The sequence below is a fragment of the Amblyraja radiata genome, chromosome 11 (assembly GCF_010909765.2).
Source record: "Amblyraja radiata isolate CabotCenter1 chromosome 11, sAmbRad1.1.pri, whole genome shotgun sequence".
Lineage (NCBI taxonomy): Eukaryota > Metazoa > Chordata > Chondrichthyes > Rajiformes > Rajidae > Amblyraja > Amblyraja radiata.
Window position 1 is genome coordinate 11,907,478 of NC_045966.1, and position 72,089 is coordinate 11,979,566.

Consider the following 72,089-nt stretch of genomic DNA (forward strand, 5'->3'; position numbering starts at 1 on the left):
AGATCTTGGGGAAGACCCACGCAAGATCTCGGAGAAAACCCATTCCATAGACAAAATCCAATGTTCACAATGGAGTTGAGGTGAATCAGACAGCACTCGGTTTATGGAAGGACCGTTCTGAAGCCAGATAACAGAGGGGAAAAAGATGTTCCCAAGTCTGGTGGTGGGCGCTTTCAAGCTTCTGTCCCTTTCATCTGATGGGGGTAAGAAGAGCCGGTGGAGGGTGACGGACGGACTTACCTGGATCGTGAGATACTCCCGTACATCCAGCGCGTGGACCGGACTTTGGACTTTTGTAAATGGCCGCAAAATATGGCAACTTGTGCATGTACGATCTATGCAAAAATAATTTCACTGTGCTGTGCACACATGAAAATAAAGAACCATTGAACTTCATAGGCTGGTCGGGTGCAGTGGAAGCACCTCAACTTCCCTTCACTAACACGTGATCTTAGATAACACCAAAGGTTGAAGGTTTTAAAAGACAGGTACGTAGATGGCAAAGTTTTAGAGGCAAATGGGCAAAACACGGGCAAATGGGACTAGCTTAGATGAGGCATCTTGAACGGCATGGACGAGTTGGGCCAAGGGCTGTGCTGTCTGGCTCTATCCCTCTGTGACTGCAAGTCATTGCAGAGAGTTGTGGACTTAGCCCAGACCATCACACAAACAAACCTCCCTTCTATTGACTCCATCTACACTTCATGCAGCCTCGGCATTGCCACCAGCATAATCAAGGACCTCTCCCATCAGCCAAGAGGTATAGAAGTGCGGAAATGCACACCTCCAGAATCAGGGGCGTTTTCTTCCCAGCTGTTATCAAACAACCAAACCATCTTATCACCGACTAGAGAGCGGTCCTGACCTCCAATCTACCCCATTGAAGACCTTCGAGCTATCTTTAATCGGACTTTACCTTGCACTATCCGTTATGTTGCATTGTGAATGGCTTGAGTGTAGCCATGTACAGTGTTTTCACGACTGGATAGCATGCAGCAACAAGCTTTTCACTGTACCTTGGTACACCTGGCAATAATAAACTCAACTAAGGTGTATCTTTTCAGGAATTCTCATTTATGGGAAATGATATGTTTACTTCTGTTTAATCATAGTCATTGAGTGTCAGAATCATTCTGTCAGAACACATACAGATTGCATTGCGAGCTGACGGGCTGGTGGAACATAGGAACAAGAGCACATCAACCCTAAAGAAGATCAACGTTTGCAATTTACAAGAAAGATGACCAGGATCCCTCAACCAAATAACTTTATTTAGGTTGACATACCTTCTACAAATTCAATGGATGCTTTCACCATTATTACAAATCACTATTCTACTTTCAAATCATAGGTACCAACAGCAGACGGTTGTGGAGTACAAAATGTTCTTCAGAAAGGCAATCTGGGTCAAGTGTCCTGCTTGGGTTAGATTGGCACAGTCTGTCTCTCTCCCATCAGACAATAGGTACGGAAGTATGAAAACGCACCTCCAGATTCAGGGAGTTTCTTCCCAGCTGTTATCAGGCAACTGAACCATCCTACCAACAAGCAGAGAGCAGAGCTGGACTACTACATTGGTGACCCTCAGACTGTCTTTGATCAGACTTTTCTGGCTTAACCTTGCACTAAACCGTATTCCCTTATCATACACTAGAATGGCACGATTGTAATCATGTATTGTCTTTCTGCGGAATGGTTGGCACGCAACAAAAGCTTTTCCCTGTACCTCGGTGCACGTGACAATAAACTAAACTGAACCATCTGCGACTTGTCCTTGTTTTGATGCTCCATCAGTTCCCAATTGACCCCCAACTCCTTGCCTTAGTTCCTGGTTGTAACACAAGCTTTTTGTTCCTACCCTGGCACTTAGCCCCAGTGTGCTACCTTCCGAAATAAACAGTTTCACCTAGCTGGCAAGGTTCAGCAGTTAACTAAGCTCCCTCGTAACTTGGAATCCTCCTCCGCTCCTCTGTCATATGGGGTTCCACAGGGCTCAATTTTAGGGCCCCTGCTTTTCTCACTGTACTTACTTCCTCTGGGTTCCATTCTTAGAAAGCATGGCATCTCTTTTCATTGTTATGCTGATGATAGCCAACTATATATGCCGCTGAGGAAGGAAGATGCTTTCTCTGTCAAATCACTTGTTATGTCTTGATGACATTAAATCCTGGATGGCCCTAAACTTTCTAGGATTTAATGAAAAGACAGAGGTGATATTGTTTGGTCCCAATGGCTGCCGTGAACCTCCCCCTGTTGACTTGGGTCCCCTGGCACGGTATGTGAAGCCAACAGTTTTGAACCTGGGTTTTAAGATGGACAGTGATTTTAAATTAGATCATCAAATAGGCGCGGAAGTAAAGTCCAGCTTCTTTCATTTAAGGCAGCTGGCAAAGGTGAAGCCTATTCTTGAGCGCCAGCATTTTGAAACAGTAATCCATGCCTTTATCACGTCTAGGCTGGATTACTGTAACGCACTCTATTTTGGAGTTGTTCGATCTTCCCTGGCTCGTCTCCAGTTGGTTCAAAATGCTGCTGCTCGCCTTTTAACTGGAACTCGAAAGAGGGAGCACATAATGCCAATTCTGGCCTCCCTCCACTGGCTCCAGGTGTACTTTTGAGTTCATTTTAAGACTCTTTTATTTGTTTTTAAATCTTTAAATGGCCTCGCCCCGCCTTACCTCTCTGAGCTGCTTCATCCCTACGCTCCTGCCCGGTGCCTCAGGTCAGCTGATCAGCTGCTCCTGGAGGTACCGAGGTCTAAGCGGAAGCTCAGAGGGGATAGAGCCTTCTCTGTTGCTGCTCCGGCGTTATGGAACACTCTGCCGTTGCACATCAGACAGGCCCCCTCACTGTCCATCTTCAAAACCAATCTTAAAACCCATTTCTATTCCTTGGCTTTTGACCCTGCATGAGACTTTGCTCCTGTTTTAGTGTTTTTTATTGTTTTTACTCTCTCTCTTAATGTTTTTATTGTCGTGTAATAATTCTTTGTCCATGATTAGTCATGTACAGCACTTTGTTGCAACAGTGGTTGTTTTTAAAGTGCTCTATAAATAAAGTTATTATTATATTATTATTGTTAACTGCCCTTTAAGTAGAATCCAGTCTTGGTGAGCTGCATTATCTACCTCAATAATGTTTTTTCCTTTAATTTCTGTGTAATAATTTGTATTCGGGAGGATAATTCTGGAACTCCCTGCCACAGAGGGTAGTCGAGGCCAGTTCATTGGCTATATTTAAGAGGGAGTTAGATGTGGCCCTTGTGGCTAAGGGGATCAGAGGGTATGGAGAGAAGGCAGGTACGGGATACTGAGTTGGATGATCAGCCATGATCATATTGAATGGCGGTGCAGGCTCGAAGGGCCGAATGACCTACTCCTGCACCTAATTTCTATGTTTCTATGTAATAGTGACCCCCTCACCTGAAGAGTGGAACGGGAGGTTGGGAGGGTGGTTACCGCCTTATGGGATGTGACAAGCAATAGTTTCCATAGTACAGAGGCATGAAAGACAGGGATCCCTTGGGTTTGTGGAAGTCACTAGGAGTGCCAGAGTGTGTTCATTATAGTCCATGTTGGGTCTCCCTGGTAATGTCAGTGTCTGTTCTCTATGGTTCGGTGCTGGGGTTGTTGACATGCCTGTGGGATCATTGCTGGGTCTGGGGGAGCCACTGTCAGCTCCTGGCGTGGCCAGTGCTAGGTGTGAGCGAGTTACTGCTGTACCAGTGTCTGTTCTAGGTGGGTCAGCACTGTGTCAGTGGGAGTCTGTTCCCAGCAGGGCGGTGCTGGGTTTGTGGGTGTTACCGCCGTACCAGAATCTGTTCTCAATGGGTTGGTGCTCGGGTCACTGTTGTACCACTGTGCAGTCACGGTGGCGCAGCGGTAGAGTCGCTGCCTTGCAGCGAATTCAGCGCCGGAGACCCGGGTTCGATCCCGACTACGGGTGCTGTCTGTGCGGAGTTTGTACGTTCTCCCCGTAACCTGCGTGGGTTTTCTCCGAGATCTTCGGTTTCCTCCCACACTCCAAAGACGCACAGGTTTGCAGGTTAATAGGTAAATGTGGGTGTAGGATAGTGTTAATGTGCGGGGATCGCTAGTTGGCGCGGACCCAGTGGGCCGAAGAGCCTGTTTCCGCGCAGTATCTCTAATGTGGCAGTGCCAGTGTCTGTTCCCAGTGGGTCAGTGCTGTGTCTGAGAGAGTCTCTGTTGTGCCTGTGCCTGTTCCCAGTAGATGGGTGTTGGGTTTGAAGGCGTCACTGTTGTACCAGTGTCCCCTCTGGGAGATAGGTTTAGGTTTGCACGAGCCACTGCCGATGACCATGACCACTCTCAATGCGGTGGGTCGGTGTGAGGGAGTCACCACTGCCGACGATGTCTACACTCAGCGAGGTCAGCCCTGAGCTGGAGGCCATCATCACCCTCAGTGGGAACAGTCAGTGTAGCACTCAATTGTAAACGGGCAGGAAGCACAATGGGCAGAGGTCAGGCTCAAGTGTGAGCCATCTAGTTACTACATTGATGATACAAGGCCATTTGGATTACGTTGGACCAGGTAACATGCATGTAGGTTGGCCTTTTAATGAGTGGCTTAACACTCTGCCTCAATGTTGACGCCCTCACACCAAATAACCTGCCAGTAGCTGCTACCATCATTCACTGGTTTAGTTTAGAGATACAGCGCGGAAACAGGCCCTTCGGCTCACCAAGTCCACACCGACCAGCGATCCCCGCACACTGATACCATCCGACACACTAGAGTCAATTTACCATTTTACTGAAGCCAATTAGCCTACAAACCTGTACGTCTTTGGAGTGTGGGAGGAAACCGGAGCACCCGGAGAAACCCACGAGGTCACAGGGAGAGCGGACAAGCTCCGTGCAGACAGCACCCATGGTGGGGATCACACCCAGGTCTCTACCGCTGCGCCACCATGCCGCCCTGTTGTCTCACTCAGTTCTCAGTGGGATTGAAGTTGGGGTTGAAGGAGTCATTCTCAGTGCTAGTGTCTATTCTGAATGGGATCAATGCTGGGTCTGAGGGAACCATTGGCAGTGCCAGTGTCCACTCCCAACTGATGGGGACTGCTGGCTGCGTGAAGATTTCACACCGCTGGGTGATTTGTGTTCCTCACACCTGCATGAAGGGATAGCGTAGGGTTTTAAAATCAGAGATGGTGACTGTGCTTTTTTCTATTTGTTGTGGTTGTGTGATGGTCCATGGACATTGCTGACATCTAATGGCGCTTGACAAACAAAACGAGGTGATGAAAACCAGAGACTGTGTTGCAAATTGTCAGTGGGGGGGGGGGGGGGGGGGGGTGTGGCTGGCTTGATGAAGGAGAGAAAGCAGGGTGTGCTCAATTAAAGTCATTCAAGTAACATTAAGACTTTTAATTAACTTATCTCCGCAAACATAAGCATAACTTTCTACCACAAGTATTAGTTAACCACTGTGTAACTACCATTTAGAAAATTCAATATCCCAAGTAGTACTAATTTCCATAGACAGACACAAAAGTGCTGGAGTAACTAAGTGGGTCAGGCAGCATCCCTGAAGAAAATGGATGAATGACTCAGTCTGAAGGAGGGTCCCAACCCGAAACGTCACACATTCTCTTTCTCCAGCGATGCTGCCTGACCCGCTGATTTACTCCAGCACTTTGTGTCCATCTTTGGTATAAACCAGTATCTGCAGTTCCTTTCTATACAGTACTAACTTCCAGTATTGCGAGTTAATAAGAAAGTCGTTCCAATAACATTTACAAAGGTGTGAAAATAGCTATGCAAAAATGACTATTCTCCTCATAATCACAGTTTTTCTTGCTTGCATAGTAACCGTGAACTGATTTTAAACAGAATGAAAGAACACAACCACAATATATATATATATATATATATACATTAAAAAAACAGATGTCCACCACAGTCCAACCATTTAATAAACAAATGACAAACTCCATTTTATCATAACCCTCGACAACTATTTGTGGCGATCAGATGTAATGTAGACAAAACACAGTTTTATAGCACCAAGCAATTTTAAAGAATTAATCTTGGTGTACATCAATGTACCACAACAGAGTTACAAAATGTATCTCCCATCCTCTCCCAGTTAAGAATTAAAAATATTCAGACTGGCAACATAGGACCACAAGCAATCGTTTTTGTCCGTCTCCAATGCAAATTAAAAACGACAAAATATATACTAAAATACAATGAATTCTAGTGACTTTCGGACGACAGTGCATAATCCAATTTCAAGCCAAATGTCAGTGCCATAGTAAAATTAAGTACCAGATTCTGATCAAAGATTCCTTTCAATTGCCTGCCCTATTTTGCTTTAGTAACTTACAAAAAAAGTGGTCAGCATCACAATGTCGAAGAACTCTCCCTGAGTGAGCGTACATCGTTAGTTAGCATCCAGTTTGGCCATTTCTTGGACGTAAATCCCTATACTTTCACTATCAAAAAGCACAAAGTAGACAGTTTTGATTGAGGATGACATGGTAGATACGAAGTAGCTAGAAATGGCTTTCAGGATCAGCTGGGCAGCATTCTGTTTGGGAAACCCATTTCTGTTGGCGAATTAACAACAGGTTAGTTAGCGGTGCATGGTTGCGGACTGGTACACAGGGAAACATAAATTAAACCCTTGCCATTCAAACCACAGACAATTGGTCACATCGCAATCTCCACATGGCATACAATAGCAAACACCTTTATATTTACTGGTTCGTTGGTTGCAGATATAGAACCATGGAGTCATACAGCGTTTAAACAGGCCCCTCGGCCCAACTTGCCCACACCGACCAACATGTCCAATCCAAACTAGTTCCACCTGCCCATATCCCTCTAAACCTACCCCATCCAGGTACCTGTCGAAATGTTTCTTAAACGTCGAGATAGCACCTGCCTCACCAGCCTCCTCTGGCAGCTTGTTCCATACACCCACCGCACTTTGTATAAAAAAGTTATCCCTCAGGTTCACATTAAATCAACCCCCGCTCACCATAAACCTATGTCCTCTGGTTCTCGATTCCCCTACTCTGGGCAAAAGACTATTTCTCTCATGATTTTGTACACCTCTATAAGATCACTATTTTCTGAATTACAGATACGAGTCATATTAAGAAGCAACTCCAAATAGTAAAACATTTAAACACCATTAAAATGTTGCTTGTACATAAATTATAGAAGTTTGGGTATTTCTGATACTGGGCCCTTCATGACTACAGAATTAAGATATTTTACAAAGCAAGTTTTGTTCCCGCACGTTTTATTTAATGTGAGGAAATACATTGCACTGGTTGCTGTTACAGCATGGAAACAGGCCCTTCGGCCCATTGAATCCGTGCCAACCACCGATCCCTGTACACTAACACGATCCTACACTCGAGGGACAATTTACAATTCTTACAGATAACAATTAACCTACAAACCTGTGCATCTTTAAAGTGTAGGAGGAAAGCGGATTACCCTACACTGCACTACACAGTACGCTTGTGTGTAGGATAGAAGAAATGTACAGGAGATTGCTGGTCGGCATGGACTCGGTGGGCCAAAGGGCCTGTTTCTTTCTGCACTGTATCTCTAAACTAAGGTTAATTCCCGGGACACCAGGTTAATTCCCGGGACGGCGTGACTGACATATGATGAAAGAATGGGTAAACTGGGCTTGTATTCACTGGAATTTAGAAGGATGAGAGGCAATCTTATAGAAACACATAAAATTCTGAAGAGATTGGACAGGCTAGATGCAGGAAAATGTTCCCCATGTTGGGGGAGTCCAGAACCAGGGGTCACAGTTTAAGAATAAGGGGCAGGTCATTTAGGACTGAGATGAGGAAAAACTATTTCACCCAGAGAGTTGTGAATCTGTGGAATTCTCTGCCACAGAAGGCGCTAGTGGCCAATTTGGATGTTTTCAAGAGAGAGATAGATTTAGCTCTTTGGGCTAATGGAATCAAGAGCTATGGGGGAAAAAACAAGACCAGGGTACTGATTTTGGATGATCAGCCATGATCATATTGGTGCCTACTCCTGCACCAAATTTCTATGTCCGTGTTTCTAAACCGAAGTAAAGAATTAAAGGGTGTGCTTGCCTTCACACATTCAACCACACATTGCTTAAATTAAATGAATGTGCAGGGTAACTGCAAATAAACAACGTGTTACTGTAAGTGCTGGCTCTCAAATAATATTTTTTCACCCAGATTTTTAGCAATGCTTTGCCTCTATAGAAGAAACAACACGTTTATATCTTATCTTAGGTGCAGGGATATCAATTACATTTACCACAGACTTCAATCAAATTGAATTGTTTTGCTTTTGAAACAGTACAGTTCTGCATGTCACAGTGTGAGGAATGTTTCCTTACCTCCCGCTGCCAATTGATGGGAAGGCAATGGACTTCAGCTTCTTTTCGTCTGCTAATGCCAGACAGTTCTTCACCGTTTTCTCCAGGAGTTCTTCACATTTGTCTGATCCCCAGCCAGGGCTGTTGCAATGGATGACAAATTTGGCTGGCAGCCCGTGGCCTGAACTGAGCGCAGCTGCCAAAAGCAAAATGCGGTATTTTCACAACAGTTTAGTTTAGAGATACAATGCGTAAACAGGCCCTTCAGCCCACAGAGTCCGCGCCGACCAGTGATCCCCCTACACTGTCACTATCCCACACACACTGGGGACAATTTACAGTTTCTACCAAAGCCAATTAACCTGCAAATCTGTACGTCTTGGGGGTGTGGGAGGAAACCGGAGCACCCGGAGAAAACCCACGCGGTCACAGGAAGAACGTACAAACTCTGTACAGACAGCACCCACGGTCAGGATCAAACCTGGGTCTCTGGCCGTGCTGTATCTCTCAACTAAACTAAAGCTAAACTAAACAAATACAATCAAGTCAAACTCAAGTACAATAGGTAGAGCAAAGGGAAAGATACAGAGTGCAGAATGTAGTTCTCTGCATTGTAGCACATCTGTCCAATACCCTGTGGGCTTCATTGCAACCTGGTGTAGAAGAAATTAAATCAATCTAACTTAATCTAAAACAAAACAAGTGATTGTACCTCCTGCTGTGTCTAAGGGTCCATTCTTCTTGCGTAGTTCGATAACAGCCTCTGTAAACTCCTTGCCGCCCTTCTTCTCCAAAGCAGCTCCTAAAAGTTGAGATAAGAATTTACAACTGAGGTACTGAAGCAAAAACAGCAGAAGAGACATACTGACTTGCACTGGTAAGGTTGTAATGATTTGAGAAAAATAAAACACAGTAGAATTTGTAAGTTAGTCAGAACATTGAACAAAATCTGGTGTGGATTTGTCAGTATACAAATTAGACAAGTAGTAAGTCATACATGAAGTTTTAATAGGAGTTATGCTGCAACAGATATCATGTGCTAAGGGTGCAGGAAGGAACTGCAGATGCTGGTTTACACCGAAGACAGACACAAAAAGCTGGAGTAACTCAGCGGGTCAGGCAGCATCTCTGAAGAGAAGGAACAGGTGAAGTTTTGGTGACTCGAACTGTTACCTATTCCCTTTCTCCAGAGATGCTGCCTGATATGCTGAGTTACTCCAGCTTTTTGTGTCTATCTTCATATGCTGAGGGACTTATGGAAGTTGTAAATATGCCACAGCGTGTCTTTTAAAGGTTGTTTTCAGATCAACTGAGATCCTTCAACTGCTGAGCTAGTGACAAACACCCCTATGCATCTTTTCATATTATTGAGCAAGCAAAAAAAAAAAAAACAGGCCCTACATCCCACTGTCCAGACTGACCATCGATTACCTATTCACACTAGATCCATGTTATCTCATTTTCTCATCCACTCCCTACACACTTTCATCAGTTAATTTTAGTTTATTGTCACGTGTACTGAGGTACAGTGAAAAGCTTTTGTGTGCTATCCAGTCGGCGGAAAGGCAATACATGATTACCATCGAGCCATTTACAGTGTATAGATACAAAAGGGAATAATGCTTAGTGCAAGGTAGAGCCAGCAAAGTCCAATCAAGGATAGTCTAAGGTCACCAATGAGATAGATAGTAGTTCAGCACTGCTCTCTGGTTGCGGCAGGATGGTTCAATTGCCTGAGGGGGGAAGAAACTGTCCCTGAATCTGAAGGTGTGCGTTTTCACCCTCCTATACCTTCTGCCCGATGGGAGAATAAGGATCCCATCTAATGAGGTGAAGATGATGCGTAATCAGTAAATGATCTCAAATTTATCCACAGGTTTTATTAAGACATATATTTGCTACTGTAATTCAAACCTTTTTCATTCATTGTGACACACGTTATCTGTAGTGTTACAGGTTACAAAGCACAGCCAGAAGCCCAACTTCACCAGCTGCTGATAGCAACCTTCTGAGAACGCCATAGTACGTAACCCATCAGCAAAGAAGCAAGATTATATTTTGCTATTAAACCAAAATTAAAGTTTGCAATTGGAGTAACCAGAAATTTTAAAAAGTTGCAACATTGATTTTAAAAAAAAGACTGCAAATGTTTATTGCAGGGAAGTTAATGTTTAAGAAGATGTGTTACGATGAGCTCCAAGCTGATAGGAATGTGTCTGGTGTGCTCAGAAGTTTGACGTTACCTGCGAAAATCTGCAAAAGCAAATTACAAACACAGTTTTGCACTGTGACCACACTTAAGGAATCGGGTTTGTCAAATGAACCGCAAATTTCTTTTTTTCTGCTTTCATGGGTGCAAATTACATGAACATTTGTGGTTCTGCCACATTGGAAGACCAGAAGAACAAGAAAGTAATTCCATGGGTACACTGGTCAACCTGAGGAGCACCTTCAGCAACTGACTGGTTCCACCAAGATGCAGCACAGAATGCCACAGGAGATCATTCTTCCATGTGGTTATCAAACTGTACAACTCCTCCCCCTTCTGTCGTGGGGTAGACGGACCCCCCTCCCTCACCCTCCCCAATCTTTGCACATCCCCAATCCTTTCCACTCGTCACTTTAATTTCATGTTTCATGTATCTTGTGTTTTATGGACTGTTACATAGAAAATAGGTGCAGGAGGAGGCCATTCGGCCCTTCGAGCCAGCCTGTTGCCTGTTGGCAGATCAATTTCCCTCCTGGGATAAATAAAGTTCTATCGTATCATATATCATGATTTGCAAGCCTGGACCTTCCAGAAACTTTGGTCTTTAGATTTAGTATAGAGATACAGCACGGAAACAGGCCATTCGGCCCACCGGGTCCGTGCCGACCAGCGATCCCCGCACATTAACACTATCCTACACCCACTAGTAACAATTTTTACATTTACCAAGCCAATTAACCTACAAACCTGTACATCTTTGGAATGTGGGAGGAAACGGAAGATCACGGAGAAAACCCACGCAGGTCACGGGGAGAACGTACAAACTCCGTACAGACAGCACCCATAATCGGGATCGAACTCGGGTCTCTGGCGCTGCATTCTACCGCTAACTCTACCGCTGTACCACCGTGACTGCCTAGACTTCTTCATTCCCTCTGGCTCAATGGTCTGTAAATTTCCCACCCTGACATTATGGGAATTCCATGATCATCAGGACAGCAACAATTCTGACAATGCTCAATGTAAAAAGTTCCAAAGACTAGGAACAACACAAAACCATAATTAAACAAGCTGGCAATCAACCAGCAAGCTCACAATGAGAAGCAGCAGACAAGGAAGATGGAATTGCCAAGATGGCTTAGAAAGGATTCCCTTCTAAGATGTGGGGAATACTAAGTATTGGTCCATGCTTAAACATTCTAAACATGACTGGGACTGTGAATTGTGTAGGAAGGAAGTGCAGATGCTGGTTTAAACCGAAGATGGACAGGAAAAAGCTGGAGTAACTCAGCGGGTCAGGCAGCATCTCTGGTGAAAAGGAATAGGTGATGTTTCGGGTAGAGATTTTCGGGTCTGAAGATGAGTTTCGTCCCGAAAAGCCACCTATTCCTTTTCTCCAGAGATGCTGCCTGACCCGCTGAGCTACTCCAGGTTTTTGTGTCGATCTTTGGGACTGTTTAATGTTAGCAAAGGCGTCCAAAAAGTGGAACACTTTGTTTCCCAGTTTTAATATTTAAATTTAATGATGAAAGTATAAAGTAGGTTCTTTGCAGCATTACATTTTAAACATAATTTGTATTTTATCTTTGTAATTTTTAGCAAGGTCACGATGCATCACCACCATTATCTATAATGCCTGCTACAAATCACGCGTTTGGAGTAGAGATGCTATCAGGACTTCCTCTGAAGCGTGGAGCCTCAGTGGAAACAAGAACAAATAGTATCTTTACCAGTGAAAATTGAAAACAACGTTCATTTTTAAATTTGGTCAGTAAATCTTTTCATCCTTCCAGCAATAGTCATGAAAAAAAGAAACGCAAGTCCGTACTTCATATTATCAATAAGTTGAATCTAATCGAGACATTCGAAAATGATACCCAATTTGGCAGGTAGGGAGATAAGTTAAAGTTGCCCAAAGTTATTCCTCATTGAGGTTTTTTAGTCTGCCCAAGTTACATAGAAACATAGACAATAGGTGCAGGAGCAGGCCATTCGGCCCTTCGAGCCAGCGCTACCATTCAATATGATCAGTTGCATTGAAACCCTGACTCCTTGGAGATTAGCAGGCATCAATGAAAGGAGAATGGGAGTTAACTTTGATACCGTGAAAACTTAAAGCAGTGGACCAGGCACTTTAATTTGCTATTGCTGGAAGCAGGAAATGCCAATCGAGTTAGCCAGGCAGCACAGGATTTCCCACTGATCCACATGCACTCACTGCACAGAAGTTGTCATTACCTACATCCCCACCAGTGTAGAAGTCAGAGTTCGTAGGGTGAACGACAACATCACTGTCAATTGTCGCAATGTCAGCCTGCACAACTTGTAACTATAAACAGGCAAATAAACATACAGAACATCAACCATGCTGGAAAGAAAACTGACAAGACTGGGTGATCGGCAGTCTTTCAGAGGTGACTCCTGCAAACAACAGACTTCTCTTTAAATCTGCATCAGGCAAGCAAATCAGACACATTTCAGGTTGAAAACTTAACTTGACCATCAACTGAAAAGACCTTCAAACCGATCCACCCCTCTCGGCTCCAACCAACTAACAACACATTATCACAAAGCATTATGTATACATCTTATAAACCATCTTTCAAAGATCCTAGTTCCCATGACAAGCAAAGTTTATTTTTAACCACCGTCTTATTCTCCTCAGAGAGGCAAACAGCTGACCCGCTGAGTTACTCCAGCATTTTGTATCTATCTCTGATACATAATGCAGACCAAATCCAAAGTTTGCATTGGAACATTGTTCTTTTGTATTACTGTCATTATTACTATATTTTCGAAAATTGTTTAAAAAGTGGAATTGTCCATTTACAAAGTGTTCCGCAAATCTTGTTACTCATATAATATCAACAAGACTAATGTCAGAGCTCTTTGTTACAGCACTGTTATATATAACCGCCCTATATATCTTTATGCCCCAAAGTAAAAAGATAAGCAAAACACTTTTTGGAGAAGCCAAGGTCTTTTTGCGGGTTGTGTAAAAAAGAACTGCAGTTACTGGTATATACCAAAGATCGGCCCCTGGTGAGACCGCACCTGGAGTATTGTGTGCAATTTTGGTCTCCTAATTTGAGGAAGGACTTTATTGCTATTGAGGGAGTGCAGCGTAGGTTCACCACGTTAATCCCCGGGATGGCGGGACTGATATATAATGAAAGAATGGGTCGACTGGGCTTGTATTCATTGGAATTTAGTAGAATGAGAGGGGATCTTATAGAAACATATAAAATTCTTGAAGGATTGGACGGGCTAGATGCAGGAAAAATGTTCCCAATGTTGGGCGAGTCCAGAACCAGGGGTCACAGTTTACGAATTAGGGGTAGGCCATTTAGGGCTGAGATGAGGAAAAACGTCTTCACCCAGAGAGTTGTGAATCTGTGGAATTCTCTGCCACAGAAGGCCAAATCACTGGATGTTTTCAAGAGAGAGGTAGAATTAGCTCTTAGGGCTAAAGGAATCAAGGGATCTGGGGAAAAAAAGCAGGAATGGGGCACTGACTTCAGATGATCAGCCATGATCATATTGAATGGCGGTGCTGGCTCGACAGGCCAAATGGCCTACTCCTGCACCTATTTTTCTATGAGGAAGGGTCTCGACCTGAAACGTCGCCCATTCCTTCTCTCCAGAGATGCTGCCTCACCCGCTGAGTTACTCCAGCATTTTGTGTCTACCTTCGACTTAAACCAGCATCTGCAGTTCTTTCTTACACCTATTTGTCTATGTTTCTATAGACACAAAGTGTTGGAGTAATTCAGCGGGTCAGGCAGCATCTCTGGAGAAAAAAAGATGGGTGAGTTTAGAAGGGTCCCGACCTATAACGTCACCCATCCTTTTTCTCCAGAGATGCTGCCTAACCGCTGAGTTCCTCCAGCACTTTGTTTCTATCTTTTTCTTGATTTATGTCAGCATTTTCTATGAACTGGACATTTTGAAATGGAACGCTGTTGAAGTACTTTGCTTTGTATAATGGGAAGGATTTTTCAAAGCATGGTTTGCCCGACCTCTTAGAACAGGTAACGGTGAACTGGAATGTATTATGGAAATGAACTCACTGTCAACATCTGAAAAAACTTACAGTGAGTATAAATAAAATTTACCGTCGTAATAAATGCCCAGAATCTGATTGTTAATTGAAATTCCATAACGCTTTCAGTCAACGTTACCTGCAAAGTCACATATTATTTACCTAGGTCCTCTTTTAGCTCAATGTCAGCACTGGTGGGATTGATAATGGCCTCCACCTCGAAGCTCGCTATGTTACTGAGTTCACTGTGAATGAGGTGCAACTGCAAGGAAAAGCATCGATACAAAAGTAATAGGGTGGAAGGAGAAAACAAAAGGAGCAGGAAGGGTTGGAGTGGAAAAGCACAACAAAATCGCATTCAAGCAGAGGATAAAGACAGCCAGGTCTGCAGAAACACAACACAGTTGTTACAAAACAGAAAACAGCAGTTTTCTTTGAATCTCCAGTTTTCTCCCCTATCCACCATTCCTGTAGACTTTCCCCCCAGCGCTGTTAAATAGTTTAGTTTAGTTTAGAGATACATCGCGGAAACGGGCCCTTCGGCCCACCGGGTCCACACCGACCAGCGATCCCCTCACATTAACACTCTCCTACACCCACTAGGGACAATTTTTACATTTACCAAGTCAATTAACCTACAAACCTGTGCGTCTTTGGAGTGTGGGAGGAAACCGAAGATCTCGGAGAAAAACCCACGCAGGTCACGGGGAGAATGTACAAACTCCGTACAGACACCACCCGTTATCGGGATCGGACCCGGGTCTCCGGCGCGGCATTCGCTGTAAGGCAGCAACTCTACCGCTGCGCCACCGTGACCGCCTGAAGTGGTTTGTGATGGAAGATGGTTTACACCGACGTTAAGAGACAACATGTTGGAGTAACTCAGTGGGAAAAGCATCTCTGGTGAGAAGGGGTGACGTCACTTCAAGTAGATACCCTTCTTCACATTGTCTGAAGAAGGGACTCCATTCGAAATGGCACCCATTCCTTCTCTCCTAGATGCTGTCCCACTGAGTTACTCCAGCATTTTGTGTCTATCCTGAAGTGATTTAATACGATCTGAAAGGTAATTTTTTTACATAAAGGGTGGTGGGTGTATGGAACGAGCTGCCGGATGAGGTAGTTGAGCCAGATACCATCGCAACGTTTAAGAAACATTTAAACAGGAACATGGATAGGACATGTTTAGAGGGATGTGGGGCCAAATGCAGGCAGGTGGGACTAGTGTAGATGGGACATGTTGGCCGATGTGGGCAAGTTGGGCCGAAGGGCCTGTTTCCACGCCATATGACTCTATGATGACTGTCCACCTGGATCTAATTTTGTAAATGGATCTTCTGGTATATACAGAAGGCAATTGTTTTATATGAAGTGTGTCATTACTATGTGGGAGGTTATTGCAGAAGAGGTTTTATGGATATATTATGCATGACCAGAAGATCCACAGGGGACAGTGACAGAAATTGTGCCAACATTTAATAGCAAATGGGAGGGGGGAAAAAAGGATATTGGAACAGATCACCCGTTCACTAGTTTAATGTTATCCCACTTTTTGTTTCCTACAGACTAGGGGCAATTTACAGAAGCCAATTAACTTACATACCAGTACGTTTTTCGAATGTGGGAGGAAAAGGATTTGAGTATAGGAGCAGGGAGGTTCTACAGCAGTTGTACAGGGTCTTGGTGAGACCACACCTGGAGTATTGCGTACAGTTTTGGTCTCCTAATCTGAGGAAAGACATTCTTGCCATAGAGGCAGTACAGAGAAGGTTCACCAGACTGATTCCTGGGATGTCAGGACTTTCATATGAAGAAAGACTGGATAGACTCGGTTTGTACTCGCTAGAATTTAGAAGATTGAGGGGTGATCTTATAGAAACTTACAAAATTCTTAAGGGGTTGGACAGGCTAGATGCAGGAAGATTGTTCCCGATGTTGGGGAAGTCCAGAACAAGGGGTCACAGTTTAAGGATAAGGGGGAAATCTTTTGGGACCGAGATGAGGAAAATATTTTTCCCACAGAGAGTGGTGAATCTCTGGAATTCTCTGCCACAGAAGGTAGTTGAGGCCAGTTCATTGGCTATATTTAAGAGGGAGTTAGATGTGGCTCTTGTGGCTAACGGGATCAGGGGGTATGGAGAGAAGGCAGGTACAGGATACTGAGTTGGATGATCAGCCATGATCATATTGAATGGCGGTGCAGGCTCGAAGGGCCAAATGGCCTACTCCTGCACCTATTTTCTAGGAAGAAAGGAGCACTCAGTGAAAACCCGCGTGGTCACAGGGAGAATGTACAAACTCCATCAGACAGCAGCCGTAGTCAGGATCGAACTAGAGTGTCTGGTGCTGTACGGCTGCAGCTGCCCTTTTTAAAAAAAATGTTTATCAATTTTATTTTTAAATATTTTTTCTAGTTCTCTGATGCTCCTGGAAAACCCTAATCTCGTATATACCTCTTAATAAAGTACCGTGTCTTTTTAATATCTACTTTTGGCCAAGATCGTTGTTTAATCAACATTGTGGTACGGCCTCATGCGCAACCTACAAAGGGATTTAAAACTATTGTCTTCTCATGCGGAGACATGCACCGACCCTGGGAGAAATTTGTTTTACTGCAGACTGCTAGAAGCAAAGAACACTTTACCAAGGAAACATTTAGGATCCAATTTAAGCAGAGGCAAATAAAGATCTTCATAAAGAAAAAGTTGCAGCAAAAAAACTGTTATCTAGATAGATCCAGTGAACCAAGCAGGATTTTTTTAGGGGGGGTTTCATGGTTATATGAGATTCTACGTTAACCTGTGCTCTACCGAGCCAGGAAAGGTGGAGTGGGGTACATGCCTGGAATGTTAAAACAGTGGCAGCCATCATCAATGGGAACAATGCTGCAATGATTAAGTAGAACTATTCTGGTTAGTGATGTATAAAATAATTCATTAAGATCAATCTTACAATGTCGCTACACACAACAATCAGTGCAATTTATCCCCCCCCCCGTTAAATAAAACAAATCATCTTTTGTAAAATATTTTAAATCTGTGGTAATGAAAGACACTCAGAAATCTCCAAACTTATATAATTTATGCGCAGACAAATTTTTTATGGGGTTTCAAATGTCTACTATTTGTCGTGGTTTCTCACTATGACTCTCATCTCTCCTTCAGAGAATAGTGATCTTACAGAGGTGTACAAAATCATGAGCAGAATAGATCGGGTAGACACACAGGATCTTTTGCCCAGAGTAGGGGAATCAAGAACCAGAGGACATTAGGTTTAAGGTGAGGGGGGGGAAATTGAACAGGAACCGGAGACGTAACTTTTTCACACAAAGGGCGGTGGGTGTATGGAACGAGCTGCCAGAGGAGGTAATTGAGCCAGGTACTATCACAACGTTTAAGAAACATTTAGACAAGTACATGGATAGGATAGCTTTAGAGGAATATGGGGCAAACACAGGTAGGTGGGACTAGTGTAGATGGGACACTTTGGGCAGTGTGGCAAAGGTGGGCTGAAGGGCCTGTTTCCATGCTGTATGACTGTGAATAGGGTTAAAACCAGCAATAAATTGGAGAAGTAGGAACATACCCTTCAAAAATCAAGTTTGTTAGGTTTTTCCATTGAAAAAATATGGGATTTGTTAATTTCTATTGTTGATAATAGTCATCAGGAAATAGACTATTATAAATTTTTATTACAAAAAAATATTTCAATGGCTTAAGTATTGGAGAAAGAATGGAGGAAGTAGATTCAATGGTAACAATCTTTAGGGAATTTTGAATGGAAACGATTTATAGTTTTTATGGAGAAAGAGAAAGGGAATGGGACTGTCTCAATATCTCAGTGTTTAAACTCATATTATACAATGGACAGAACACTCCCTTGTGCTCTCCGAATATCTGATGCTGTACTGTCACTGAATTAAACAATAGGTGCATCCCCACATCATCAAACTTACTATTTGTAAAGCATTGATAGTCTTTAAATTACATCTTCTGAGAACTTCAAGGGTGATGGAAGCGTTTGCAGAGAAATCTTCCTCTTGTGAAATTATTTTCTCACAGAGGATGGTTTGTCCAAACAAAGAGGGTTGGGGTGAAAATACACCTATCGGCACAATTTAGATATTATTTAGATATTTTCAAAGCAATTGCAACTAAAAAGACAATTTCTTTCAGCTACCAGTTTCCAAAGTGATCGGTCTTGTGTTAGAAATGCTGATTGATAATTAACACTACGTGAATAAGACACGGTTGTATAAGCTCACAGAGTTCTATTCTTCCATGCGCCCGAGTATCAAAACCTGTACCTTTTGTCCAAGGAAGAGGCTTTTGGTGGAGAGAATAGTAAATGTGTCTCCAGGATTCCCCTCAGTTGTGCTATCTGCTGATGCTGCCTTGCTGACTTCCGCTTGCTTCTTCTGTGGCGAGAAAACACTCATTTTACTTTTTGAGAAAGAGCTCTGTTTTACACTCAGAAAATGACAAGTCTAACTGTTGATCTATTAATTTATAAACTGTTAATTTATTAACAGTTACTTTGGCTTGAATCTGTGTATTAGGACCTCGACCCACAATGTTGATCATTCCAAGTCATTCGTCACGTTATATTATTGTGCGTCTGACTGAAGGAGGTAAGGCGGACCGCTGTGAATAAACACAGCCCCGGTGGGTCACCTGCGAAGAGGGTCCTAGTGGGCCGCTGCCTGCAGAGGAAGCTCGGAAGCTGCCGAGTTCGGCTCCGAACAACAGGGAGTAGAAGAGGAGGCGATGACAGACGAGAGTGAGCTGGCAGGAGAGGCACCAGGATATTGCCTCCAGCACCTTCAAGGTCAGCTGCACTAGGCACCCCCGGGACGGTCGGTCGGGCGAGGAGAGGGTCGTTGGTTTGCGGGCCGAGCCACTCGAGGGCAACGGAGGCCTGGGGCTTACCTGGATCGGTGAGCACTCCACTTCATCCAGCATATGGACATTGGACTTTTTCTTTGCCAAAATATGGCGACTTGTGCATGGGTAAGCTATGCAAAAACAATTTCACTGTGCAGTGCATAGGTGGCAATAAAGAATGATTGAACATTCCCCTACACAGGTTCCTACTGACTCGCTGAGTTACTCGCTGAGTTACTCCAGCAGTTTGTTTTTTGTTCCAGATTCCAGCATCTAGTCTCCCATGTCTCCAGTGGTAGGAAAAATTAATTTGCTGTGAGGATTAGGAGTTTTGTTAATGTTAATGCTTCTTGTTATGAATGGTTACAGAAATATGTCCCTGCATAAAGTCAGTGGCAAGGTGCATTTTTCAATTAACTTGGAATTTGATTACCAAATTCCAAGTTAATGTGGAGGTGTGTGATATTTGAATATACACAATCATTAGGTTTATAATGTATTTGTAATATGCAAGATAAGCCATTTTCTTTCAACTTTGGGGGGCGTCTATTGTCCAATATAACTAAGCATGTGCAACTCACTCCCAATATACGTGTGACCACCAAAAAAATTGTCCCACTCCCATGTTTTGACAGCGATGTCTGCCCCTGCGCTGAGGTGTAAACTACCCAAGCGAAATATGAGGTGCTGTTCCTCCAATTTGCACTGGGCCTCACTCTGACAATGGAGGAGGCCCAGGACAGAAAATTCAGATTGGGAATGGGAGGGGGAGTTGATCCCAGGTACGTAAAATGACCTCTGAGTGCTAAGGTAGACAAAAATACTGGAGAAACTCAGCGGGTGAGGCAGCATCTATGGAGAGAAGGAATGGGCGACGTTTCGGGTCGACAGCCCTTCTTCAGACTGAGTGCGAACATCGTTGAGATGAAACTGTCTTATCTTTTATAGCAGAATCTGGTCAAAGGAAATCATAGGTTCTTCTACATCATAAAACCAAATTTTGTAAGGGGTATTTTAAATTTGTACCTTAGCCCCTTTTCCTGGTCCCTTTTTGCCCTTCTTTGCTCCAGTTTTCTTTGCAGATTGCGAGGACTTTGTTTTTTTTACTGAGGGTGGGGTGATGATGGCTTCAAGTTTTCCTTTGGACCCTCGTTTCTTCGACAACAGTTCCGGGTGGATGTTTGGGAGGACGCCTCCGCTCGCTATAGTGACGCCTTTGAGCAGCTGGGAAAAGGGGGCCAAAAGATAGTTTAACTCCATTTTTTTTACTATGAAGAAGTTATATATATATATATATATATATCATGTGTTGGAAAGAACTGCAGATGCTGGCTTAAATCTAAGGTAGACACAAAATGCCGGAGTAACTCAGCGGGACAGGCAGCATCTCTGGAGAGAAGGAATGGGTGACGTTTCGGGTCGGGACTGAAGAAGGGTCCCGCTGAGTTACTCCAGAATTTTGTGTCTACCTTCGATATTTATCATATTTCCACTTATTCAAACAAGATCAAATAATCCAAACAAACTCTTACTTCAAAATAATCTTATTCAATCGTAGCTTAAAGAATCAACCTGTTTGTGGAGTGTATGGAGTAGCATGCGGACACCATGATGCAGGGTACAGAAGCTAATTTAGAGATACAATGTAGAAAGAGGCCCTCTGGCCCACCGAGTCCACACCAGCCAGCGATAACCTGTACACTAGTTCTATCCTACAAACTTGGGACAATTCACAAAAGCCAATTAACCTGCATAAAGTCATAGAGTGATACAGCATGGAATCAGGCCCTTCGGCCCAGCTTGCCCACACCGGCCAACATGTCCCAGCTACACCAGCCCCACCTGCCTGCGTTTGGTCCATATCCCTCCAAACCTGTCCTATCCATGTACCTGTCTAAATGTTGGAATAGTCCCTGCCTCAACTGCTTCCTCTGGCAGCTCGTTCCATAGGCCCACTACCCTTTGTGTGAAAATGTTAACCCTCAGATTCCTGTTAAATCTTTTTCCCCTTCATCTTAAACTTATATTCTCCGATCCTCAATTCACCTACTATGGGCAAGAGCCTGTGCATCTACCCGATCTATTCCGCTCATGATTTTATACAGGTCTTTGGATGTTTTTGGAATGTGGGAGGAAACCGGAGCACCCAGAGAAAACCCACAAGGAGACATGGACACCCTGTCTCCCCAAGGATCACAGGGAGATCCTTGTCTGACCCAAGGTCACAGGGAGAACATACAAAGTGCCTACAGACAGCACCCATAGTCGGGATCAAACGCAGGTCTCTGGCGCTGTAAGGCAGCAACTCTACCACTGCGTTACTGTCTGACCATCAGGATTACAAAATTAAATTTTGAGGCAGGAATGAAACAACAGCTGATCATTCTTCCCATGATTCTTCCACAGAAAACAAGGACCGACGTAACAAGGTCATTGTCACTAAAGCAACATTGTTTACTTTACATTCTTGATTTCACCATATGTTCATTAAAATTCCCAAAGGATTATGCAAATCAACCACTAGATACAGACTTTAGACTTTAGAGACACAGCGTAAAAACAGGACCTTCGGCCATCCGGGACTGTGCCGATCAGCGATCACCACGTACACCAGCACTATCCTACACACTAGGGACAATTTTACACCTTACCGGAGCCAATTAACCTTTCAACCTGCACATCTTTGAAGTGTAGGAGGAAATCAGAACACCCGGAGATAACCCACGTGGTCACAGGGAGAATGTACAAACTCAGTATGGACAGCACTTGTAATCAGGATAGACACTGATCTCTGCCGCTGTCCAGCAGCAACTCTACCACTGTGCCGACATGGAAAGTAATTACAACACCAATGTGGCAGTTTTCATGTAACTATTCATGTAACTAATTTGACTATATTAAAAAAACATCTTGAGGCAGACTTTTTTTTTTAATATAAAAGGAGGCCATTTGGCCCACTGGATCTATGCTAACAGAGGATCAGTCCTATTCTCACATTCACTGATATTTCCATATAATCCTGCAACATTTCCGTTCTCTCACCTGCCCAACAATTTCCCTTTGGTATGTTTTTTTTTTGTTGCATTAACCTACATTAGAGAGTAATTTACAGTGGTCAACAAACCTACCAAAATATTATGATGTGCAGGAGGAAACTGGAACACCAACAAGAAACCCACAAGGTCACAGAGAACACGCAATCTGTGCACATACTCTCTCTTATCTTGGCAAATTAAATTTCAAGATTTCTGTATGTGCCTCCCACTGAGAACATCTTTTCAGACAATCTCATTGGACTAGTGTTGCTGGGACAGGTTGGGCCAGTGTGGGCAAGTTGGGCTGAAGGGCCTGTTTCCACACTGTATGATGTATGATTAACACGTATCTTCCACTGCTCTCTATCTTGTTAACTTCTTCAGTAAAGGAATCAAAAATAATTGCTTTGGTAAACAAATCTTTTAACAATTTTTTCACCTTTGCACACAGCAAGGAAATCACAAAACAAAACTTCAGCAAATCTAAAGACCACAACAAACCTGGTTCAGTTCTTCATCATTTGCAATAGCCAGCAGTATATGCCTGGGGGTCACCCTTCCCTTTTTGTTGTCTCTCGCTGCGTTTCCAGCCAGCTCCAAAATCTCAGCTGAAAAGTTTTAGTTCATTAAAATCATGGTCGATGGAATTAGATTGGCTTGCATGCAGAACACAAAATAAAACTGGCGTGCTTGAGCATCAGTAAACAGAAGTCATATTACATCCCATGCAGTAAACTCTTCTTTGTCTTGTATTTTGCATCTGGAATCTTGTAACCAGCAAAACGTTCTAAGAAGAACACCATCCTATACACTAGGAACAATTTTACAATGTTACCGAAGTCAATAAACCTACAAACCTATAGGCCTTTGGAGTGTGGGAGGAAACCGGAGCATGCGGAAAAAACCCGTGCAGGGTTTGAGGGCGGCACTGTAGAGCGGCGATGGAGTTGGTGCTTTGCAGCGCCAGAGACCCGAGTTCTATCCTGTCTGCCGGTGTTTGTCTGTATGGAGTTGGTACCTTCACCCTGTGACCTGCGTGGGATCTCTGGTTTCCCATGCTCCAAAGACGTACAGGTTTGTGGGCTAATTGGCTTGGTAAAATTGTAAATTATCCCTTGTGTGCGTGTGTGTAGGATTGCTGGTTGGTGAGGACTTGGTGGGACGAAGGGCTTATTTCCCCGCTGGATCTCTAAACTAAACTAAACATGAATGAGTTTCATAAAAATAATGTTCATTTTTCTGTAATTAATTTTCTCACAGGCAAATATCTGTTTGTACACTGTAAAGCAAGGCAGAATGCTAGACTCCATTTGGATTTAGGATATATTTATACTAGCCTATGTGAAACAATGTATTAACCAGATTCAGATAAGGTATTAACCTAGTCCTAAAGGGCCGTCCCACTTGGCTGTCATTTGCGCGTAATTTACGCAACATCATTTACGCGTCACGACGCACAACGCTTGCATGGAGCGTGATGACATAGGCAGTGACGTGCGGCCGCACGCGGCGTCGCAAGGTTTTGTGATGCGCAACATCTTCACTCGCCATCTGCGTGACGCGCAATTGATGGCCAAGTGGGACAGGCCCTTAATGATAGCTTTCGAGGCAAAGTTAATGGCAGTTCTTATTTTCCACTCCGACATTTTTTTATTTATTTTTTTTATTATTATTTTTATTCGAAGTACGGTAAGTTACAATAATACACAACACATATATCTTAATACATTTTTTGTACCGCTTCATTTTTTGAGCTTTAAGAAAAAGATAGAAGTAAAGGAAGTAAGGAAAGTGCGCAAGAGTCGTGAAGGTGCAAGAGAGTGTTGAGAAATGAAAGCCCCTTAGAAAAGAAGTTAGAGAAGGAAGTAAAGAAAGAAAGTAGACCCTAGAAAAGAAGGAAAAAGAAAGGAGAAACAATCGCTCTATTATAACATTAAACTCCGCAGAAAGGGGACTACCAACCAAGTCTGTTTTTGTTGGGGTTTTTTTTTTTTTTTTTACCCCCCGTTGCCAGATCCTGGTACCTTTTATTTATTTCTTTATTTTTTAGATTACTATTGCACCTTATGCTTGTAATGGTTCCAAAAACGTAGACCACGTCTTTTGGAAGTGGTCTGTTTTGACATTTTTAATACCGTAAAAATACATTTCATCCATAGTACTCAATTTTGGATTTAAAAGAAGGTCCAGAAAAAAAAAACTAGCTTTAACAATGTAAAGCTCAAGAATAAGTACAGTTTATATGATTTTATTTACATTTTAGCAATTCTCAGTCGGGACAAATTCACTGCGAAAGCCCTCCTGAACTCCCATAGTGGATAGCATTATAATCACTGTAAAAGGTACTTTAACCAAGACATTGTTGCCATGCACGAAATAAGGTGAGCAGGCAGTGAAGAAAGTGAATGGTATGTTAGCATTCATAGCAAAATGATTTGAGTATAGGAGCAGGGAGGTTCTACTGCAGTTGTACAGGGTCTTGGTGAGACCACACCTGGAGTATTGCGTACAGTTTTGGTCTCCAAATCTGAGGAAGGACATTATTGCCATAGAGGGAGTGCAGAGAAGGTTCACCAGACTGATTCCTGGGATGTCAGGACTTTCATATGAAGAAAGACTAGATAGACTCGGCTTGTACTCGCTAGAATTTAGGAGATTGAGGGGGGATCTTATAGAAACTTACAAAATTCTTAAGGGGTTGGACATGCTAGATGCAGGAAGATTGTTCCCGATGGTGGGGAAGTCCAGGACAAGGGGGTCACAGCTTAAGGATAGAGGGGAATAGAGTCCTTTAGGACCGAGATGAGAAAAACATTTTTCACACAGAGAGTGGTGAATCTCTGGAACTCTCTGCCACAGAAGGTAGTTGAGGCCAGTTCATTGGCTATATTTAAGAGGGAGTTAGATGTGGCCCTTGTGGCTAATGGGATCAGGGGGTATGGAGAGAAGGCAGGTACGGGATACTGAGTTGGATGATCAGCCATGATCATGTTGAATGGCGGTGCAGGCTCGAAGGGCCGAATGGCCTACTCCTGCACCTATTTTCTATGTTTCTATGTATATGTTTCTATGTGAGGAGTGGAACTGAGTTTTCTGATGTAAAGATCAGCAAATAGCTTGGCAGTTGGACACTGAAGCTGTTGAGAATGGCCCAGCAAAATCTAATTTTACCGCCATAATAGGATGCGTTAAAAGATGCTGTGCTGCACAGAATTCCAAGCCATCAATCTACAGAGGTAGACGCAAAATGCTGGGGTAACTCAGTGGGACAGGCAGCATCTCTGGAGAGAAGGAATGGGTAACGTTTTGAAGCGAGACCCTTCTTCTTCATGTTTTGCCTTTCTGGTGACTGGTTAGCATGCAATAAAAGCTTTTCATTGCACGTGTATTGTCAGTACACGTGACAATAAAAAAAACTGAACTGAACTAGAGTGCAGTATATAGTTCTCTACATTGTAGCGCACCAGTTCCATAGACAAAGTCCATTGTCCTCAATGGGGTAAAGGTGAATTGAACAGTAAAGTGTTTTATATAATACAAATTCTCCATGAAATGCCTTCCAAAACCCTGTCCGATCTAATTTTGCCATCCCATTTGTCTCGTATTTTTAACCCATCAGCGATCATTTATGTTCTTTCTCCCACTCAAGACTTACTCCGACTAAAATTGAATGGCACTTGAAAATGTGGCCTGGAATTATTTTACTTCTGTTTAATCAATGTAATCTTGACATGGTGCAGCATTACATGTGTGTTCCTGTCTCCTTCTAATGATCTTAGCTTTCAGCCAGCATCAAATATTTTGCTGGAACGTAAGATCACCTTTTCAATACCATGACTACCCAAAATCAGTTGAAGTCACAGAGACATTATCTTGCACTAAATGTTTATCTGTACACTGCGGACCAAAGATTATAGAGCAGAGCAAGATAGACCACTCCTCCGAAATCCAATGGACTGACGTGTAGTACGTAACGGAACGTCACGGCCGCCATTTGTTTATGCCGAACGCGACATCTTTGGTAGCGGGGACGGACTCCAGTTATACAATCTGCTCTTACATCAGGTCGCAGGGAAAAGCAGATATACTAGAGGCTCCTCTAGTATCTTTGGGGGAAGAGGACGTTTCCTCCACTCCCGAGTTGATCCAGGGCTGATTCTCGGCCCCCCCGATACCAGATGGAGGCGGTCGGCCGGAGAGCCTCAAGCGTCTGCCCGCGGTCGGCGTCCCGAGGCAGCGGGCAATGCTCCTCTAGTATCTTTGGTGTAATCCGTTCCAAAGATCGATCCGCTCTATCATCTTTGGTGTAATCAGTGTTGTAGGGAACAGTGTTTTATAGCATCGATCACTTCACATATTTAGTTAATATTATTGTCAATTTTATTAATATTATTGTAAATTGCAGCTCAATAAAATGGCGTCATGTCATACCCATGTCATACTACGCTTTTTTCACAGAGTGGCGCATCTTGCTCTGCTCTATAATCTTTGCTGCGGACGGCTTGAATGTACCCTTTATCTGTGCACTGCGCTCGGCTTGAATGTAATTACGTATTCGTTTTTGTCTTTGACAGGATAACACATGAGAAAAGTGTTGTTCAGTTTGTCACATGTAGAGGTACAGTGAAAAGCTTTTTTTGCTGCGTGCTATCCAGTCAACGGAAAGACTATACATGATTACAATCAGGCTGACCATGGTGTACAGATACAGGATGAAGGGAATAACGTTTAGTGCAAGATAAAGTCCAGTAAATTCACATTAAAGGTTGTTCGAGGGTCTCCAATGGGGTAGATGGGAGGTCAGGACCACTCTCCAGTTGGTGATGGGATGGTTCAGTTGCCTGACAACAGCTGGGAAGAAACCGTCCCTGAATCCTGAAGCTGTGCGTTTTTAAGCTCTTCCTTGATGGGAGAATATAGAGTTTGTATTTGACCAGATAGCATGCAACAAAAGCTTTTCACTGAACCTCAGTACATGTGACAACAAACTAAACTAATACTTTCCAAAATCCTGTCCGGATGTTATTTTTTAATGGAGCCCGAACAATATTTTGACTCACCAGTTAGGTACTCCAGAACTGCAGCCATGTACACTGGGGCACCCACGCCAATTCTGTACTTTGGATGGCCTTTCTTGATGTAACGTAACATTCGCCCGACGGGGAAAATGACACCGGCCTTTGCAGACCGTGATGTCTTGGTCGCCTTCTTCTTTCCCCCTCGGCTGGACATGATGATCACAAAGACCTGAACCAAACCAAGGTAAAAACAGAGTCACCAGAGTAAAACAGAAGCCTTACGAGTTAGAACTGCCAGAGGTTCCCTGAGACCCAGCATTGATCCCATTCAAAATAGACACTAGCAGTGAGAATAAATCCTTCAACCCCAACTTAAATCCCGCTGGGCAGCATGGTGGCGCAGCGGTAGAGTTGCTGCTTGAAGGGCCTGTCCCACTTTCACGACCTAATTCACGACCTCTGCCGAGTTTGCCCTGGACTCATACTCGCAGCATGGTCGTCACAAGATCGTAGGTCGCAGGTAGGTCGTGATGCTAGTCGTAGGTACTCGTGGGATCAAGTAGGTCGGGGCGTTTTTCTAGCCTGATGAAAAATGTCCACGAGTAAAAAAGGTTGTGAATTAGGTCGTGAAAGAGGGACAGGCCCTTTACAGAGTTAGAGACCCGGGATTCAATCCTGACGCACAGGTACTGTCTGTATGGAGTTAGTACGTTCTCCCCGTGACCACGTGGGTTTTCTCCAGGATCTCCGGTTTCCTCCCACATTCCAAAGACGTACAGGTTTGTAGGTTAATTGGCTTTGGTATAATGGTAAATTGTCCCTAATGTGTGCAGGATAGTGTTAATGTGTGGGGATCACAGGTAGGTGTGGACTCGGTGGGCCTTAGGGCCTTTTTCTGCGTTGTATCTCTAAACTAAACTCCAAACTTTAAACTGTGAGACACGGAATAAAATATTATGCCCGCTCTTCCAGTGCCCAAGGGTTGAGCTCCCACCTGTTAGTCACAGTAACCAGTGACCCTCATATCCTTCCTGTGTAACTGAACTCAGCAAAGGTAAAAAAAAAAAAAAACAAGCACTTCATGTTTTAAGCTGATAAGCAACTTCTAAATGGACCATAATCCACATGCTTTATGCTGAGACATAATGCAAAGTGCAGAAACCCCGTGGCTAGCTTTCTGCATTCTAAGTTTCCACCATTTTAAGCAGTTATGTGAGAGGAAATTGAACGAAATGGGTGAAATTCTCATTTTTCTCTGCCCTTTCAAATAGTTTGAGAGTCGGGAATGTTGACTGTTTTTAAGTCTGCAGTAAGCTGGTTATATGTGAATATTTTTTTGGGGGGAAAAAAACCATGCTTCATCTTGCTATACTGGCAACAGCTTCTCTGGAACTTAACAAGTTGTGCTCACCAGAAAAACAAAATCTAAGCGACATTAAATGCCAAGTCAAAGATCAGGAGGTGGAGATGGCTGACTTTAAGAATGTTCTCGAAGGGAAAAATAAGGAGGAAGTCCAGCAAAATTTAACACTGTTAACAACGAGGCAAGAATGGATGCAACGTTTTGGGTCTTCTAGCAAGTTACAGAATCTTGCATTGCATCTCCTGCAACACCTGTCCCTTTACCTCCCCCCTCGACTCTGAGTTGTGAGCCTGAAGAATTCTCTGTCTCAGAGGGCAGTCGAGGCTGGCTCTCTGGATACTTTCAAGAGAGAGCTTGATAGGGCTTTAAAAGATAGCGGAGTCAGGGGATATGATGAGAAGGCAGGAACAGGGTACTGATTGTGGATGATCAGCAATGATCACATTGAATAGTGGTGCTGGCTCGAAGGGCCAAATGGCCCACTCCTGCACCTTTTGTCTATTGACTATTCAAGGACCCAAACAGTCTTTCCAGATGAGGCAAAGGCTCACTTGCACATCCTCCAACTTCATCTATTGTATCCGCTTTTCCAGGTGTCAACTTCTCTACATCGGCAGGACCAAGCGCAGGCTTGGCGATCGTTTCACTGAACACCTTTGCTCAGTCCGTCTTAACCTAGCTGATCTCCCGGTGGCTCAGCACTTCAACTCCCCTCCCAATCCCAATCTGACCTGTAATTCCGAGACTCATCTTTATTAACCACTTACAGCATTGGATCTGCAGTACGTTACATCTGCGAGCTGCTACATCTACTGCCTGACGTAGGCGAGTTCTTAATATTATAAAGCATGTACTAGGCGGGGCTACTACTAACAAGCACTATGATTGGCTAGCATGCAGTAGCCGATCTACATGCCCTTTCTGTCCTGGGCCTCCTCCATTGTCAGAGTGAGGCCCAGTGCAAATTGGCGGAACATCACCTCATATTTCACTTGGGCAGCTTGCACCCCAGCGGTATGAGCATTGACTTCTCCAACTTCAGGCAGCTCTTGTTTTCTCTCTCCATCCCCTTCCCCTTCCCGGTTCTCCCACTAGTCTTATTGTCTCCGACTTCATTCTATCTTTGTCCCGCCCACTCCCCTGACATCAGTCTGAAGAAGGGTCTCGACCTGAAACGTCGCCCGTTCCTTCTCTCCAAACATGCTGCCTCACCCGCTGAGTTACTCTGGCATTTTGTGTCTACACTAGCACTGCCTTACACACTCACACACACACACTAAGGATCATTTATAATTTTAATAAAGCCAGTTAGCCTACAAACCTGCTGGAGAAACTCAGCGGGTGAGGCAGCATCTATGGAGCGAAGGAAATAGGCAATGTTTCGGGTCGAAACCCTTCTTCTGACGAAGTCAGGTTTTAGAGTGTGGGATGAATCTGGGGCACGCGGTCATGGGGAGAACGTACAAACTCTGCACAAACAGCACCCGTAGTCAGGATCAAACCCGGGTTTCTGGCGCCATGAGGCAACAACTCTACCACTGAGCCACCGTGCCGCCCAACCAAGCCACAAATGCGCAGTCGCCATATTTTAGCGCTGTTTACAAATAAAAAGACCTGGAAGACCTGGGTTCAACAAGGAACTGACAGCTAATTTGATTCAGACCATCATCTAGTGGTAAAATGGTGGATGGGCTCTTGTTTATGAATGGTGAGAGATGGAAGGGCCAGCAAGAAGCAATCTAGGTGAGGTTCACAGGCAGAATGTCATTGCATTTTCATTTGACGGTGAAATTATAGCCGTCAAGCAAAACCGGGTTTCATGGTGTGTGCTGCTAGTTTATATAAAGCTGAGAGAATCCAGTGAACCACTGTAAAAATTGAACTTAGTCCTAGTATTTCCAGCATCTAATTGATTTATGACCCAAGACATAAAGGGACTAATATCTACTGCCTGCAAATGCTTGCCTATTAGTTCAGCATCTCATTAACACACTTCTCACATTGACATGGGATATTAGATTCTGGCATCAACTGAACAACATAAATCTTATACCAAACTATATTTGTTATAGAACTCGTTGACAGCATTTCTGCTTGCATTATAACTAGTCTTGTTTTCTTTTACTGCAACAGCATTGATACACGAATCCCGTGCATATGTATGTATATATATATATGTACATGTACACACAGAGCTTTTTCCTCCTCATTTATTATAGTGTTTACACTGTACTATGTTTACATATTCTGTTGTGCTGTTGCAAATGAGAATTTCCTTGTTCTATCTGGGACATGACAATAAAACACTCTGGACTCTCTTGGCTCTTGACATTCATGTGGCAAACATGATGGGTTCTCTAACCGACTTCTTGTAAGAGACAGGAAGAGCTTCCTGGCCATCTACCCGACAAAATCCTGAAGGTTTCTTCCCCAGTAGTAGGTGAGGATTGAGAATGACTTGCTTCCACTCCAATGCAGGGATTTAGATGAAGAGGTCAATGAGGAATCGGTGGACTCTGTCAATGATGGGGAATATGATGCTTGATACAACGATACTTTATTGTCAAGTGTAGGGAAATTCTTTGTTTTTGCATACAATCCAGGAAAATCATACAGCAGACCTCACCTGGACAGTACACAAAGAGTCGCTATGTTTCTGGTGCCGACAAAGCTACAAGGGTTCAGCAAATACAGGCCGAGGCTCCTCTTGCCCCGCAGGACTACCAAGCCAACCCAAGGTTTGCCAAATCTGCTGAAAATGCGGGAGGACAGGCACGTCCCTCCGACGTGGGCCTCCGAGATACTGGGCCGCTTAGTCGGCCTTGAAGGAGGCTCTGGGAATGGATCTGCTGGCTCCGACCTGGCTGGAGTTCCAGATCCCCGGCCGCAGGGGGCAAATTCGACCCGCCGATCGGTGGAGAAAGTCCCGATAAGGTCAAGATCGGCCGCCTCACCCGACCTAGGCGCCATATTTTCGTGGAGACTTTCAGGAGGATTTCAAGTGCGTTTGTCCGGACTAAAGGACATGCCAGACCACCATTGCAGGAGAAAAAAAAAATCAGTATTACAAATGTCAATGGATTAAAGCAGAATATCACCCGAGGTTCTGTACGTGTATATCGTGACCTTCAATTTGGATGTTTCATCCTTCACCACAGAACAGCAGATTGTTGGTGGCACGGTGGCACAGCGGTAGAGTTGCTGCTCTACAGAGCCAGAGACCCTTGTTCAATTCTGACTACAGGTGCTGTCTATACAGAGTTTGTACGTTCTCCCCGTGACCTGCACAGGGTTTCTCCAGGTGCTCCGGTTTTTTCCCCACACTCCAAAGACATACAGGATTGTAAGTCAATTGGCTTTTGTAAACACTGTAAATTGTCCCTAGTGTGTAGGATAATGCTAGCGTACGGGGTTATCACAGGTCGGTATGGAGCCGGTGGGCCGAAGGGCCTGCTTCTGTGCTGTATCTCTAAACAAAATTACCGAAACAATTTACTTCTAACTTTCTAAAAGATACTGACCATACGATATTATTGACATACCAATCTGTCTACTGACGAGTGAAAACATTTCCTTAAAAATTGTTTCATGCATACACATGGCATTAATATTGTAATAAAATGCAATATTAAAAATATAATGCCCAGATCTTTTGTTAATGGAGAACCATTGCTCATTTTTCTTAAACAACAATTCTTCACTGCTTGTAAGGAATTCTTGACAAGACATAATATATAGAATTTTTAATCCACGCTTTGGCTACAGAAAATCACACTACATGGAACTCTGGTCACCATTTGACAAGGATACTAAAGAAATGCAAACAATTTACAAGGATCAACAAGCCTGGCAGGTTTCTGGGCGGCATGGTGGCACAGCGGTAGAGTTGTTGCCTTACAGCGCTAGAGACACGGGTTCGATACCGACTACGGGTGTTGTCTGCACTGAGTCTGTACATTCTTCCCGTGACCACGTGGGTTTTCTCCGGGTGCTCCGGTTTCCGCCCACACTCCAAAGACATACAGGTTTGGAGGTCAATTGGCTTCAGCTAAATTGTAAACTGTCCCTGGTGTGTAGGATAGTGTTAGTCAGTATCCGTATCATTATATATAGTGTTGCTACAATCAATTATTGCATATCTAACTGCATCCCAGTTTCCAATGCAGGTGATGCCACAACACCAATATTAACACCAAAACCATTCTCAATTCAGTTGTCTGCTCTTAAAAAAAAAAAAAACTTGTATTCCTTGAATATATAGCACCTTAAAATTCACATCAATTTTGGTATGGATCTCATTTATTTTGTTGGAAGTGTAATCCATTTATCAAATTTCAAGGTGAAATTGTGATAACTAGAAATTGTGATGAAATTATTTTGAAATGCCTTTCTTGTATACAAAATATAAATCTTTCATGAGCGCTGTAAGTGATTCTTATGTCAATTACATCCTAATTAAAGAAACTGCACAATTTTGAAAAATTATCGCCAATGCACCAGGAAGGGGAGTCACATCACAGCTTTGGTTTAAAATGCTGCTATAACAAGCTATTACATCCTAACATAGTATCCCTGAAAAATAATGAAACCAGTAGGTCAACTAGTCAGCCGGTCATTCATCTCCTCCTGCTGAAGCAGGCTTTGACAGTCAGATTGATTGTATTGTACATTATAGCTACTTTCAGCCTAAGTAGCAATATTAGTACCATTACAGAGGTCACTGCTCATAAACCAAGGACAGTGAACAGTGGGAGGAGGACAAACAGACAGATACATCTAAGGTTGACACAAAATGCTGGAGTAACTCAGCGGGGCAGGCAGCATCTCTGGAGAGAAGGAATGGGGGACGTTTCGGGTCGAGACCCTTCTTCAGACTGATGTCAAGGAAGTGCTCGGGACAGAGATAGAATGTAGTCGGAGATAGTAAGACTGGTGGGCGAACTGGGAAGGGATGGAGAGAGAGAGAGAGAGAGGGAGAAGGAAAGCAAGGGCTATTTGAAATGAGACAGATACATCTCCTTTATACGAAGATCATAAAATGTTGTTAGAACAGCAATAGAGTTCATCAACATAACTTCAACTTCAAAAAGGATTTTTAAAAAATATTAAATTGTCTGGAATTGAAACTCAGAATTATTTCATAATTCCACAGAGTAAATCAACAAGAATGGATCATGTCACGACCATGCCATCTTTTTCATTTCCGTGTGCTCTCTCCAATTTGTTGATGTTTTGTCACAGCTTAAGATTCAAGGTCCAGCTTCAGCTCCCAGCTCAGTCACAATTACCAGGGGGTTGAAAGTTTTTAATGATCACCTAAAGCAATGTGGTGTTCCCCCGATCTCTGTGGAGTTCTGCAGTCTTATTTTTAGAAACATTATTCATTCTCCACAAAATAAAAATCACAAGAGAAGCTAATAAATATAACTAGATTTATTGCAAATAAAATGGTTTGAGATATACTTGTTTTGTAGAAGCAGCAGAGTTCTGCTACACTCTCTCACCAATCTAGTATTATTGTAAGCAAGCTTTTTCTGAAACATTTCCTACATACCTCGGAACAATAAATAAGCTGCGATTTCCTAAAAGAAAATGACTTAGAGGAAATGAAGCGGTTATGTCTAACTTGATTGTGTAATTAACCCGAAACTAAAACAATGTAAAACATCATTATAAAAATGTCCTAGGGCATAAATCAACAGCGACAAACTGGGAGCATTGAGCGAAGCAGCCTTATGCGATAATTACCAATAGGCAAATTTAATAAAAATACAAAAATAGCTCTACTGTATACTCTGCAGTTGATTGATTTGAAGCCTAATTATTCCTATTCGCAGATCTGCTGTTAAATTCAACACTCATTGATTCTCATTACCATGGAAATTTCACCCAGAAAGACTGTGACAGATCCAACCTTTAAAACTCTTACACATGCACACACACACCAGGTATATGGAGTACCAGAGCTAAATGTCAACATTTTCGCACCCTTTACCGACTCAAAAACCCATCTCAGACATCGAAACATTCTTTTTAATGCCTGTTGCTAGGTGACAACCACACCATAGCTCCTGGGGAATGTGACTCCATTACTGACCAAGAACAATCTTGTTCTTAAAGTCGATGGCAGCTTGCAACGCTGAACACAGCAATCAGGGAAGCAATTGCATGCACGTTTCAATTAATAAAGTTTTTAATTAATTCAGACCGTGCCACCAACAATGCAGTGCAGACAACACACACACAAAAAGGTGGGTAAACTGCATCAAAGCAGTAAAAAATACGTGGGTCAGCGACCAGCATTGCATGGGATGGGGAGGAGGGGGATATCACCCCAGTCTTATTAAATGCAACTATCAGTTCGTGTTACCATGCAGAATAGAATATATTTGCACCAGGATACAATCCAGCATTTGCAATGTGATGCTGCGTGTTGTGTTGTTGCAGGGAACTCCGCTCTTTGCATTTTATCCGTGTGCATTAGGAGGCTGCACGGTGCATGCATGGTTATAATGCAGAAACATCGGGAGAAGAATCGACAGGCAATTTCCGGGTTCGCCGGGAGGGTTATTAAAAACATCCGTTAAGGCAATTGGTAAAAGCAGGCTGTATTTCCTTGCAGGATGCACCAGCAATAACTCTGCTGCTCCAACTCCCTGCAATAATCGGCTGAAAGCAAGCTTGCAAATCCTCCAAAAATCAAATCAAATATTTTTTTTTAACAATGACTAATTGCAAAGCTGCAACAGCTGTACAGAAAATCACCGTCCATTCTGCAGCAGACACCGTCAGGCCTGCAGTGCAAGCCATCTGCAATGCTCTGAGGTACTTACAAAAAAAATCAATGCACAAAGCTCGAGCTGCAGGCGCGGGGAGATGGCATAAAAATGACGGGCTGGCCGTGATTACAAGTAAATGAAGTGCAGAAACAATGTCAATCACTTACAGTGACACAGTAACAATATGTCTCCCTTGCAGCCGCTCCGCTCCGAGTGGGCAGAGCCCGCCGCTCCCACAGTGCCGCGCGCCCGCCCGCCCACGCTGTCAATCACCGCTCCCGGGCCGGCCTCCCGCTGTCAATCACCGCTCCCGGGCCGGCCTCCTGCTGCACATATCCGGCTCAGACCTCCAGCCCTGGCTTCGCACCCGTGCTGTAATGGGGAGAGGAATACTGTGTATTTTATTCCTCTGACATATCCAGGGTTATTGCAGGTCATTGCATATGTGGTTGCAATCACAATGCATTGCAACCCTCTGCAGCAGACCTGCCAATCAATGCTCCCGGTCCAAACCCACTTGCTGCGCGCGCACACACGCTCCCGGCTCAGACTCTCAAGCAGTTTCTTTGCTCAGGCCCGTGCTGGAATGGGGAGAGAGGAATACTGTGCGCTTTAGATCTTTGGCTTGCCAAGGGTTATTGCATCTGTGCTTGCAATCGCATTGCATTGCAACCTTCTACAGTACAGCTGTCAATCATCGCTCCCGGGCCAGCCTCCCGATGCACTTGCTGCACAGACTCGCACCCTGGCTCCGCAGTCCACACTCGTGCCGGAATGGGGAAAGGAATACTGTGCATTTTATTTCTTTAGCATACCCAGGTCATTGCAATTGTGCTTGCAATCACAAGGCATTGCCACCTTCTGCAGTAGAACTGTCAATCAATGCTCCTGGGCCATCCTCCCGCTGCATTTGGAGCAAGTGCACTCGGCTCCGACACGGACCTATGCTCCACGACAGTGCTGAAAGGAGAAGGAAAATTGTGCTTTTATTCCCACTAGCATTCCTAGGTCATTGCATTTGTGCTTGTAGTCACAATGCATTTCAAGCTTTGAAGAATTCACATTCCTCATATTCTACAGTAGACCTGTCAATCAAGGCTCCCGGGTTATCCTCCCGCTGCATTTGCTACACAGACACTCGGCTCAGACTCACACCATGTTTTGAGATTTAAAAAATCAAGTCTGCAATTTATCCCATCAGATAAAGCATAAAAAGAAGTTTACTTTGATACCTAATTAACTTTCATATCTTCACTTTAAAAAATGTTATGGCCATTTTCATACTCGGAAATTAGCATCTTGTTCCCTATTGCTTTTCCGTTGACTTAACACAAAAGCTGTGATCGAGGACCGTCAAAAGCTTTCTTAAAAATTAAGAGAACTGAATGAAATTTTCAGTTATTATAGATTGAAGCATTCTGAAACAAATATGAAACGTCTTTCTTGGATGACCTGAAATTAATCAACAGGTGGAACCAAGCCAAGGTTATCAGGATGGGTTATTGGCACTGTTGAATAGTCAAGCTGAATTCTTGGTTTCTTGGTCCTCCAAAATATTCCAAATGGAATTTAAACTGGAGGTGGTACCCCATCTCCCCCCTCCCCCACACCTCTCCCCCTCCCCTTCTCCATCTACCTCTCCTCACCCCTCTCCCTCTCCTCCCCCTCCTCCTCCCACCCCCATCCTATCTCCCCCTCTCTACCCCACCCCCTTCCCTCTCTCCCTCCGCCCCTTCCCCCTACCCCTCTGTCCCTCTTCCACCACTCCCCCTACCCCTCCCTCCCCACTCTTCCACTTCTCTCCCACTTACCCCACCCCTCCCCCTCTCTCTCCCCCTCCCTTCCCTCACCCCCCACCCCTTCCCCTCTGCCTCTCTTCCACCACTCCCCATACCCCTCCCTCCCTACCCACTCTTCCACTTCTCTCCCCCCCCCCACTCTCCCTCCCCACTCTCTCTCCTCTGTCCCCCCACCCCTCTCCCCCTCCCTCCACACTCTTCCCCTCCCTCCCCTACCCCATCTCCCTCCCCCACCCCTCTCTCCTCCGTACCCCACCCCTCTCTCCTCCCCCTCTCCATCTCCCTCTCCTCACCCCTCTCCCTCTCCCTGCCTGCAGTCATACACAATAATAATAAATAACAAAACATACAATAAACACAAATTAACATCCACCACAGTGAGTTCACCAAGCACCTCCTCACTGTGATGGAGGCAAAAGTCTTAGTCTCTGTCTCTTCCTTCCTTGAGGCGATCCAGGCCGAAGATGCCGTCCTCCAGTCCAGTGGTCCTCCGAAATGATGTCGCCGCTGCCTCAGCTCCAATTCGGGTCGCTGCCGAAAGCCGGAATGCCGTCTCCGCTCCGAGTCGGGCCGCCACAGCCTCAGCTCCGTCGGGCTGCTGCCGAAAGCTGGAACGCCGCCTCAGCGAGTCGGGCCGCTGCTGCCTAAGCTCCGTGTCCCGCTGCCTCAGCTCCGAGTCCCTCAGCCTCAGCTCCGAGTCGGGCCGCCGCTGGATCGCAGCCTCAGCTCCGAGTCCCGCCGCATCAGCAGGTCGGGCCGCCGCCGCCTTGCGTTGTAAGTCCTGGCTGGCTCTGCCTCCGGAGCCTCGAGGTCGGTCGCAGTTGGAGACCGCCAGCTCCGCCAGCTCCGCCTTTAGGCCTCAGCGCAGACGGAGGCAGGGAAGGGGGATACGACAAGAAAAAGTCGCATGCCCCCGAAGGAAGAGACAAAAACATGTACTTCAAAGCAGACGATGGTCTCATGAGGAACTACCACCCATCTGGCCTTTGCAGCTTTGCACATCCTCAACTTCCACGTCCGAGATTACGATAAAAACCAAGACAAAAGGCACTGCCGATGTTGGAATTCACAACAAAAACAAACTGCTGGAAGAACTTGTGTAGGAAGGGTCCCAACCCGAAACGTCACCCATTCCTTCTCTTCAGAGATGCTGTCTGTCCCGCTGAGTTACTCCAGCATTTTGTGTCTATCTTCGCTGGAAGAACTCCGTGGGTCAAGCAGCATCTGTGCAGACAAAAGGTATAAGCAGGCGCTTTAGGTTAAGACCTTGCTTCAGGCATGAGAGGGAAGAGGGAAGATGAGAGGGAAGAGGGAATTCAACCAGATCATAGCTTGACAAAATACCTCTCTCACTCTACCACCAGCAGAAGTTCCTACATATGATGGAGATCCTTTGCGGTATGAAGCTTTCGTAAGGGCATTAGAAGACGAATTAGAAACGAAAGTTACGGATGAAAAGGAGCGCTTACGATTTCTGGTGAAGTACACAAGCAGAGATGTTCAGGAACTTGTTGAAAGTTGTCAAATTGAGCCAGTCAGCCATGGCTATAAAAAGGCGAGAAGATTACTTAAAGAACATTTTGAGAAATGAACAGAGGATTGCTAACGTATATATGGAGAAGGCCTATGCTTGGAAAGAAATCAAGCCAGAAGATGGGAAGGCATTGAGTAAATATGCGATATTTCTGAGAGGTTGTTGCAGCTCGATGAGAAATCTTGGCCACATGGAAGAAATGAATCTTGCGAGTAATACTAGAATCATCATTAGCAAGTTGCCGAGAAGAATGAGAGAAAGGTGGAGATATGAAGCAGGCGGAATAATGTATGAAAGGAAGCAAGTAGCCAGGCTACCAGACCTGGTGAAATTCTTAGAAAGGGAAGTACGGAACATGTTAGAGCCACACTACGGGACTATTGAAGATCATAAACTGATCGCAAATAACAAAGGTTCTACCTTTGCCAAAACTGAAGAAATATCACAACCAGACCTGTGGAAACGACAGATGGAATGAAAGGAAATGTATCTACTAGCAAGCAAATAGTGTTTTATTTGTTATGTGATGAAGTTTGTCACACCATAAGATGGTGTTGAAGATTCAAGATGAAAGAATATGAAGAAAAGATGGATTTCTTGAAAGAGAAGGGAATCTGTTTGAAAAAAGGACATATGGTGAGAGACTGTAAAAGTCCTATGATTTGTTATAAGTGCAGGCAATATCATCCTGAAGCACTTTGCACTGAAGAAGAGCTACCAGAGTATTGGGAAGAAGAAGAACCGGAACAAATAGATGATGAACTACCAGAGCAAATAGAAGAGGAGGAACCGGAGCAAACGGAACAGAAGAAGAAGCCAACTACTAGTGATGCTATCACCTTGCCTCAAGTAACTGCTCATATTGGGGCCGCGGTTGAAGCTTGTAATTTTTCTATCTTACCAGTACAGGAAAGGAACAGTAAGACAAATACTGTGTTGCAAACATATGCTTTTCTGGATCACGGAAGTTCGACTACTTTTTGCACAGAAAACCTGACGAGAAGGCTGAACATCACAGGAGAAGAGACTAAGATTCGATTGCGTACCATGACTAAAGATAAAGAGAGCAGGAGTCGTTACACTACGAGTATGGAGATATTCAGTTTGGATGAAGCTAATTTTATACCAATATCCGAAGTGTTTACACATGGAACCATGCCTGTTGATAGTCAAAATATACCAAAACATCAAGACTTGAAGGATGTCAAGATATCTGAAATAAATTCTAGTGTTGATCTACTTATCGGAACAAATGTTTTGAAGGCATTGGAACCTATATAGATTATGAGGAGCCAAGGTGATGGACCGTATGCTACAAAAACCCGACTTGGATGGGTTATCTATGGCTCTTTGAAAAGGAACAACGAAAACAGGAATCAGAGGAACTATCCTACCATTGCTGTTAATCAAATATCTACTGATAAATTAGAAAAGCTGGTGATGAAGCCATGCAATCATGACTTCAATGAAAGTATCGACAAGGAATCTGAAGAGATGTCGAATGAAGAGTTGATGTTCATGGATATTATGAACTACTCAGTAAAGATTGACAGACACTATTGTCTGGACTTACCTTTCAAACAAGAAAGTGTTATTCTATCGAATAATCATTGTATGGCAGAGCAACGCAACCAGACTTTGAAACGCAAGTTTGGCGAGAATACTAAATTTCATGAAGTAAGAATCTCGTTGAAGAAGAATTTCTACAAGGATGATTATTTAAAATTCAAGTCTACTGAGCAGGAGGCAATTCAACCAGTAGAACATCTGACTTCCCTTTGCAATAAGGGAGGATTCACACATTCCAAGTGGATCAGCGACAATTGTGAAAGCATTCCACTAGATGATGGAGCCAAATAAAGCAGAGAGTTGGATTTGGACAGAGACAATCTGCCAATGTAAAGAGCATTGGGAGTTACTAATGTTGTGCTACTGAAATATGTTATCACAGAAGAAAATCCTGGTGATGAAGTTTCCAGAGAACTGACAGCGAGCCGCTTCTTAAGCGATAAGAGATGGATCAATGAACTAAAATCTCTCTGTAAGCCAGACAGAGAATGGACAAAGCTTGAGCTGGGATTTGAAATCTCTGCTAATGATCCGGAAATTAAATCAAACCTAACGTTGAACTTTATTGGTAAAAATCCTGTTAATCTCTCGAAGGATTTTTACACTTCAACATTGTTGTTACAACACATCCACGAGTTGATCGGACATGGAGGAAGACGTTATATGCTATCAAAGCTTTGGACTGTAATGTTTTGGACTATATACTGGGTATCATGCCTGATTTTAAGGGTTTGGTGCGCACGGTACGACTTTAAACTAAAACCAGTGTTTAAAAAAAATTAATAATCAAGTTATGATTGCTTCTAGAAGGCAAAAGTGAAGATGGAAGAGTCGATGAAGAATTCTGATTGCGGATATATAGTGCATGCTATTATTTTCCTCGTTAGTATAATGGTTAGTATCCCTGACTGTCACGCGGGAGACCGGGGTTCAATTCCCCGACGGGGAGTCACGGGGTTCAATTCCCTGATTTTTTGCTTTTGATATATGTTAAGCCTTCATGGCTACTTTTTTGATGTTTATTAATAATTGCTTCGTTATATACTGGGAACAATTAGGGGCAGGTATGTAGTGGCCATTTGGCTTGTTTTGTGAGTCATTAATTATGGCATGTGTCTTTAATGTTTAGACTGCCCGTTATATTGTGGGTGGGGTTTTTGACGTATTTTAGGGTGTGTTTGGAGATAAGTTTCTTGCACAGAAGCTTAGTTTTTAGTTTAGTTTTGGACCAGCATGGGGAAGGTTTACCCTTTGACCATGCAAAGTGTAATGGATACACGAGGAGTTTTCTAACGTTTAATGCAATAAGCTGGAGTTCGATGAAGATTACAATGTACAAGTCGGAGGAAGTTTCGATGTACCTTATTGTTTTTCATCAACAATAAAGAATTTATTAATCAAAAGACTGTGTTTTGAAGATTTATCTGTGAAGAAGCTCTGAAGGTCCTCAACGGAGGGTTTGCATGCGTACAAAGACATTCCCTTTAACCATGTAGTCCATTTAGCGGCTAGAGGGAGTAATCTCTTGAACGATATAAACAACTGCCGCTACAAACCTGTCAATCAGTGCCCCTGGGTCAGCCCCTGGCTGCATTTGGTGCAGGTGCACTCGGCTCAGACACGGACCTAGACCAGCGAAGGAAAATAAAATTGTGCTTGTTTTACTTTAGCATACATAAGTTATTGCATTTGTGCTTGCAATTATTTCCAATTCGTCTCAGTCCATTGCAACTTTTGGAGAATTCTACATTCCTCATATTATATAGCAGAACTAGGTTATCGGCGACCATTGTATTTGTGCTTGCAATGATCTTTTCGTCACAATGCTGTAATTTCAGCTTCTGCAGTTCCTTATGTCCATAATTTCTACAACACTGCCATGCTTTATAGCTTTCTTTAATGGCCGGTTAACTGGTCAGTAAAGTTGAAAGCCATTCAAGGTTCCATTAATGACAATACTTTAACGCCATCCACAGCACTCTTTGTGGTGGCTGTGTGAATAATAGTGAACAGCATAATGAAAATATACTTCTATCGGATTGGACAAGGATTTCAGCAACAGAGCACAAATGTCTGATCAAATGAAGGAACCGCATATCCAATGCCATAATGGGAAGAACTAATATTCCTGGAACATTTATTTATACGTAATGATGCAGAGCATAAAGCCAGCTTTATATTCTAGCAAATGTATTTGCAGACAGAAGCTGGTTTAGCTAGTCCTGTTGTTATATTGCTGCATTCAACACTTGGCCAAGATCCCTCCAACATGTTTAGAATTGTACACCAGATATTCTGAAGAAGGGTCTCGACCCGAAACATCGCCTATTCCTTCGCTCCATAGATGCTGCCTCACCCGCTGAGTTTCTCCAGCATTTTTGTCTACTTTCAATTTTTCCAGCATCTGCAGTTCTTTCTTAAACAATACACCAGATATTTGATCATTGGCGAAAATTATTCAATTTAATTATTTTTATGCTGGTTTGGAGATGTTTTATCAAGTAATTCCATTCAAGTAAAAGATGTTAACGTCTTTTAAAATTAAAGGCGGGACAGTGGCGCAGCATTAAGAGTTGCTGCTTACAGAGACCCAGGTTCGATCCTGACCACAGGTGCTGTCTGTACGGAGTTTGTGCATTCTTTCCGTGACCGCGTAGGGTTTCCTCAGGTGCTCTGGTTTCCTCCCGCACTCCAAAGACATACGGGCTTGTAGGTTAATGGGCTTCGGTAAAGATTGTAAATTGTCCCTCGTGTGCACGATCGTGCTAATGTGTGGGGATCGCTGGTCGATGCGGACTCGGTGTGCCAAAGGGCCTGTTTCCGCGCTGTATCTCTAAGATAAACGAATAGGAATTGAAAACCTATGTTAGGCATACCCATGACATTGTATCTGCAGTTTATGAAGGTGGTGTTGAAATTGCTTACTGATCACAGGGATACGGTTGAAATAAAATTGTAGATAATATATGTATATTGTTTTATAGGCAACAATCAAGATGTGAAACTATTATGTCATCTGCCATTAACTTTTGCTTGCACAAATATTTGCAGGTTTTCCCTCATTTGCACGTCATCTAGTTTCCTATCCAACATGATGAATGTGGAAAATATTGATGTATGTTGAATGAAAATTAGGCGCAATAAATGCCTATTGCTTTGCAAACAGACGTGGGAATGCTAATTTCTTTTTGGAGGCACGAGGACTGGAGAAGCAAAAAAAAGACCTAAAAGGTTCCTCTAGATGGTGCAATAAACCTAAAATTACTTTAAAGGTAAAATACTTTACAGTTAATCTAAAATTACTTTAAACTGCAAGCTATGCCAAAAATAATGTGTTGGAAGTTACGTTTCTCAGGTCAAAATAACAAATGCATTCACTGAGTTTAAATTCTCTTAAAATGAAGCCACATCACTTTCAGTACGAAGACATTGGTAGGCAAATTTATGAAAATAAAATATTAACATTGAAATATGTTGAGCTCCTTGAAAGCTTAACAAATTTGTAATGAGACTTGTAAATGAGATAGAAGTGGCAGATCGATACTTTGAGAAATTTTCAATGATTTAAGCATAGTGACAATGTATCTCTTCTTGAATTTTTTTGTTGATATTATATATATTTTAGTTGCGTTAAAATAATTGTGGTGTTACCACATCAATGTATTTTAATGAACATTGTTTTGCTCAGGTGAAAGATATGCAGCTACATATGTGGTTCACTAATTACTTACTGCCTGCAGTGCATTTGTTTACACCTTGTCCGGGGAGAAGGAATGGAGGGAACTATTGTGTCATCTGCCATTAACTTTGGCTTGCACAAACTTTTGCAGGCTTTCCCTCATTTGCACTTCATCTAGTTTCCTATCCAACATGATGAATGTGGAACATATTGATGTATGTTGAATGAAAATTAGGCCATATGATCAGCCATGATCATATTGAATGGCGGTGCAGGCTCGAAGGGCCGAATGGCCTACTCCTGCACCTATTTTCTATGTTTCTATGAACTGTGTCACACATTGGGTGATGTGCCTGTCCTTGTTAATTAGGTGGCAGTTTGCACATGTTAGGAGAATGTCTATTAACACTAAATCCCAAAGATCATAGAGCGGAGCAAGATGGTGCACTCCGCGAAAAAGCCGTAGTAGGTGATGGGTAAACTTCAGCGCCATTTCTGTAATCGGCTTCTGTCATGGCGTCCTCATCTACAAACGGAACGTACTGCTCTGCTATAATTTGCTCGAATCGCACATGTAGGCGACCCGACCTGTATTTCTTCAGGTTCCCCACGAAAAACGATCTTTGGTCGGAACGACTTACTTGACTGGTGCTGATATGTTGAGACTCCGAAGCAGTGTGTGTTTTAACTTGTTTGGCATATAGGGCTGCCTGTCTAAACGACACCAAGCGATTGATGTCAAGGACCTAATCGTGTTTCCACACACTCGCTTTTCTCAGAAAATTGCAGCAACAGCAATAATGAAATTGGAGAATGAAAGGGGACAGGTTGGAGTTGAATGAAGTAGACAAAGCAGAGAGAAATCACAAGAAAAAGACTTGCTCGGCTCAATGCATCCACAATAGTAACACCTTCCCCAGTAAATTAAAGGCGATACTGCAATAAATTCGGTAACATTGTGTTCCTGTCTTCTGTATTTGTTCTGGAGATTGATGAAACTGACCTAACCTTTGGCAGAAGTAATTGGTTGGTGTATGAAGCTATAGCTGGATTTTTTTGTGTCCTTGATCCAGATTTAAGACAATTTTGCTCTGTATCTAAGATTCTTGCAGAAGTTACTGAGTTGGATGATCAGCCATGATCATATTGAATGGCGGTGCAGGCTCGAAGGGTGAATGGCCTACTCCTGCACCTATTTTCTATGTTTCTAAGTTAATTCAGGGAGATTCTGCTATATGAGGCTGAGAGATTAAAGGATAGACACAAATTGTAGGTGGTCGGGCGGCAATTCTGGACAAAAGGAATAGGTGACATTTCGGGTCGAGACCCTTCTTCAGACTGAGTCAGGGGACAGAGGAACAAGAGATATAGACGGTACTAAGGACAAATGAATGGAAGATATGCCGATATCCCCCGTTTCTCTTTCCCTTGACTGTCGGTCTGAAGAAGACTAGTCGACCCGAAATATCACCTATTCCTTTTCTCCAGAGATGCTGCCTGACCCGCTGATTTACTCCAGCCTTTTGTGTCTGTCTTCGGTTTAAACCAGCATCTGCAGTTCCTCCCTGTACAAGGTACGTGTGTATTAGCGTGTGTCCAGTCAGATTTGGCTTCCAGTCAGATGAACAATTACGCAAGTTTCCACACGCACACTTACTTCAGCAAATAGTGACCAAGGCAGTGCTGACAGTGATGGGGGAAATTAATGACATTTTACTGCATTTAAAAAAAAATTAAAAAAACATTTAAACATTTACTGTTCCCCCGCAACGCTGATTACACTGCGAGAGGCGTAACTGGTCGGGTTGGATTTACAGAAATGGCGGAAGTTATGCTCCGTTGCGTACCACATGTCAGTCCCTTGGATGTTGCAGGAGTGAACCATCTTGCTCCGCTCCATGATCTTTGCTAAATCCATTTGCCTGCATTAGCCCATATCTTGCTATGTCCTTCCTATCCAAGGACCTTTAATGCCTTTAAATGTTGGAAGACAAAGTGCTGGAGTAACTCAGCGGGTCAGGCAGCATCATCTCTGTTTTGTTTAAGAAGGAACTGCAGATGCTGGAAAATCGAAGGTACACAGAAATGCTGGAGAAACTCAGCGGGTGCAGCAGCATCTATGGAGCGAAGGAAATAGGCAACGTTTCGGGCCCGAAACGTTGCCTATTTCCTTCGCTCCATAGATGCTGCTGCACCCACTGAGTTTCTGCAGCATTTTTGTGTACCTTCATCTCTGTTTTGGGTCGGCAGAAGGGTTCTTCAGACGAAGGGTCCTGAAACCAAAACGTTCTCCAGAGAAACAGCCTGACCCGCTGAGTTACTCCAGCACTTTGTGTTTTTTTGTTTCTTTTTGTGAACCACCATCTGTAGTTCCTTGTTCCTCCTTTAAACATTGTAATTGTACTTGCAATTAAATTAATAAATAAAAAAAGTTTGGAGATTGTTAAAGCCCAATGTTTTAAAATTTTCATAAAGCAATAATGATGGTATTTTTACAATTTAAAGCGTTATCTGTACTTTGGCAGGTAAATTATATACTTTCAGTTACAAGGGTGAGATGTCAAACTGGGAGGTCAAATCTGAGAAGAAACTATATAGTAAATGGCAGGAGACTTATGAACAATGAGCGAACTTGACGTGCAAGTACATAGCTTCCTGAAAGCAGCAATACAAGTAGATCAGATGGAAAAGATACCTTGGAGCACACTTGCCTTCATCTATTGGAGTGTTGAGTATAGTTTAACTTATTGTCACGTGTACCGAGGTACAATGAACAACTTTTGTTGCATGCTAACCAGTCAGCTAAAGACTATACATGATTACAATCGAGCCATCCACAGGGTACAGATATATGATAAAGGAGATAACGTTTAGTGCAGGATAAAGTCCAGTAAAGACCAATTAAAAATACCCTGAGCATCTCCAATGAGGTAGATAGTATATCAGGACCGCTCTCTAGTTGTTGATGGGATGGTTCAGTTGCCTAAGTTGGTTACGTTGGGAAGTCATGTTGCAGCTGTACAAAAGTTAAACTTGGCCACATTGGGAGTATTATGTGCAGTTCTGCTCACCACAGAAAGCACATGGAGACTTTGGGCAGGGTGCACAGAAGGTTCACCATGATGTTGGTTGGAATTGAGAACATTAGCAATCAGGAGAGGGATGGACACACTTAGTTTTCTTTGGAGCGTCAGAGGTTGAGGGGTGTCTTGGTAGAAGTGCATTAAATCACAAGAGGCATAGATAAGGTAGATAGCCAGGATCCTTTTCCCAGAGTAGAAATATCAAATGCCAGAGAGCATAGGTTTTATTTGCAGAGGAAGTGCTAGGTGCTTGCAATGGACTGCAAAGGGACGTGGTGGAAGTAATACAATAGCAACATTTAAGAGGCATATGAACATGCACTTATATAGACATAGACATAGAAAATAGGTGCAGGAGTAGGCCATTCAGCCCTTCGAGCCTGCACCGCCATTCAATATGATCATGGCTGATCATCCAACTCAGTATCCCGTACCTGCCTTCTCTCCATACCCCCTGATCCCTTTAGCCACAAGGGCCACATCTAACACCCTCTTAAATATAGCAGGGGGTGGAGGGATATTAATCACATGCAAGCAAAAAAGATCAATTTGATCTGATATAATTTTCAGCATAGACATTGTGGGCTGAACAACCTATTCTTGTGCTGTATGTCATAAGGTATAGGAGTACAATTAGACCATTTGGCCCATCAGGTCTACTCTGTCATTTAATCATGGCTGATCCATCTCTCCCTCCTAATCCCATTCTACTGCCTTCTCCCCATAACCTCTGACACCTGTATTAAACAAGAATCTGTCTAAATCTGCCTTAAAATGTATTCTGAAGTTCTTGGTGAATTCACAGACATCATTTAAATTGAAGTGAAATGTAAAATGATGTGGAGAATAATACTTGAAAGACACTTGGACAGGTATATGGATAGGATAGCCTGACATCGGTGGTGGGGAAGATGCTGGAATCAATAATAAAAGATGAAATAGTGGCACATTTGGAATGCAGTAACAGGATCGGTCCGAGTCAGCTTGGATTTACGAAGGGGAAATCATGGCTAAACTCTTGACTAATCTTCTGGAATTTTTGGAGGATGTAACAAGGTAAATGGACAAGAGAGAGACAGTGGATGTAGTGTACCTGAACTTTCAGAAAGCATTTGATAAGGTCCCACATAGGAGATTAGTGGGCAATATTAGGGCACATGGTATTGGGGGGGGGGGGGGGGGGGGGGGGGGGGGTAGAGTGCTGACATGGATAGAAAATTGGTTGGCAGACAGGAAACAAAGAGTAGGGATTAACGGGTCAGAATGGCAGGCAGTGACTAGTGGGGTACTGCAAGGCTCGCAGCTATTTACAATATACATCAAGGATTTAGATGAAAGGATTCAAAGTAACATTAGCAAATTTGCAGATGACACAAAGCTGGGTGGCAGTGTGAACTGTGAGGAGGATGCATTGAGAATGCAGTGTGACTTGGACAGGTTGGGTGAGTGGGCTGATGCATGGCAGATGCGGTTTAATGTGGATAAATGTGAGGTTATCCACTTTGGTAGCAAAAACAGGAAGGCAGATTACTATCTAAATGGTGTCAAGTTGGAAAAAGGGGAAGTACAACGGGATCTGGGGGTCCTTGTTCATCAGTCAATGAAAGTAAACATGCAGGTACATCAGGCAGTGAAGAAAGCAAATGGCATGTTGGAGTTGAGTATAGGAGCAAAGAGGTCCTTCTGCAGTTGTACAGGGCCCTAGTGAGACCACACCTGGAGTATTGTGTGCAGCTTTGGTCCCCTAATTTGAGGAAGGATATTCTTGCTATTCAGGGAGTGCAGCGTAGGTTTACAAGGTTAATTCCTGGGATGGCGGGACTGTCATATGCTGAGAAAATGGAGTCGTTGGGCTTGTACACTCTGGAGTTCAGAAGGATGAGAAGGTCTTATTGAAACATATAAGTTATCAAGGGTTTGGACACGCTAGAGGAGGGAAATGTTGCCTGGGTTTCAGCAACTAACTTACAGAGAAAGGTTGAACAAGTTAGGTCTTTATTCTTTGGAGTGCAGAAGGTTAAGGGGGGACTTGATAGAGGTCTTTAAAATGATGAGAGGGATAGACAGAGTTGACGTGGATAAGCTTTTCCCACTGAGAGTAGGGAAGATTCAAACAAGAGGACATGACTTGAGAATTAAGGGACAGAAGTTTAGGGGTAACATGAGGCGGAACTTCTTTACTCAGAGAGTGGTAGCTGTGTGGAATGAGCTTCCAGTGGAGGTGGTGGAGGCAAGTTCGATTTTATCATTTAAAAATAAATTGGATAGTTATATGGATGGGAAAGGAATGGAGGGTTATGGTCTGAGTGCAGGTAGATGGGACTAGGGGAGAATAAGTGTTCGGCACGGACTAGAAGGGCCGAGATGGCCTGTTTCCGTGCTGTAATTGTTATATGGTTATATTATATGGTTATATGGAAACATGTTCCCGTTGTTGGGGGAGTCCAGAACCAGAGCCCACAGTTTATGAATAAGGGGGGTTAAGCCATTTAGAACAGAGATGAGGAAACACTTTTTCTCAGAGGGTTGTGAGTCTGTGGAATTCTCTGCCTCAGAGGGCGGTGGAGGCCGGTTCTCTGGATACTTTCAAGAGAGAGCTAGATAGGGCTCTTAAAGATAGCGGAGTCAGGGGATATGGGGAGAAGGCAAGAACAGGGTACTGATTGGGGATGATCAGCCACGATCACATTGAATGGCGGTGCTGGCTCGAAGGACCGAATGGCCAACTCCTGCACCTAATGTCTATGGAAAGGTTTAATAATAATAATAATAATATATTTTATTGTCATTGCACATAAGCGCAACGAGATTTGGTATGCAGCTTCCATCCGATGTCATAACTTAAATAACTAATAAAATTTAGATTTAGATACCCCGAGAACATGGTTTGTATAAAGAACAGTAAAATAGTCAAACAGTTCAAACAGACTGAAGTGCAAATGTGTCTGTGAGACGTGACCATCCGAGGGAGACAGTCCATGGGAGGGGGTGGTAGGCATTCAGCAGGGCCGGTTCAGAGCCGCTATAGCTCTGGGAATGAAGCTGTTCCTGAGTCTGGAGGTTCGGGCGTAGAAGGCTTTGTAATGTCTGCCGGAGGGAAGTAGTTCGAACAGTCCATTACAGAGGTGTGAGGATTCTTTATGGATGCTGACGGCCTTCCTGAGGCACCGTGTGTGGTAGATGCCCTCCAAGGCTGGTAGCTGTGTGCCAATGATCTTCTGCGGGCAGGTGGGACGTGTAGATGGGGCATCTTGACATGGGTACGTTGGGCCTGTTTTCCTGCTGTTTGATTCTATGAAATGACTGGACTCGGTAACTGATATATGGATTAGGCCTCTTAAAGGCATCACTCAGTTTATTTAAATTAATTTAAATCAATAGCATGTAGGCAGCTCCCACAGTGAGCTACTTATCTACTTTAAATATATAAAATAATTCCCTAATCATTTTACACAAAATCATCTGAATGGGAACGGAAAGCCTTTGTTTCTACAGTCTGTCAGATCTTTCAAACCGGGGATAATTGTGCTTGTTTCCCCATCTTTCCCCATATTCCCACATCTTCCCCCACTACACGCTTCTCTTCCACGTTATCACAACCAGAACAGACACAGGGCCTGGCTAATCATAGAGTGATACTGTGTGGAAACAGGCCCTTCGGCCCTACTTGCCCACACCGGCCAACAATGTCCCTGCTACACTAGTCCCGCCTGCCTGCGCATTTTCCATATCCATCCAAACCTGTCCTATCCATGTACCTGTCTAACTGTTTCTTAAACGATGGGAATAGTCCCAGCCGCAACTACCTCCTCTGGCAGCTTGTTCCATGCACCCACCACCCTTTGTGTGAAAAAGTTACCCCTCGGATTCCTATTAAATCTTTTCCCCTTCACCTTGAACCTATGTCCTCTGGTCCTCGATTCACCTACTCTGGGCAAGAGACTCTACCCGATCAATTCCTCTCATGATTTTGTACACCTCTATAAGATCCTCCCTCATCCTCCTGCGCTCCATTGAGTAGAGACCCAGCCTACTCAACCTCTCCCTATAGCTCACAAACTCTAGTCCTGGCAAAACCCTCGTAAATCTTTTCTGAACCCTTTCAAGCTTGACAATTTCTTTCCTATAACATGGTGCCCAGAACTGAACACAATATTCTAAATGCTGTCTCACCTACGTCTTATACAGTCTTACTCAGTACCATTTAGTAATGATAATATCTATGTACTCCTTGTTTAATATAACTTTCCATAAAGCTTAGTGGAAATGAAAAGAAAACATACAAAAATACTGCAAACATTACAATGTCAAACAGCCAAGTGTGGGTGAAAACCTATTGAAAAAATTACTAGCATGAACTAAAATAACAGTAAACAGACAGACATTAAAGGCAGTCCATGTAAATTATAATGAATCAGTGGTTAATTCTATAATGTCAATGATCTTTTACACATTAATCTTCTTAGTTTACCTCCTTAGCGAATATAAAGTGACTTTAATGCTCAAGAGGCCTTCAAACCATCTTAAAAAAATTCACAATAAATTTGTAAAGGTATAATAAAATCTGTTACTATTTTAGGCCTAGATAGAGTGGATTTGGAGAGGATGTTTCCACTTGTGGGAGAGTCTAGGACCAGAGGCCATAGCTTCAGAATAAAATGACGTACCTTTAGAAAGGAGATGAGGAGGAATTTCTTTAGTCAGAGGGTGGAATCTGTGGAATTCACTACCACAGATGACTGTAGAGGTCAAGTCATTGAGAATTTGTAAGGCTCAGATTGACAGATTCTAGATTAGTAAGGGTGTCAGGGGTTATGGGGAGACGGCAGGAGAATGGGGTTGAAAGGGAAAGATAGATCTGCCGTGATTGAATGGGGGTGTAGACTTGATGGGCCGAATGGCCTAATACTGCTCTGAGAACTTATGAACTTTGGCTTTAATTGTATTCATTTTGCTGATTTCAGTAACGCTCTTTCTTTTTGAGCTATACCATGCAAAAGAGTAACATAATTCAACTGTTTCATTTGAGCAAAGGAGTAGAACTAGGCCATTCGGTCCTTTGAGTCTGCTCCACCATTCGATCATGGTTTTTTGCAACTTTCCTTTGTCACACTCAATAGGGATAAAAATATGGGCAAAATTAAAGATGACTGCAGTAAACTTCAAAAAAAAATCATGTCTCATTATTATGAAAGCATGTATTGGTTGAGATCTTCATCAACTTCTATCGGTTCACGTGGATCGTGCTGGCACTTAGAAAATTGTGCTTCAGACCGAGGATACCTGGCGTCCATCTTTAGATGAGGTGAAGGGGTGCCCTTCTGAATCACAACTTCAAACTTAGAGACTGAATCACCCCCGACATGTTCCAGAAGAAACTGAAATTCAGTGAACTGGATGACAGATTGGCAAGGCAGGAGCTGTTTTTGTAGGTAGCTCAGTTTATTACCATTGATATAAAGCGCAAATCTGTTGCTCAGGTTTTTAATCTCAAACTGAAGATCTGAACAGTCCGCCCCAACCAAAGCTTCAAGCTGGAACTGCAACCGAGAAGCTCGTTCGTGCTTTAGTTGGAAGTTGCAAGTGTTCTTCCTACCGAAAGTCACTATCTCATAAGCTTCATACGTCTGCGGCTCATTGAATGTGATAAAGCTGAAAACATCTTCTTCCTTATCTTCCGGATGGTAGACACTGATGGAAAGGCATGGAATGTTTTCCTGTGTAAGACTGTCACTGATGCTGTCCATCTTGTGTGGTATTCTTAATAGACTCGTTGAAGAAATTCTGCATTCAACCCAGGCAGCCAAAATCCTGCAGATAAAATATTTGTTGGAGTTGAAAGAAAAGAAAATTATTCCTCTGAATTACCTCGATTTAATTTTTCCTATTACTCTAACCATATTTTCCAGCATATACTCAACTGGCAACATGTCCAACACCTTAAGGGTCTCAACCCGAAACATCACCTATTCCTTTTCTCCCGAGATGCTGTCGGACCCACTGATATATTCCAGCTTTTTTTAGTTTAGAGATACAACGCGGAAACAGGCCCTTCGGCCCACCGGGTCCGTGCTGACCAGCGATCCCCGCACATTAACACTATCCTACACCCACTAGGGACAATTTTTTACATTTACCAAGCCAATTAACCTACAAGCCTATACGTCATTGGAGTGTGGGAGGAAACCGAAGATCTCAGAGAAAGCCCACGCAGGTCACGGGAGAACATACAAACTCCGGACAAACAGCACTCGTAGTTGGGATCGAACCCGGGTCTCCGGTGCTGCATTCGTTGTAAGGCAGCAACTCTAACGCTGCACCACTATGACTGCCCAAATATTTTTTGTGTCCGTCATCGATTTAAGCCAGCATCTGCAGTTCCTTCCTGCAGCATAAATGTTGACCCTTGTTCAAATTCCCTCACAGATTTTACACAGGTGCTTAGATGTACAGTTTTAGATATACAGAGTCCACTTCGACCATCGATCACCCGATCACACACGTTCTACGTACCTCACCTTCGCATCCACTCTCTACACTCTATACTATATCAATCAATCATTTTTCCCTAATGATTGTCATCAAGTCAGACTTGAGAGTGCACCAATCATTGGGACACCAAACGGTGTTTACACGATGTGTAGGAAGGAACTGTAGATGCTGGTTTACACCGAAGATAGACACAAAAAGCTGGACTAACTCAGCGGGTCAGGCAGCATCTCTGGAAAAAAGGAACAGGTGACGTTTCGGATCAAGACCCTTCTTCAGTTTATATGAACCCAAGTAAGGAATTAAACATGCACTTTGAAATATAAGCTGTCTCTGAACATACTAGCCATCTGCAAGTGTGAATAGTTCAAGTTTTGCAGGAGTTGAAAGAGTCAAAGGGCAGCTGACTCCAACTCAGTCTATGGCTGCAGTGTGACTTATGGAGGGAATCGCAATGATTTATGTGCAACATCCTCATTCAGATGAGAATATATCAAAACTGAGCTGGATAGCACAGTGGTGCAGAAGGTAAAGTCGCAGCTGCACAATGCCAGGCACCAGCATTTAATCCCGTCTCAGAAATTCCTGTTATAAGAGCAAAATTAGGCCGTTTGGCCCATCGTCTATTCCGCCATTCAATCATGACTGATCTATCTTTCCCCCTCAACCCCATTCTCCTGCCTATCCCCATAACCCCTGACACCTGTGCTATCAGTGTGAAGTTCATGCTTTCTTCCCATGACCCCCTAGGTTTCCTCCAGTACCTCCTACATTCCAAAGACGTGCAAGTTGGTCAGCCAGTTTGTCCATGAGAGTTAGTATCAGGTAGACACAAAATGCTGGATTAACTCAGCGGGTGAGGCTGCATCTCTGGAGAGAAGGAATAGGCGATGTTTCGGGTTGGGGTAGAATCAGGGTGTGGGATGAGGAGGTGTGTTGATTTGATGCAAGAATAATAAAAATAGGATTAGACAGAAAATGCTGGAGTAACTCAGTGGGTCAGGCAGCATCCAAGATACTGCCTGACTCGCTAAGTTACTCCAGCATCTTTGGAGTTCTGCAGTTCCTTCTTACACAAATAAAAATTAGGTTCCAATTTCTGAGTTTAGTTCATTGTCACGTGTACCGAGGTACAGTGAAAAGCCTTTGTTGCGTGCTAACCACTCAGTGGACAGACAATACATGAATACAATCGAGGCATCCACAGTGTAGATACATGATAAAGGGAATAACGTTTAGTGCAAGATAAAGTCCAGTAAAGTCCTATCAAAGATAGTCCAAGGGTCTCCAATGAGGCAAATAGTAGCTCAGGACTACTCTCTAGTTGTTGGTAGGATGGTTCAGTTGCCTGGTAGCAGCTGAGAAGAAACTGCCCCTGAATCTGGAGACCCTTCTTCAGACGTTGAAGAAATTCTGCATTCAAGCCAGGCTGCCACAAACTCGCAGATAAAATATTTGTTGGAAATGAAAGAAAATAAAGCAATTCCTCTGCATTACCCTGATTTAATTGTTCGTATTACTTTAAAATAATAACCATATTTTCCAGTCTGAAGAAGGGTCTCGACCCGAAACGTTGCCCATTTCCTTCGCTCCATAGATGCTGCCTCGCCCGCTGAGTTTCTCCAGCATTTTTGTCTACCCTGAATCTGGAGGTGTAATAGTGATGATGTTGTGTAATGTAGGATTGGTCTAATGGATAGTTTACTGGTCAATATTGGACATCACGTGCTGGAATAACTAACCAGATCCACGCTGCTGGGCTTCATGCACATACACATACCTCCCATCTCCTCGTAAATGATTGCACAATGCAAGAGAGTGGGGAATCCCCAAATGCAACGAGGGGCCCAGCTGGTTAGGGAACACTGCAGCCTTCGTCCCTTTGCCGACCGCATTGATTGAACTGCATTTTTTAAAAAACTGCAGGAAATGCAAGCATTACAACGCACAAGTCGAACGGGAGTGCTTCAGAATGGAAACTCTCGGACTTGTTTTTTTGTTTCCTCGCTCACAGTAAACAAACCCATGCTAACGTACCTGTGGCTTTAAAGGTGAGGGGGAGGCGGCTCATTGTCCCGGGTCCCCGTCCCGCTCACTGCCAGCGAATGCCGGGGAGAACCAAAGATCTTATAGCATAGGATCTTTAGGGAGAACGCTGGCTCGGCACGGCCCGCCCCAGCGCAGCCTCTCTGGTCGCTGCTACGCCTCTCGGCAGCTCACACAAGCTTTGTCCTGCCCCTCCTCTCTTCCAGCTTTCTCCCCGCCCCCTTACAATCAGTCTGAAGAAAGTATACTCTTGCTGGAAACCCCATCCCATGTAGAAACAAAGAACTGCAGATGCTGGTTAATTCACAAAAGGACACAATGTGCTGGAGTAATTCAGCAGGTCAGGCAACATCTCTGGAGGACGTAGACAGGTGACATTTCTCTTCCCCCTGACATGTTTTCCATGTTCACCTAATCCATGTTCTCCAGAGATGCTGCGTGACCGGCTGAGTTCCTCCAGCACTTTGTGTCTTTTTGTATAAAACAGCATCTGCAATTCTTGCAAATGTCTGCATGTGTAAAGAAACGAGCTGCAGCAGATGCTGGTTTGTAGGGAGGTTTCACGGCAGTCGGGTCACGACCCACGACCGGTACTGTTGCTACGCTACTCCAAATGGAGTACACGCGATGAACTGCAGGTAGGCACTGACCATTGTTTCCAGCGTAGCGGGCCCGTTAAAACCCGCTGAAATTGTCAATTTTTGCACTGTAAATAATTATGGAAATCGGTATAAGCGTGTGACATTTAGCATACTTCAGAATTCCAAAAATGAGGAGAAATGACGGTAGATAGAAGCGAGAGCTGAAGGGACAACAACAGACAGAGTGCTTGGCGAACATTGGCCGTTTGCTCACTGCATTTCATCAACAAAGGCATTATTTGTGTTTTTTCTTGATTCCTTTGGCAGCTAAAAAGTTTCAGAAACATAGAAACATAGAAATTAGGTGCAGGAGTAGGCCATTCGGCCCTTCGAGCCTGCACCGCCATTCAATATGATCATGGCTGATCATCCAACTCAGTATCCCGTACCTGCCTTCTCTCCATACCCTCTGATCCCCTTAGCCACAAGGGCCACATCTAACTCCCTCTTAAATATAGCCAATGAACTGGCCTCGACTACCCTCTGTGGCAGAGAGTTCCAGAGATTCACCACTCTCTGTGTGAAAAAAGTTCTTCTCATCTCGGTTTTAAAGGATTTCCCCCTTATCCTTAAGCTGTGACCCCTTGTCCTGGACTTCCCCAACATCGGGAGCAATCTTCCTGCATCTAGCCTGTCCAACCCCTTAAGAATTTTGTAAGTTTCTATAAGATCCCCTCTCAATCTCCTAAATTCTAGAGAGTATAAACCAAGTCTATCCAGTCTTTCTTCATAAGACAGTCCTGACATCCCAGGAATCAGTCTGGTGAACCTTCTCTGCACTCCCTCTATGGCAATAATGTCCTTCCTCAGATTTGGAGACCAAAACTGTACGCAATACTCCAGGTGTGGTCTCACCAAGACCCTGTACAACTGCAGTAGAACCTCCCTGCTCCTATACTCAAATCCTTTTGCTATGAAAGCTAACATACCATTCGCTTTCTTCACTGCCTGCTGCACCTGCATGCCCACTTTCAATGACTGGTGTACCATGACACCCAGTTCTCGCTGCATCTCCCCTTTTCCTAGTCGGCCACCATTTAGATAATAGTCTGCTTTCCTGTTTTTGCCACCAAAATGGAGAACCTCACATTTATCCACATTATACTGCATCTGCCAAACATTTGCCCACTCACCCAGCCTATCCAAGTCACCTTGTAGTCTCCTAGCATCCTCCTCACAGCTAACATTGCCCCCCAGCTTAGTGTCATCCGCAAACTTGGAGATATTGCCTTCAATTCCCTCATCCAGATCATTAATATATATTGTAAATAGCTGGGGTCCCAGCACTGAGCCTTGCGGTACCCCACTAGTCACTGCCTGCCATTGTGAAAAGGACCCGTTTACTCCTACTCTTTGCTTCTTGTTTGCCAGCCAGTTCTCTATCCACATCAATACTGAACCCCCAATGCCGTGTGCTTTAAGTTTGTAAACTAATCTCTTATGTGGGACCTTGTCGAAAGCCTTCTGGAAGTCCAGATACACCACATCCACTGGTTCTCCCCTATCCACGCTACTAGTTACATCCTCGAAAAATTCTATAAGATTCGTCAGACATGATTTACCTTTTGTAAATCCATGCTGACTTTGTCCAATGATTTCACCACTTTCCAAATGTGCTGCTATCCCATCTTTAATAACTGACTCTAGCAGTTTCCCCACTACCGATGTTAGACTAACTGGTCTGTAATTCCCCGTTTTCTCTCTCCCTCCCTTCTTAAAAAGTGGGGTTACGTTTGCTACCCGCCAATCCTCAGGAATTACTCCAGAATCTAAAGAGTTTTGAAAGATTATTACTAATGCATCCACTATTTCTGGAGCTACTTCCTTAAGTACTCTGGGATGCAGCCTATCTGGCCCTGGGGATTTATCGGCCTTTAATCCATTTAATTTACCCAACACCACTTCCCGGCTAACCTGGATTTCACTCAATTCCTCCAACTCCTTTGACCCGCGGTCCCCTGCTATTTCCGGCAGATTATTTATGTCTTCTTTAGTGAAGACGGAACCAAAGTAGTTATTCAATTGGTCCGCCATATCCTTGTTCCCCATGATCAACTCACCTTTTTCTGACTGCAAGGGACCTACATTTGTTTTAACTAATCTCTTTCTTTTCACATATCTATAAAAACTTTTGCAGTCAGTTTTTATGTTCCCTGCCAGTTTTCTTTCATAATCTATTTTTCCTTTCCTAATTAAGCCCTTTGTCCTCCTCTGCTGGTCTCTGAATTTCTCCCAGTCCTCCGGTATGCTGCTTTTTCTGGCTAATTTGTACGCATCATCCTTCGCTTTGATACTATCCCTGATTTCCCTTGTTATCCACGGATGCACTACCTTCCCTGATTTATTCTTTTGCCAAACTGGGATGAACAATTTTTGTAGTTCATCCATGCAGTCTTTAAATGTCTTCCATTGCATATCCACCGTCAACCCTTTTAGAATTAATTGCCAGTCAATCTTGGCCAATTCACGTCTCATACCCTCAAAGTTACCTTTCTTTAAGTTCAGAACCATTGTTTCTGAATTAACAATGTCACTCTCCATCCTAATGAAGAACTCAACCATATTATGGTCACTCTTGCCCAAGAGGGCACGTACAACAAGACTGCTAACTAACCCTTCCTCATTACTCAATACCCAGTCTAAAATAGCCTGCTCTCTCGTTGGTTCCTCTACATGTTGATTTAGATAACTATCCCGCATACATTCCAAAAAATCCTCTTCCTCAGCACCCCTGCCAATTGATTCACCCAATCTATATGTAGATTGAAGTCACCCATTATAACGGTTTTGCCTTTGTCGCACGCATTTCTAATTTCCTGTTTGATACCATCTCCAACTTCACTACTACTGTTAGGTGGCCTGTACACAACACCCACCAGCGTTTTCTGCCCCTTAGTGTTTCGCAGCTCTACCCATACCGATTCCACATCCTGCAAACTAATGTCCTTCCTTTCCATTGCGTTAATCTCCTCTCTAATCAGCAACGCTACCCCACCTCCTTTTCCTTTCTCTCTATCCCTCCTGAATATTGAATATCCCTGGATGTTCAGCTCCCAGCCTTGGTCACCCTGGAGCCATGTCTCCGTGATCCCAACTATATCATAGTCATTAATAGCTATCTGCACATTCAACTCATCCACCTTATTACGAATGCTCCTTGCATTGAGACACAAAGCCTTCAGGCTTGTTTTTACAACACTCTTACCCCTTATACAATTTTGTTGAAAAGTGGCCCTTTTTGATTTTTGCCCTGGTTTTGTCTGCCTGCCACTTTTACTTTTCACCTTGCTACCTATTGCTTCTACCCTCATTTTACACCCCTCTGTCTCTACGCTCACACATTTAAGAAACCCTTTCCCTTTAACTCCATCCTCCACTAGCCCATTCGACACCCCACCCCCCTTATTCAGTTTAAAACCACCCGTGTAGCAGTGGCAAACCTGCCTGCCAGAATGCTGGTCCCACACCTGTTAAGATGCAATCCGTCCCTTTTGTACAGTTCCCCCTTACCCCAAAACAGATCCCAGTGATCTAAGAATCTAAATCCCTGCCCCGTGCACCAGTTCCTCAGCCACACGTTCAGGTCCCGTATCTCCCTGTTCCTGCTCTCGCCAGCACGAGGAACTGGAAGCAAACCGGAGATAACAACCCTGGAGGTCCTGCTTTTCAGCATTTTTCCGAGCCCTCTAAAGTCACGCTGCAGAATATTCATCCCCTTCTTTCCGACATCGTTTGTGCCGACATGCACTACCACTTCCGGATGTTCACCTTCGCCCTTGAGGATTTTCTGCACTCTGTCCGTGACATCCTGGATCCTGGCACCAGGAAGGCAGCACACCATCCTCGCATCCCGTCTGTTGCCGCAGAAACCCCTGTCCGTACCTCTCACAATGGAGTCTCCTACTACAATGGCGTTGCCTGCCTTAGGCCTTTTTGGTTTTGGCTCAACAGCCCTATTCGCATCACAAGCCAGTCCGCCGCCCAGTGTAAACACCTCTTCTGTCCCGACAGCTTCTAAGTGGGTGAACCTGTTCACAAGAGGTACAACACCCGGGGACGTTGGCATTCCATGCTTCCCTCCCGTTCTCACTGTCTCCCACCTTCTCTCTTCCAGTACCTTAGGTGTAACAATTGAAAATATTGGGAATTATCGCGTTTGCTCACTGCATTTCATCAACAGTAAGGCAATATTTGTGTTTTTTCTTGATTCCTTTGGTATCTAAAAATTCTCAGAAGTGATAAATCTGGCTGTAATTTTTTTTTAATCGCCCATGGTTCCCGTGGGTTTTTACATACAAAATGAAAACGCATCTGAAGAAAAATTTACAGCCAGATTGATCACTTCTGAGAATTTTTAGATATCAAAGGAATCAAGAAAAAACACAAATATTGCCTTACTGTTGATGAAATACAGTGAGCAAACGCGATAATTCCCAATATTTTCAATTCCGATATCTGCATAACCAATGTTTACCAAGCACTTTAGCTGCTGTAGTCCCTTCAGTTCTCGCTTCTCTTTACCTTCAATTCGCTTCACTTTTGGAATTCTGAAGTTGGGTAGATGTCTCTCACACTTACCCCGACTCCCACAATTTTTTCAGCGCAAAAATTCAACATTTTGGCGGTTTTTAACAGGTAGGAAAGTACCCATTTCTAGCATTAATAACATATACCGGAAGTGACGGATGTCCTCCAGATGGATTGAGCGGCTCCGTGCGTCAAGCCCTATGACCCAGTGACCTTACGTGCAACCCCCCTATACCAAAGATTGACACAAAATGCTGGAGTAACTCAACGGGCCAGGCAACATATCGGACTGTAGAAGGGTCCCAACCCAAAACGTCACCTAAGCATTTTCTCCAGAGATGCTGCCTGACCCGCTAAGTTCCTTCAGCATTTCGTATCTACCAGCGATTCCGCTGCCAGGGATGGTGATGGAGGCAGATACAACGGTGGTGTTTAAGAGGCCTTTTGTTAGGCAGATGGATGTGATGGGAATGGATATAGACATGGAGATAATCTATACGGGATATGGATTATGTGCAGGTTGATCACATTAGTTTATCTTGGCATCATGTTCGGCACAGACACTGTGGCCTGTTCATGTGCTGTACTGTTTTATGATAGTACAGCACATGATCTACTATCTATGATCACATGATCTACTAGGTTATTTGTACTACAATCATTCTGAAGAAGGGGAAGATGCTTGAGTCGATTATTAAAGATGTTTTTGCAGCGCATTTGCAAAGCAGTGGCGGGATCGGTCAAAGTCAGCATGGGTTTATGAAGGGGAAATCATGCTTGACTAATCTTTTGGAATTTTTTGAGGATGTAACAAATAGCATGGATAAGGGAAACCCGGTGGATGTGGTGTAACTGGACTTTCAAAAAGCTTTTGACAAGGTCCCACACAAGAGATTAGTGTGCAAAATTAGAGCACATGGTATTGGGGGTAGGATATTGACATGGATAGAGAACTGGTTGGGAGGCAGGAAGCAAAGAGTAGGAATTAATGGGTCCTTTTCAGAATGGCAGGCAGTGACTAGTGGGGTGCCGCAAGGCTCGGTGCTGGGAGCCAAGTTGTTTTCAATATATATTAACGATTCAGACGAGCGATTTAAAAGTAACATCTCTAAGTTTGTGGATGACACAAACTTGGATGGCAGTGTGAGCTGCGAGGAGGATGCTATGAGGCTGCAGGGTAACTGGGACAGGTTGGATGAGTGGGCAAAAGCATGGCAGATGCAGTAAAATGTGAATAAATGTGAGATTATCAACTTTGGTGGCAAGAACATGAAGGCAGATTATATCTGAATGGTGTCAGATTAGGAGAAGGGGAGGTGCAACGAGACTTGTGTGTGCGTGCACACCAGTCTCTGAAAGTAAGCATGCGAGTACAGCAGGCAGTAAATAAAGCCTTCATTGTGAGAGGATTTGAGTTTAGGAGCAAGGAGGTCCTACTGCAGTTGTACAGGGCCCTGGTGAGACCGCACCTGGAGTATTGTGTGCAATTTTGCTCTCCTAATTTTAGGAAGTACATTATTGCTATTGAGAGAATGCAGCATAGTTTCACCAGGTTAAATCCCGGGATGGCAGGACTGACAAATGATGAAAGAATGGGTCGACTGGGCTTGTATTCGCTGGAATTTAGAAGGATGAGAGGATTGGACAGGGTAGATGCAGGAAAAATGTTCCCAATGTTGGGGGAGTCCAGAACAAGGGGTCACAGTTTCAGAATAAGGGGTAGGCCATTTAGGACTGAGATTAGGAAAAACCTTTTCACCCAGAGAGTTGTGAATCTGTGGAATTCTCTGCCACAGATGGCAGTGAAGGCCAATTCAATGGATGTTTTCAAGAGAGAGTTAGATTTAATTCTTAGGGCTAAATGAATCGAGGGATATGGGGAAATAGCAGGAACTGGGTACTGATTTTGGATGATCAGTGGTGCTGGCTCAACAGGCCAAATGGCCTACTCCTGCACATATTTTCTATGTTTCTATGACTCCAAATATCACATCTCCCTATTCTCCAGAGATGCTGCCTGTCCCGCTGAGTTACTCCAACATTTTGTGTCCAGCATCTGTGGAGGCAATGGACAGGCCACAGTTCAGGTTGGGACCGTTCTTCAGTCTGCAAAATGTAAAGAAAGCATCAACTGATTTGTTCAAGAAGGAACTGCAGATGCTGGAAAATCGAATGTACACAAAAATGCTGGAGAAAGGGTTTAGGATGCTTCAGAAGGGTTTAGGCCCGAAACGTTGCCTATTTCCTTCGCTCCATAGATGCTGCTGTACCCGCCGAGTTTCTCCAGCATTTTTGTGTACCATCAACTGATTTGTGTACCATCAACAGATCCTGCATCTGTTTTTTATTCACAAAGTTATTTTGTGAATAAACATTTTTCTGAAGAAGGGTTCCAATCCAAAAGATCATCTGTCTATTCACTCCACAGATGTTGCCTGACCCGCTGAGTTCCTCCAGCATTTTGTATATTGGTTAACAAAGGTTTACATCGGTTTTGATGATAACCTGTTAATTTCATCGTCATAATTACAAACACTGATACCTTCTTGTTTGTTTTAATTTGGTAAAATCAACTTTATTCATAAAAAAAGATTCAATAAATACAAGTCAGTACATGGCTTTCTCAATGTAATCAAAGGAATACATCCATAGAGTCATCAGCTTAATACATTCTATATACAATGCACCAAAGATACTCAGGTGACCTCTTTGAATGAATCAACTTTCAAGTGTTTGAGGGCTGCTATGCATGACACAACTATTCAGTGTTCATCAACAGCAGGAGCTGAGAGTGCACAAACCCTTTGCCAGACAAGCTTCTGGCAGACCAACGTATGTCTTCGTTGAGTTGATGATCCTTCAGCAGCATTTCATGTTTATCTCACAATGCATCCCCGCTAACAGCTTGAAGTCCAGAGAATCCCCTTTTGCATAGCTGCTCAGGATAACCCTTGCCGAGGACCGCACGGTGGCGCAGCAGGTAGAACTGCTGCCTCGCAGCACCGGACACCCGGGTTCCATCCTGACTTCGGGTGCTGCCTGCGTGGAGTTTGCATGTTTTCCCTGTGACCGCGTGGATTTTTTGGGGGCTGTTCCAGTTTCCTCCCACATCTCAAAGACGTGCAGGTTCGTTGGTTAATCGGCCTCTGCAAAATTGCCCCATATGTGTAATGAGTGGGTGGGAACGTGGGTATAAATAGAACCCTTGTGAATGGATGATCGATGTTTGGCGTGGACTTGGTGGGTAAAAGGGCCTGTTTCCATGCTGTATCTCTAAAACTAAAATCTGTAACTAACACCCTTCCTTCGGAGATTGGGGGGGTCTTATAGAAACTTACAAAATTCTTAAGGGGTTGGACAGGCTAGATGCTGGAAGATTGTTCCCGATGTTGGGGAAGTCCAGAACAAGGGGGTCACAGCTTAAGGATAGAGGGGAAATCCTTTAGGACCGAGATGAGAAAAACATTTTTCACACAGAGAGTGGTGAATCTCTGGAACTCTCTGCCACAGAAGGTAGTTGAGGCCAGTTCATTGGCTATATTTAAGAGGGAGTTAGATGTGGCCCTTGTGGCTAAAGGGATCAGGGGGTATGGAGAGAAGGCAGGTACAGGATACTGAGTTGGATGATCAGCCATGATCATATTGAATGGCGGTGCAGGCTCGAAGGGCCTACTCCTGCACCTATGTTTATGTTTCTATGTTTCTTCCATCTATCTGAACAAATGTCTTTTAATACTCGTAAGAACACAACTTTTATTTGCACCTTGCAGTGAGTAAAAGGCACGCAGGTAAATTGCACAGAATATCACCAACACATATATTCTAACAGTATCCATTCTCAACCAGTTCTGCAATTTGCAGCCTTAACGTCTCCATTCAAATCAACAAGTTCTTTGATGATGCACAAAGTCCAATTTAGTGCAGGATCTGTCTAGGAAGGAACTGCAGATGCTGGTTTACACCAAAGATGGACACAAAATGTTGGAGTAACTCAGTGGGACAGGCCGCATCTCTGGAGAGGAATGAGTGATGTCTCGGGTCGAGACTCTTCTTCGGACTGAGAGGCAGGGGAGAGGGAGACATAGAGATATGGAAGGGTAAAGTGTGAGAACACAAATCAAAGGGGGCGAAGAATAAGGAGTAAGCCATTTAGAACGGAAACGAGGAAACACTTTTTCTCACAGAGAGTGGCAAGTCTGTGGATTCTCTGCCTCAGGTGGAGGCAGGTTCTCTGGATGCTTTCAAGAGAGAGCTAGATAGGGCTCTTAAAAATAGCGGAGTCAGGTGATATGGGATGAAGGCAGGAACGGGGTACTGATTGGGGATGATCAGCCATGATCACATTGAATGGCGGTGCTGGTTCGAAGGGCCAAATGGCCTACTCCTGCACCTATTGTCTATTGTCAAGGAAAATGTAGAATGATTCATTGTTAACTGAGAGGAAGCTGAAAACGAGGCATACAATCGGTAGGATTTAATCAGGAGAACATTGAAAATAATCTGTGAGCTCAGTGTACCTACCATGGAATTCACCAAATCCATGCTCTGCTTTAGAGTACAGTTTGGAGCTTGCAAATTCAGATTTGCATGCATAGAAAACCTGAACTTGTTTGGGTTTTAATATGGGTAAGTGCTAACAGTTTGCCATGGAATTGCTGACAAAAGGCTACTGAACCTGGCATGAGAAGAGTGCGCTCCATTGGTCCATAAGCCATGGGGAAGCCCAGAGTAGATGCAATGGTTTTCCCTGAGGTCCATTCCCTGCAGCTCCTTTAGAAACGAAAGGAGATTAATTTAGTTTCCCTGGTGAGCAGAACCCCCTTAACACCCCTGACTAAATAGGCCCTTCGGCCCACCGAGTCCGCGCCGACCAGCAATAACCCAATACACTAGCACTATCCTACTCACTTGTAATAATTTATAATTTTACTGATGCCAATTCACCTACAAAGTTGTACTTCTTTGGAGTTTGGGAGGAAACTGGAGCACCCGGACAAAACCCATGTGGTCACAGGGAGAATGTATAAACCCCATATAGACAGCACTCATAGTCTGAATCAAACCTGGGTCTGTGGCACTGTAAGGCAGCAACTCTACTGCAGCGCTACTGTATCTGAAAAAAAATAATTCCCGTAGGTTTGCAAACTCAATTCCCCTTTCATAATTGTACATTTACTTTTTCTAATCCTGTTGATATTTTCTTTACATCCTGTGATCACATTCTGAACAATAAGCTTCATGAAGGTTATCTCTCCATGAATACATGCATGAATTCCAGAACATGTTCATGATTTATATGTGATAGGAGCAGGATTAGGCCATTCAGCCCATCACGCCTACTCCGCCATTCAGTCTTGGCTGATCTATCTTTCCCTCTTAGCCCCATTCTCCTGCCTTCTCCCCATAACCCCTAACATATGTACTAATCAAGAATCTATCTATGCCTTAAAAATATCCATTAACTTGGCCTCCACAGCCTTCCGTGGCAATTAACTCCACAGATTCCCCCACCCTGCCAACTCTGGCAGACCAAGAAAAACCTGGCCCATTATATATAGATTGAGTCAAGTAGGACCACAAGATATTAAACAAGTAACATTTGGTCTGAGCGGATGACAATTTAACATGGAAATCATCCTACACCAGCAGATGGCAGTATTTGTATTGTCATAATGATTCAATTTAGATGAAGGACTATTCAATTCAATTCAATTCAATTCAATTCAATTCAATTCAACTTTAATGTCATTGCACAGATACAAGTATGGGTACAACGAAATGCAGTTTAGCGTCAGTCCGTAGTAATAGTGCAATATAGAAGTAAAAATACAGAATAATACAGAACTAACTTTCTCGATAACAATTTACATAATCAATATTAAAGTCAACAATCTTCCGTTTGGCATTTACTTTTGTGCCGACAAAGGATTTTTGCATGGTTGGTGACAAGGTTTGGAAGATTGACAAACGGTGGAATGCCACGCACACATCAGCAGTCCGAGACAATCTCTGGAGAGAAGGAATGGGTGAAGTTTTGAAGCATAGTTGTGAAACAGTCACTTTGTGAGTTCGGGGGTTGAAGTTCTTCAGTGATAGTTATTGAAGTAGGACACGTCGTTGAGGGTGCTGTTGAGTTGCTGCTGGGCTGTCCCCGTCCCCTCCCGGGTGTCCCGTTCCTGTCCAGAGGTGTCCGGGGTGGCCCTGGCCTGGCGGCGTCGGGCCTGGCTCTCCGGCGCTGCGGGCGCTGTTGAGTTGCTGCTGGGCGGTCCCCTTCCCCTCCCAGGTGTCCAGTCCCTGTCCGGAAGTGCCCGGCAGGGCTTGGGACCCGGGTTCGATCCTGGTTGCGGATGAGGTGCGGGTCTGTGTGCTCACAGCGGCCGAGAATTGTCTCTCCTCTGGTCCAGTCTCTCCCCTTGTCTCCCACTTGCATCTGCCTCCTCTCTCCCGCTCTCCCGATACCTGGCACCCCCGTTCCTCAGATCTATCTATGTATCTTCTATCTTCTTATTATTATATTACTAAAAGTCGGTTCTTGACCGCTTTTGGCCCACTGTGCTGCGATCTCCGAGAGAACGCCGCCACCTACGGCCGTCATTTTTGGCCACCTCGATCAGAGCCCACGTCTGCCTTCCTGGACCAGAGTATTTTTCCCATCAATGAAAAATCAGAGAGAAATTAATGTTTAAAAAAAATTCACCATTCTCTCTGCTGCCCCTGCTGGAGGGAGGGGGAGGGACTATAAAACCAGGAAGTGGTGTGCCTCAATCAGTCTCTGCAAGCTGGAGGGCACTCTGAGCTCTGAATGACACTGAACAAATGACTACACAACTGTGAGTAAGTATCCTTAATGTGGTTTGAAAATGAAAATATGGTTAGTTTGAAGTAAAAAAGCACTACCTGCAAATGGTTGTTTGGGGGGTTTGGCATGAAGTAAAAAGGCACTCTCTCTCTCTCTCTCTCTCTCTCTCTCTCCTCTCTCCTCTCCTCTCTCTCCTCTCTCCCTCTCTCCCTCTCTTCTCTCTCTTCTCTCTCTCTCCCCTCCTCTCTCCCCAGCTCTCCCTCTCCCTCTCCCTCTCTCTCTCTCTACCCTCCTCCCCTCTCCCCTTTCCCTCTCTCTCTCCCTCCTCTCTCCCCACCTCTCTCCCCCATCCCCCTTCTCCCCTCCCTCTCCTCTCCCCCCTCCTCTCCACCCCCTCCTCTCCCCCCTCTCCCCTCTCCCCCTCCTCCTCTCCCCGCTCTCCCCCCCCCCTCTCCCCCCCTCCTCTCCCCCACTCTCTCTCCCTCCTCTCTCCCCTCCCTCTCTCCCTCTCCTCTCTCCCTCTCTCCTCTCTCTCTCCCCTCTTCTCCCCCCCCTCCCCTCATCCCCTCCCCCACATCCCTCCCTCCCCCCTCCCCTCCCACACCCTCCCCTTCCCTCCCCCCTCCCCCGCCCCTCCCATCCCTCTCCCCTCCCCCACCTCCCTCCCCTCTCAGCACACCCCTCTCACCCCCCCCGCTCCTCGCCCCCCCTCTCCTCTCCCCCCTCTCCTCTCCCCCATCCTCTCCTCCCCCTCTCCTGTAGCTCCCCTCTCCTCCTCTCCTCTAGCCCCCCCTCTCCTCTCCTCTCCCCCCCTCTCCTCTCACCCCTCTCCTCTCCCCCTCTCTTGTAGCACCCCCTCCTCTAGCCCCCCCTCTCCTCTCCTCCCCCCCTCTCCTCTCACCCCCCTCTTCTCCCCCCTCCCTCCTCCCCCCCTCTCCTCTCCATCCCCCTCTCCTCTAGCCCTCCCTCTCCTCTAGCCCTCCTCTCCTATCCTCTCCTCTCACCCACATCTCCTCTCCCCCCTCTCCTCCCCCCCCCCTCCTCTCCGCCCCCCTCTCCTCTCCCCCCCCTCCTATCCCCCCCCTCTCCTCTCCCCCTCCTCTCCTCTCCTCCACCTCCTCTGCCCCCCTCTCCTCTCCCCCCCTCTCCTCTCCTCGCCCCCTCTCCTCGCCCCCTCTCCGCTCACCCCCTCTCCTCTCGACCCCCTCGTCCTATCACCACCCCCTCCCTCTCACCCCCCTCTCCTCGCCCCCCCCCTCCTCTCTCTCTCCCTCTTTTTCTCCCCCTCCTCCCCTCCATCCCCTCACCCCACCGTCCCTCCCTAAAACCCCCCTCCCCTCCACCACCTCCTACCCCCCGTCCTCCACTATCCTCTCCCGCTCTCCCTGCTCTCCGCACCTTCTCCCGCCCTCAAACCGCTCACCCCTCGCTCCTCCCCCCTCTCCTCCTCCCCTCATCTCCGTCCGCCCCCTCGCTCTCCCCTCCCCCCTTCTCTCTCGCTCGCCCCTCTCTCCCTCCCCCCTCTCTCCCTCCCCCTCTCGTCCCCTCCCCCCTGCTCTCTCCTCCCCTCTCTCCCCCCTCTCCCCTCTCTCCCCTCCCCCCTCTCTCTCCCCCCTCTCCCCTCCCCCCTCTCTCCTCCCTCTCCCCCTACCCTCCACACCCCCTACCCTCTTCCCTCCACCCTCCCCCCTCCCTCCCACTCCCTGCTCCCCACCTCTCTCTCAGCACCCCCTCTCTCTCCCCCTCACTCTCACCCTCTCTCTCTCCTCCCCTCCTCCCCCACCTTTCCCCTCTCACCCACCCTCCCTCTTCTCCTCCTCTCCACCCCCTATCCCTCTTGCCCCTCTCTCTGTGTCTCTGGGTCTCTCTCTGTCTCTGCCCCTTCTCTCTCTGCCCTAACTCTCTACCCCCCCCCCCCCCTCTCTAGATGTGACTGCAAGTCGGGGGCTATGCGTCAGTAGATAGGGTGGTTATGGGGTAAAAGGAGCAAATGAATAATATTAATATAATATCAAGGGGGGTAATTAGCGTGAGTGCGTGGGGGGGGGGGGGATAGTTAGTGTGTGTGATGCTGCATGCCGCCTCCCCCCCCACAACCGCACGTTGGGGGAACAGATTCTCTGCACTTGGTCTAGTTAAATATATTTTTACACATAAATCATGAATAAAGATAAAAATTTATACACAGTTTATGCAGCCAGCTTTCTCTTTATAGCGAGCGACCTTTGACAAATCCCAAGATTCCTTGCGTTTTTCGGAATACCGAACTTGCTTATTAAACTGTGCGTTGCTGATATTTCCTATCACAGCTGCATTGCTAGTTCTCTTCCAGTTGCTCACCACATTTTCGGCTGTGCTGGGATGCGAGGCTGTGGAGGTGTATGTTGCTAGTGTCAGTGCCAGGTCAACATTGGATGACGAGTGACATCATGAATAGTCTACACTGAGCACTTTTAGCATTATACCATTTAACATCCTATTCAATAAGATAAATTGGCATGACCTGCACTGCATTTGTGTAACATCTGTTGCCATATGCGAATCAATTTGGCTAATGGGTGCCAGATAACCCATTTATTATAGTCTGTATCCTTAAGAGTATGCAATAGCTCGAGGTACCAAGGGGTGGCGCCACACCTCTGTGTGGCTGATTGGCAAAAACTGTGAACTTTAATACATTTTCGCAAACAAATACTGACAATAAATAAATCTGGATCTGTGGGAATCCAAAAAAACACGATAACCTAAAATTAGAAGTTTAGAAACATAACATTTTTGTCTGTTGAAATTAGATGACTGGTAAAAAAATCTAGTGAGAGTTTTGCAAAAAACGAAAGCTTTAAAATTATCATGTAAATCAAGAGTGAAGAGTTTTATTGTCATATGTCCTAGATAAAACAATGAAATTCTTACTTGCAGCAGCACATCAGAATATGTACACTGTAAACAATATAATAAATGAGAAAAAACGTTGTATGTGTGTCTATATACATAAACCCACATATACATATATATACCCACGCATGCATGCAAATGTACACATAAAATCAAACTAACAATAATAGTGCAATAATAACAATAATAGTCTATATGGTTCAGAGCTTATTGGAGGTTGTAGTGTTTAATAGCGTGATGGCTGTATGGAAGAAGATGTTCCTGAACCTGGATGATATAGTTTTCAGGCTGTTTGTTGGGTGAAAACGAGAAGCTGGTGTGACTTGGGTGGGGGAGAAATAGAGAGAGAGGGAATGCCGGGGTTACTTGAAGTTAAAGAAATCAATATTCATACCACTGGGTTGTAAGCTGCCCAAACGAAATATGAGATGCTGTTCCTCCAATTTGCGTTTAGCCTCACTCTGACAATGGAGGGGGCCTAGGATATAATCATATCATCCAACATTCAATTTTCTATTCTGACCTCTAGGGTGTCCTGTGTTTCCAGGGATAGGGGCATACTGGTAACAATTCAGGAAAGGTCGCCCCAGGTATTTTTAACATTGATTCTATACCCCATGAGAACTTATAGCATCCATTGACATGAATATGCGGGGAATGGAGGGTTATGGATCACATGCATTAGTTTAGCATAGACATTGCGGGCCAAAGGGCCTGTTGGTGTGCTGTAGAGTCATACAGGCATAGTGTCCTAAAGCATGCACCATGCACATCAGCCCAACTCATCCACGTCATCCAAGATGCTCCATCCCCTCTAAGTGAGTTCCATTTGCCTGGGTTTGGCACATATCCCTCTAAGCCTTTCCTATCCATGTGCTTGTACAGGTCCCCACTAGTGTCTGTTTTTAAAAACTTGCTCCGCACATCTTCATTAAACTTTCCCCCTCTCACCTTATACAGTAGCTATGCTCTCTACTGTTGTTGGACATTTCCATCCTGGGAAAACATTTCTGAGTGTCTACGCCATCTATGCCCTTCATAATTTTATACACTTCCATCAAGTCTGTACTCAACCTCTGACGTTTCAGAGAAATGTCTTCTTGTTAGAAGAAACTCCAAACATCATAAGGACATCAATGCAGATGGGTGGGAACTCTAAGTGCATCTTGTTTGCCTTGCCACTTACTGAGATGATTGTGTTCTAAAAAAATTAGCTGCATTATCGATCTGTTTAGTTTAGTTTAGCTTAGTTTAGAGATAGAGCATAGAAATAGGCCTTTCGGCGCACTGAGTCTGCACCAACCAGGGATCCCCGCACAGTAACACTATGCTACACACACTAGG

The 72,089-nt window shown here is 44.3% G+C and overlaps 2 protein-coding genes across 4 annotated transcripts; both read right to left on the reverse strand.

Annotated features, from left to right (window-relative positions):
* Positions 1-5,915: 5,915 nt before the first annotated feature.
* LOC116978289 (core histone macro-H2A.1) lies at positions 5,916-35,965 on the reverse strand. Of its 2 annotated transcripts, none has more exons than XM_033029328.1 (9): positions 35,852-35,965; positions 27,585-27,771; positions 23,026-23,132; positions 20,516-20,713; positions 18,913-19,023; positions 12,803-12,893; positions 9,068-9,157; positions 8,377-8,551; positions 5,916-6,574 (listed from the first exon to the last, which is right to left on the reverse strand). In XM_033029328.1, the coding sequence occupies exons 2-9, from the start codon at positions 27,754-27,756 to the stop codon at positions 6,409-6,411; spliced, it is 1,110 nt and encodes a 369-aa protein (XP_032885219.1). In that variant the 5' UTR covers positions 27,757-27,771; positions 35,852-35,965; the 3' UTR covers positions 5,916-6,408. The 2 variants fall into 2 exon arrangements, with proteins under 2 accessions (XP_032885219.1, XP_032885218.1); XM_033029327.1 differs by lacking the exon at positions 12,803-12,893 and adding an exon at positions 14,769-14,868.
* A 15,586-nt stretch (positions 35,966-51,551) lies between these two features.
* Positions 51,552-55,961, reverse strand: tifa (TRAF interacting protein with forkhead associated domain). 2 transcript variants are annotated; one of them, XM_033029329.1, is made up of 2 exons: positions 55,875-55,961; positions 51,552-53,159 (listed from the first exon to the last, which is right to left on the reverse strand). In XM_033029329.1, exon 2 carries the CDS (start codon positions 53,093-53,095, stop codon positions 52,535-52,537), a length of 561 nt encoding a protein of 186 aa, XP_032885220.1. In that variant the 5' UTR covers positions 53,096-53,159; positions 55,875-55,961; the 3' UTR covers positions 51,552-52,534. The 2 variants fall into 2 exon arrangements, with proteins under 2 accessions (XP_032885220.1, XP_032885221.1); XM_033029330.1 differs by lacking the exon at positions 55,875-55,961 and adding an exon at positions 55,159-55,202.
* Between the last annotated feature and the right edge of the window lie 16,128 nt (positions 55,962-72,089).

Excerpts from the sequence above, each read along its gene's own strand:
- tifa (XM_033029329.1), bottom strand. The coding sequence starts at position 53,095 with ATGGACAGCATCAGTGACAGTCTTACACAGGAAAACATTCCATGCCTT.
- LOC116978289 (XM_033029327.1), bottom strand. The coding sequence starts at position 27,756 with ATGTCCAGCCGAGGGGGAAAGAAGAAGGCGACCAAGACATCACGGTCT. Across the intron at positions 23,133-27,584 it reads AGTTCTGGAGTACCTAACTG|CTGAGATTTTGGAGCTGGCT; the intron begins GTGAGTCAAAAT and ends AAAACTTTTCAG. Across the intron at positions 8,552-9,067 it reads ACCCTTAGACACAGCAGGAG|CTGCGCTCAGTTCAGGCCAC; the intron begins GTACAATCACTT and ends TGCTTTTGGCAG.